The sequence below is a fragment of the Oncorhynchus clarkii genome, chromosome 21 (assembly GCF_045791955.1).
Source record: "Oncorhynchus clarkii lewisi isolate Uvic-CL-2024 chromosome 21, UVic_Ocla_1.0, whole genome shotgun sequence".
In the NCBI taxonomy this organism is placed as follows: domain Eukaryota; kingdom Metazoa; phylum Chordata; class Actinopteri; order Salmoniformes; family Salmonidae; genus Oncorhynchus; species Oncorhynchus clarkii.
In genome coordinates this window covers 28,750,213-28,811,160 of record NC_092167.1, presented here as the reverse complement: position 1 = coordinate 28,811,160, position 60,948 = coordinate 28,750,213, and the positions used below count along the sequence as shown (strand labels likewise).

General features: G+C 42.8%; 2 protein-coding genes and 1 non-coding gene across 3 annotated transcripts in view; 2 read left to right on the top strand and 1 right to left on the bottom strand.

Annotated features, from left to right (window-relative positions):
• Positions 1-8,412: 8,412 nt before the first annotated feature.
• Positions 8,413-27,850, bottom strand: LOC139379377 (N-acetyltransferase 16). The gene is made up of 5 exons (XM_071122186.1): positions 27,750-27,850; positions 12,299-12,522; positions 9,912-10,136; positions 9,375-9,644; positions 8,413-9,072 (listed from the first exon to the last, which is right to left on the bottom strand). Exons 2-5 carry the CDS (start codon positions 12,512-12,514, stop codon positions 8,740-8,742), a joined length of 1,044 nt encoding a protein of 347 aa, XP_070978287.1. The 5' UTR covers positions 12,515-12,522; positions 27,750-27,850; the 3' UTR covers positions 8,413-8,739.
• Positions 27,851-58,618: 30,768 nt separating this feature from the next.
• trnal-aag (transfer RNA leucine (anticodon AAG)) lies at positions 58,619-58,700 on the top strand. Its single transcript has one exon. It is a non-coding gene; the product is annotated as a tRNA-Leu (tRNA).
• A 151-nt stretch (positions 58,701-58,851) lies between these two features.
• The window catches only part of LOC139379376 (small nuclear RNA activating complex, polypeptide 2), a 4,436-nt gene continuing 2,339 nt past the window's right edge, over positions 58,852-60,948 (top strand). The window contains exons 1-4 of the mRNA XM_071122185.1: positions 58,852-58,972; positions 59,363-59,601; positions 59,984-60,157; positions 60,737-60,948. The exon at positions 60,737-60,948 is cut by the window's right edge and continues 545 nt beyond it. Of these exons, the coding sequence (XP_070978286.1) occupies positions 59,371-59,601; positions 59,984-60,157; positions 60,737-60,948 (617 nt within the window). The 5' untranslated portion in view covers positions 58,852-58,972; positions 59,363-59,370. The remainder of the gene's footprint in view (positions 58,973-59,362; positions 59,602-59,983; positions 60,158-60,736) is intronic.

The window sequence follows — 60,948 nt, the reverse complement described above, 5'->3', positions numbered from 1 at the left end:
GTGTTACAGAACAATCAATCCCACTTAACATTTTTCCAGAACTTGGGTATGGATACGCAACCGGAAACTGTTTTCGTGTTTGTTTTAATCTTAAAGTGCATATAGCATCTAAAACCTCTTTTAAACTGTTCAAACATACAAAATTACAATATGGTGTGTCTTGTCTTCTTCTAAAATTCCATATTCAGACTTCCTTTCAGATAGATAGATTTGTAGGCTATTTACAATGTACACATGAATGTATGCAACAAGGGTACATACTGTATTTCATGTGCAAGACAGTCAGTGCTACTTTGGGTTGGATAACATGCACATAGCACGGTTCGCACGATTAGTTATCACAACACAGAGGCTATATGCATGGTCACAGATAAATGGGGTAGAGGGTCCAGTTGCGTTTCACCCATAGAGATAGAATACCTAGAATGGCCATCCCCATTCAAATCAATGGTAATGGCCGCCATGTTTCTATTCCTAGGGTTTCTTCCACTCCCATGTTCCTTACAGTATTTTTCATAACATATAAATGCACAAAAGCACAATACAGTAGTTGTTCACAGTTTCGAAGAGACATTGGCATGGGGCGGTATGGTCAAGTAGTCACTTTATATCATTTTCTTTTATCTCCCCCTCGGAAAGGAAATGAAGAGGAAAAGACTTGAAACCTCTTAGTTCTGCTTGTGGTTTCAGTTCAAAGTCTTTTGTTTGAATGACAGTTCCAGTTGAATTTATCATTTGCAAACATGAAGCTTTCATTTGTGCTTCTCGTCTTAATTACTTTTCACAGGCGTGGACAACATTTTGACACAAACTTACGTCTGCATTTCTGTCTTTGACTGAGATTAAGAGGGGATGAAAAAAAACAAAGGAAAACAAAACAAATGTAAAAACCACTTTCCTGGGACAGGGCGATGATCAAACACGCATTATGGGTAGGTGCTTTCATCCATTTAGAAAATATAGAAAAATGGGATTATGATCAATTTGACATGTTACAGTATGTGCTGGTGTGTGTATTACATATGTTACATGTGTGTATTACATATGTTACATGTGTGTATTACATGTGCATGTCTGTGTACAACTACGCTACTCCTGGCTACTCGATATCAATGGCAGCACTGTCTGAATCCATTCCAAGCCTAGCTATAATTTACCCATTAATGACTATTATCCTGCCATTATACCCTCGACACAGAGTCCATTCCAACATCCAGAGCTTCAAGCATTGAGCCAAAACCACATCCACCAGCAGCGGCTTCCAACAGCCATAAAAGTAGACAGTAGGTACCCGTCTGGCTCTCTCCAAAACCCACGACAAGCATCTGAAAAAGTCTCTCTCTTCCTAACCTCTCCCCCCGTTCCCTCTTCTCCCCTTCCAAACTCGAGATAAGCGTCCGAAAAACCCTACACATCTCTCTTTCCTAACCTCTCCCCCCCTTCTCCTCTTATTCCCCTTCTCCTGTTCTCTCTTTACAGAGCCATTGTCCTAAATGGAACCATATTCCCTACATAGTGCACTACTTTTGATCAGAGCCCTATGGGGACCCTGGTCAAAAGTAGTGTACTACAGAGAGAATAGGGTGCCAATTAGGACGGAGGAGGAGTCTTTCCATTCACAACCCGCTGAGACAGTAGCGGATCAGGTGGTTTGGTAAGGAGACCATTGCCCTATTTGACTGAAAAGGGTCTCTGTCTCTCTCCCCGTGCAACCAGACACTGCGACACATCGACAGATTACGCACACACACGCAGGCATGCACGCACACACATGGGGAGAAAGTCTGGCTGAAACTCTAGCTAACTGTCGCGGAGCCTCTTCAGTGTCGCTGGGTAGGCAGTAAGCAGTTCAGGAGAGGAATAGACATTCCTGCCTGTGTTCACGTCGACGCATGTAAAGTGTGTGTGTGTGTGTGTGTGTGTGTGTTTAGGGCCCCTTACTGTATCATTTATCCTGCCATCAGCAGGCGATGGGCCTTCAACTCCATCTCCATGTGGAGTTAGTCTATATATATATAAATACAAACCTTGCTGGTTCTTACCTCCCCATAGGGGATTAAATGTATTTTAGTCTTGGAAGGAAACCCTGACCGTGTGTCTGAAACTGAAATTCCCTATATCAGGGATGGGCAACTTTGATGGGGTTGGGGACACGGAACTCGTCATGAGGGACCACAGTTACTTGTGGGTCTGCGTACCCATATGTGCGTACCCCCCACTACATTGGCAGCAAATTATTTTAGCAGCCCCCCTCTTGACAGCTGAGAGAACATTTTAGAATTTTTTTAGGGGTACTTTTTTGCAATTCTACACATTTTGCCATGGGGTGGAGAGAAATGTTTGCATAGCTGCGGGAAGTAGGGGTGCTGAGAGTACTTCAACACCCCATGAAAAATCTAATTTAAATTTGTATATATTAAAATACATTTTCTCCATCAAATTAGTACACTAGCCCTTTATTACTTGTGTATGAGCAGAGATAAATACTGGCCAGCAGAGCAGAGAACCTTGTGTATTCTACTATTCTAACTTGCAACAGTAAGTTAAGATCCCAACTGAATTGATCCGAGGGCCATCAAAAGGGGGCGGCGCCAGTTGCCCATCCTTGCCCTATATAGTGCACTACTTTTGATAAGGGCTCTGGTCAAAACTAGTGCACTACGTAGGGAATAGAGTGTCATTCCGGACACAGCCTCACCCTGCATACAGAACAGCATAGCGCTTTTACTTGACTTCCTGGTTCTCTAGTTGCCCTGGATAGCAGATGTGAACACAACACTGGTTGTGTGAAAAATGTAACCCAGTCGAAATAACTGGTGACCAGAAAAGACAACCTATCACTCACAGCACTGCCAATGAGACACAGGCTGTACCCCTGTTCCTGGAGAGCTACCGTCCTGTGGGTTTTCACTCCCAACCCTAAAATAGCGCACCTGATTCTAATCACCGGCTGATAAGCCGAATCAGGTTAGTTACAACTGGGGTTGGAGCGAAAACCTACATGAGGATAGCTCTTCAGGAACAGGGTTGGAGAGCCCTGTTGAAGTGTCTACAAGGACACATAGTGTGGATACATGTCAATGGTAGTATGTATGTATAAATAGTTTGACTGGCCTCGTCCTCAGTTGTCATTCACCTCTTCCTCTCTGTTGCTATCTCTGTCTCCCCCCCCCCCACGTTTTTGCCTGAACTTTTACCCACAAACATGTGGGTAAAAGTTGAGACTCTACAGTATGGAACTTCATAGAGTGGTTATAAAGCACCTTAGTGTGGCTTCAAAGCTTCACGGAATGTTTTCAGGGTGCCTGGGGTACAGTAGAGTCTACAGTTCCTACTGTAACCATCCGCCCCTGGTTTTTCCAACCTCTTACGCCCTTTAATTACCAAAGTGGTAATGCAATAATAAAGAGAGAGAGAGCGACTCCTGTTACTCTACTCTAATCTCCTCTTCCACAACCCCCACACCATCCCTCCTTCCCCTCCTGCTCTCCCTGACCTCTCCTTCCCTCAACCCCATATCCTCGATGACCTCCCTCCATCTCTCCTTCCCTCATCTGTCTTTGCGACCAGGCCAAGAAAAAAAAGAAGTGAAAAGCCATTTCCTAAACGCCCTTTACTCTCTCCTTCTCCACCACCAAGCATAGCTACCACTAGCCACTAGACTGGTCCCAGATCAGTATGTGTTTTAATCAACTTTCTCTGACTGTCATAGACAGAGGAGATGGCTGAAACACCTACAGATCTGGGAACAAGCAATGTTACCAATACAGGTTCGAGACAATACATCTTCCCTGTGTTTGAAACACATCCCATGGCACCTTTCATGCTTCCCTATCAGACAAAATGCTAACAACTGTAACACGTCTCTGCTCTATCTACTTCATGACAGCTCAGGCTTTTAATAACAACCATCTCTGCATTCAAAATGACCAAATCTAGATTTAAAGAGATTAAATGTTGAGTGGTTTTAAGAACAAGGTGAACATGGGTGAGGAATTAAAATGAGAAAAAATGGGATGGTGGAAAAATACTGGTTAGATAAGAGGAAATAATTAGTAGAAGATAAAATAATTTTTACAAACTAAAGAATCTCAGACAAAATGAACAATTTGTACAATTGGAGAACACAAACCCACAGCAAGATGATAACCAGCCATCAACAGTCACCAGAATTGTAAATCAAAGCACTGTTTGTACATCAAATGTGATCAATAATGAGTATGTATGACTATTATGTTTAATCAACCAATTAAGCATCTAATCAGATTCATAACGAGAAAGAATTCATTCACAACGGAGATCTTATCTTTGCTCTGAGTTGCGTAACCGTGGCGATTGTAACCATGGCTGATTAACATCGCCATTGACGACAGCGAGACAGAAAACATTAGAACACTATCGAGTGTTCCCGTTCATCTTTCCATTCCATTCCCAACACTCCATCAATCATTTTGAACAGACCCCCGTTTCATTCGCTGCCCTGCTGCCCTCCCCAACAGAATCACAGCGGCAGAGGGCGAATGAATCGGGCTGAACAAAATGCTTACTTTACCATCATTAGACCGAGATCCGACTCAATGGTAGCACAGTAACAGTAACCTCGCTGTATAAAAAAAACCCTGAATCAAATCAGCGCTATCAGGGATGGTTAGAGTATGAAGTACCCTCTTCTTGGTTTAGTACATATCCATACAGTAGCTTTCACATGTAAAGTGCATGTCACACACTACTACACAGTGCTTTAGGAAACCCTAAAAGATAGACCGTATCTATTTCCAAGGCTGTTGGTTAAACACCATTCATTCTCTTTGCTGTGTTTGTGTGCTCTGGGGGACAAGGGAGGGAGGAGAGTTTGTTTAGAATGTTTCAGAACAGTGGATGACTTGTACTTCTCTAGAGAATATCTCTGAGTACAAGGATTGATCAGCGTGGATTATCTGCTGTAGAGTCTTTTGATCAATCTGAATTATCTGATGGGAGACAAATTCATTGTGAAGCAGTCTAGAACCAATCCAATCTCTTTGGGTCTCTACCAAACTTTGTCCTTCCAGCTTTCCCTCAAACACACAACCCAACATACCTTTACAAATAATAAAATAAGTCCCAAGACAAAATATACCTACTGAATCCAACATCCCTCTGAAATACTGTGCACATATCTGTAGGTCAAATATATATAAATATACTAGACGACACAGACAAACCACCAATTCACCAGACAACCGTTTGTATAGTCTAAGTGAAGATGGAGAACATGGGTATAGACAGTCTTTCCTGGGTGGGTATGTTGGGCACTGAGGCAGTTTGTATGACAACAACCTTGTCTCTGTGGTAGTAGATACAACATAGATTAGGGCATGTTGTTGCGGGGGTAAGTGGGCATCTGGGCAATAGATTGCATGGGCGTGATGGGGCTGAGGGGTAGTTTTTTTGGGAAGGTTGCAATTTCCTTTTGTGTGGATTTGATGCGTGTATGTGTGTGTGTGTGTGTGCGTGCGTGCGTATCATATCAGATATAGTAAGTTTACCTAGCGTGTTCACCCTCCAACCAAATACATCCTCCCTGTCGTATCCTTGGGTTGTGCTGTGGTATCCAATTTAGCCATATGGTCTTGGAAAATCATTGGATTCGTGGGTCTGTGGACCTTGCAAGGTATTATGGGTATACAATACAACACGGTCTATCTGAGACCATGCAACGTCCACCGGCGTCCCACTACCATGACACCATGTTACTGTAAGATAGCTATATCACACCCCTCACTGTCACTTCGGATGCTTTTAAGAACGGAGAGCTCCGTTGTTACGGAGACCAGGGAGCTCCGTTGTTACGGAGACCAGGAAGCTCCGTTGTTACGGAGACCAGGAAAGAACAGTAGAACTGCTTCCCATTTGCCAGTTGTGCAGACAGACCGACAGGCAGACAACAAGACAGATATGGGGTGTGGAACTGGACTGGAGGGAAAAGAGGATAGTTTTCAAATGTCAAACAAGGGATACACTCTTCCGTCTCCTCAGAGAGACAAATGAGCTCCTCCGCTCCCATCTCAATGGCTTTCCCGTAAATACACGGATCTCTACTCACGAACGTCCAACACCAACTTAAAACTATTGCTCACTTATGTATCCTACGGAGCCACAAGTAACTCGGCGGTTTTCTGAATAGGTTTGATGAACAAGAAGCCAAGTAATGTTTATATTAGGTTAATAACGTTTTACTTAAGTTTCATGAATAGTTAAAACCCTCATCATCTGGTCCTCTGTTCACACACTAGCAGCAGGAAAGCAGGCTCTCCAAGACCATTTACATACACCAGATGGCCAGCATGGATATGACAGCACAACCAGGGCCCCTTACCTTTGACCAGCCAAGAGTTGACGATAATCTACATAAGGATGTTTTAAACTCAGTGGCTTTTAATTGGTCTTGAATCTATTCATGAAGAACGAGAGAATGAGAGAGGGGTTGTTCTTGATTGTGAGGAAAAGCTCGACCTTCCCATATCATGGAGAATTTCTCAGAAATTATTTGTCTGGGGGGGGGGGTAAGACTTTAGAGACGGGTGGGGGTGGAGTGTATGCATTGGGTAGATGTAAATGGGCTAGAATGTGAATGCCAATCTTGTTAAAAAATACATCTATGTGGGATTGCTTGTGTACTACTCTTCACCACTGGATTCGGGTTGCTGAAAATCTTTATCTTCCTTTTCCTCACGACTAGCTGCAGCAAAAAAAGGGGGGTCAGTCCAGCTTTGCTTCTTCAATGGGTGGAAAAAAATAGAAAGTGCTTCTCAAAAGAACTGAGAAAATCATCATCAGCCTTTACAAAGCATTGTTTCGTTGTTTCTGTTTTGCTTTGACGAATATGGAATCCGGTATGACATTTGCTTCATTCTTCATTCCACTTTCTCCAGGCATCTTGTCCATCCATCGTCCGATATCGATCCAGTCCAATCCTTTCGTTCATCATGTGTGAGTGTGTTTAACCTTTCGTCTCGGAAAGACAGGAGGATGACAGATGGGGTGTCCAGACAAGGGTCAGTGTACCAAAAAAATTAAAAAAGATATTCTCTTCCGCCATCCAATTCATCCCTTACAACAAGGTCCCTTTTACAACGAGGGCAGGTTGGAGAGTCCATAGAATGTCCAGTCTCTCTTCTGTAGTGGTTTTAGATGGCTTCAGTCTCAATTTGGGGGTTGCAATGTAGACTCGTTCAGTGCTACGTCATGTCAAAAGCATCACTTCTTAAAGGGAACGTTCAAGAGCAAAGAGCCAAAAGCTTATAAAGCTTAGTAGAGTGGCTATGAAGCTTTGTAGAGTGGTTATGAGGCCTTTGAGAGCAAACTGTGTCCCATTTGCTTTGCTGAGCTCTTACCACGTGCCAAAGCTTATGAAGCTTCTTAGGGTGGCTACGCAGCTTCGTAGAGTGGATATGAAGTGTCTTAGAGTGACTGTAGTATCTATGTTGATGTTTTCAACAACCACGAGGGACTAGAATTGAACCTTTACAAAGGCTGTCAGATAATATTTGTGATGGCGACGTTTACCGTTGAAATATGTCTCTAGCTACCGAACAATGTTGTTAATGCTAAGTCAATCTCAACTATCTTAGTTCAATTGTTTGAGTCTTTGCGGAATACTGTATAGTACATCTACCTTTTTTCACATTGTTAGCAATCTACTATAGAGTTAGCTTAGATTGCACATTGTTATACGACAGCCTCCAGAAAGCTTCTGCTGTTAATATATTACCTCTTTACGTACTACTGACGCATTCAAGTACGCATGGAAAAGTAGCTATAAATTAGCAATATGGTTAAGTGCTTAAAAAAACAAAACAACTGAGTGACTGTTAAAAAAACAAACAACGAAGACAACTAAATTGTTTTAAAAGTTAACTGGCCAGGTTTCAGTGTTAGGAGCTAAGTGTGTTTCTATCTGTTCCGTTTCAGCCATTTAGTGTGAATTATAAGCGTGCAAATGCTCTGTAGGATTCACTGAAGGTCTATTGTTTGTTCGACAGTATTTGGGGATTTGGTGTTAGATAGAATAAGTCCAAAAGGATTTCTACCATGACTATGGATGGGAGTGATGCATTCTAAATCAGTTCAATTCAGTCATCTCTAAAAGTAAACCAACTCCTCTCTTCCTCACTTCATCACTCGCACTTTAGCACAACAGCTCATATGGTTTAATAAAGTGCCTCAAGAGTTGTGCAGACTTATTTGCAATTCAGAATGTGTACATATTTATACTTTATATTTACAAAAAAAAGGATTAAACGGCATAACATACCATAAACTAGCTTGCATTTTCTATTTTATTAAAGGAGTAACGTTAGCATGAAGTTACTCCTGTTGTTAAGAGTTCGATTTTTGCGATGACTGAATGGTAAAAGACTGAGAAATTAATTGAAACTAATTTGTCAAAAGGTATTTCGAATAACTGCCTTTTTTCCCAAAAATATTTTTGTTAGCGGTAGTGTTAATATCAAATATATTGCAAATCTAACGCGGCTTCTAAGTTGTTTCACTATAGACTTGCTTAGGGAGGTTGTTGCTAATCGTTCCGAAGTTTCTTTGGGAACTTTCCCATTTCATTTTCTAAAGAGAATGTGGTTTGTTCATTCGTTGGGTCTCTGAAACATTTTCTGAATTTGTCAACTTTTCCCGTTTTTTCCTTCATATTGTTTCTCCTCTTCCTCTTCCTCTTCCTCTTCCTCCTTCCTCTTCTGCCAGCTACATGACATCCGACTCGACCACGCACTGCTCTGTGTATTCCTTAACCAGCTCCACCTTCAGTGTCTGGCGACAGAATTCGACCATGGGTTTCCACATGAGGGGATCCAGAAACATCTGACACATGACGTAGCCCTTCAGGGTGGCTGTGTGACGCCGGAGGTGACTCAGGAACTGCTGGAGCACCAGGCCTATGTCCTTACCGAACACGTCGATGTTGAGGTAGTACGTGTCGTCACCAACTCGGTAAGGACCTCCAGGCACCCGGAAGGGGTGGGTGCAGAGGCTGGCCACGGCGGGGACGTCGCGGTCGTCCACCATCCAGTCGATGTCCTTGAATGAATGAATTCATTTTATTTGAGAAATGTGAAATACGTATAGAGTTGCTTCAGCCATGGGAGTAGAGCAATACATTGAAAATAATCAAGGATTTTTACAACTTTTGGGTTTCAAAATTAGAGTAACTTTCCCAAGTTTTACAGATGCTTATTTTCCCCTGATTCCGAGAGTCTTCCAACCGAGATTTCTGGGAAACCTGGGAATTTGGGGAAAGTTACAGGAATTTTGCAACCCAAACACGATAAAGTCAATCAACTTATTTCCACAGAGGTTCTCATTATGATATAATATTTTACCTTCTTCAGAAGAATGGCCATGTTGCTGGGTAGGGGCTTGAACGGCTGCCAGTCCTGGACGATGGTAGCGTTAGGGAGTATGTTGGACATCAGGCCAGAGTTGAGGAACATCTGGTGGGCCTCGTTGAGGTCCAGAAGGACCGGGGGAACCAGGGGGGTGTCAGAACCCTGGGAGGTACCCTCAGAGGAGGGAGGGAGGGTCACATGCAGCCCCAGTTCGGAGAGCCGGAGCTTGAGGTCTTCGGCATTGAAGCGAACTAGCAGGATGCCCTTTCGGAGAGAGGCGGTGGTGAAGGGACGTAGGGTAAAGAGAAGGTTGTGTGGTTGGTTAATAGACTGTTGTGAAAGGGGAATGTGTCATTTTGGTAGAACATGATTTCCTGACACAAGTGGACTAGAGTTATAATGGTTTCTCGTCAGAAATAGGACGACTAGAAATAACTTGGAAAATGTTGGAAATTTGGAAGGCTTAACAATACGAATCAATCAATTAGCCAATCAGGCAAGCAACAAATGAACCAATTAACCAATACCTACCTGTTTGGTGATAAGGCGGTACTTCTGAAAGTCTTTGGGCCCCAGCTGGTCGTCGCGGGTCAGCCTGGTCACCTTCACCTCAGGCCACTTGGACTTGACCAGCTGAGAGCAGAACCGCAGAAGCACCCCTGCCACGCCCTTCCCCCTCTCCTGCGGGGCCACACGTAACCCCTCCACCAGCATGGTGTCACCGTCATCTATCACACACACTGACTCCAGGGCAATCTGGGGGGGGGGGGGGGGGGGAGAAGGGAGAAGGGGATGGGGAAGAAAGGAGAGGGGGAGAGAAAGACGTAGGGAGATTATGAACAGCTGAAGAGATACACATTGTGTGAACATTATCTGTAATTCTCTTGTTATTTCTAGGTAATATACATTTGAAGTCTGAAGTTTACATACAACTTAGCCAAATACATTTAAACTCAGTTTCACAATTCCTGACATTTAACCCAAGTAAAAATTCACTGTCTTAGGTCAGTTAGAATAACCACTTTATTTTAAGAATGTGAAATATCAGAATAATAGTAGAGAGAATGATTTATTTCAGTTTTCATTTCTTTCATCAAGTTCCCAGTGGGTCAGAAGTTTACATACACTCAATTAGAATTTGGTAGCATTGCCTTTAAATTGTTTAACTTGGGTCAAACGTTTTGGGTAGCCTTCCACGAGCTTCCCACAATAAGTTGGGTGAATTTTGGTCCATTCCTCCTGACAGAGCTGGTGTAACTGAGTCAGGTTTCCTTGCTCACACACACTTTTTCAGTTCTGCCCACAACTTTTCTATAGGATTGAGGTCAGGGCTTTGTGACGGCCACTCCAATACCTTGACTTTGTTGTCCTTAAGCCATTTTGCCACAACTTTGGAAGTATGATTGGGGTCATTGTCCATTTGGAAGATCCATTTGCGACCAAGCTTTAACTTCCTGACTGATGTCTTGAGATGTTGCTTCAATATATCCAAATAATTTTCCTTCCCACATGATGCCATCTATTTTGTGAAGTGCACCAGTCCCTCCTGCAGCAAAGCACCCCCACAACATGATGCTGACACCCCCGTGCTTTACGGTTGGGATGGTGTTCTTCGGCTTACAAGCCTCCCCCTTTTTCCTCCAAACATAACGATGGTCATTATGGCCAAACAGTTCTATTTTTGTTTCATTAGACCAGAGGACATTTTGGAGCAGTGGCTTCCTTGCGGAGCGGCCTTTCAGATTATGTCGATATAGGACTCTTTTTACTGTGGATATAAATACTTTTGTACCTGTTTCCTCCAGCATCTTCACAAGGTCCTTTGCTGTTGTTCTGGGATTGATTTGCACTTTTCGCACCAAAGTACGTTTATCTCTAGGAGACAGAACGCGTCTCCTTCCTGAGCGGTATGACGGCTACGTGGTCCCATGGTGTTTATACTGCGTACTGTTATTTGTACAGATGAACGTGGTACCTTCAGGCGTTTGAAAATTGCTCCCAAGGATGAACCAGACTTGTGGAGGTCTAAAAAAAAATTCTGAGGTCTTGGCTGATTTCTTTTGATTTTCCCATGATGTCAAGAAAAGAGGCACTGAGTTTGAAGGTAGGCCTTTAAATACATCCACAGGTACACCTCCAATTGACTCAAACAATGTCAATTAGCTATCAGAAGCTTCTAAAGCCATTACATAATTTTCTGGAATTTTCCAAGCTGTTTAAAGGCACAGTCAACTTAGTGTATGTAAACCTCTGACACACTGGAATTGTGATACAGTGAATTATAAGTGAAATAATCTGTCTGTAAACAATTGTTGGAAAAAGTACTTGTGTCATGCACCCAGTAGATGTCCTAACCGACTTGCCAGAACTATAGTTTGTTAACAAGAAATTTGATGGAGTGGTTGAAAAACCAGTTTTAATGACTCCAACCTAAGTGTATGTAAACGTCTGACTTCAACTGTAACTCTCAATGGTTCCAAAGTAGGCCACTCCTAATCTCCAGGGTTCCTTTAGGACTTTAACATGGATTCTATTTCTCTGGTATCACCCTTGAAGACTCTTGTAACTCCTCACACCACTTTGCCCTGCTTGTTTGCAAAGCATTAGTATGACAGTGTGGTTGGTCTCGAACAGACAGGCAGTGTAGTGCGTGGGCAGGGACTGGTAGTTCCTAATACAGCCCTTTTTACAGCTTAATAACCCCCTTAAAAACAAGCTATAACATGTTTATATTACCCTTATAACACTGTTTATAGCCTTTTCTCCCCACTTTTCCCTCTTTGCACTCCAGTACAACGGTACAGTTGGTCTCCTGTTGCCAGGCCTGGTAGCGTTCCTCACACTCTTACAACACCTTAATAACATCTTTGTAAACATGCTACAACATGTTTATGACACACTTTATAACCTTTTCTCACCACTTTGCCCTGCTTGCGGGCCAGTATGACGGTGCGGTTGGACTCGGACAGCCAGGCGGTGTAGCGGGTCGGCAGGTAGTCCAGCCCTCCATAGATGTCCTGGCTCATCGCCATGATCTCTTCAAAGTCCTCCTCTGTCGCCACGGTGAACTGGAGGCCCGTCTGGGGAGGGGTCTCGGGGAGCTGGGGGCGGGGCAGGCTGTTCTCAATCTTCATCTTTACAGCTGGAGACAGGAATAATGGATGGAGGGGTAGAGATGGGATGGAGAGGGAGTAAGGCCAGAAGAAGGGAGTGAGAAAGGGGGGAATGGAGGAGAGGAAAGAATATTGTAGAAAGTAGAGAGGAAGAGGTCAAATAAGAGACAGAGGAATAGATAAATGAAGAGATCGGGTAGAAATAGTGAAGGAGTGAGAGAGAAGGGATTGGAGGGATATAGATTGATATAAAGAGAATGAGAGGAGGGAGTGAGGGAGAGAGATCAATAGAGATCAGGAAGAGGGAGAAAGAGAAAGGGCGAGAGAGTGCAAAAATCTGATTAGGGACCAGGAGCAGGCCTATAAAGCAAATGGACAGGAAGCACATCCGTTGCTGTAATTGAGAATGTGATCTGATTTAACTCCAGTAAAGTAAAGCTACAGTATATACTCTAGAGATAAATAGATAAATAACATCCCATCTTAAAGGGCCAGTGCAGTCAAAATTCTGTTTCGTATCATGTTGTACAACAGCTTATGAAATTTACACTGTAAAAGTGTGACACATTTGTATCTGTGTTATTTCCTGATTGTTGCTGGTTGAAAATACAATCTACACATGACCTTGTAATCTGCAGGTTTTGCGTGGGTGGAGTTTCGTCTTGCCTGATGACATCATCAGGTGATAAATTAGTTAATAGGCCAATAAAATCGCTAAAAAGCGATTTGTTTCTTTTTGACAATTTTAATGGAAAACTATTATAGTAAGATACTTAATTGTTGCCCCAAAATAATTTGATATTGCTATAAAAATAGCTGCATTGGGCCTTTAAGGAGAAATACTGAACAGCAGGTTCGACAGAAGGGAAATATGCTGCAGAACTCACATCCAGCATTTCTCCAAAGCTGCTAGGTACACAAAGTATCCTTCAAAAAGAAAGATGACAAATACCCAATTTAATGGGGAAATGTAGTTTAGTGTGAATAGCACAATGTTTAGCATATTTATACACTCAGTGGCCAGCTTATTAGGTACAACACCTCATTCACGAAAATAGTTCGCTCCTACAGACAGTGAGTCATGTGGTCGTGGCTTTCTATATAAAGCAGGCAGACAGGCATAGGCGCATTCAGCTATCGTTCGATTGAACATTAGAATGGGCAAAATCGAGTGACCTCATCGTTGCCAGGCGCGCCGGTTCCAGAATCTCAGAAATGGACGGCCTCCTGGGCTTTTCACGCACAACAGTGTCATTCTAGGGTTCACCGAGAATGGAGAGACAAACAGAAAACAGTCAGCGGCAGTCTTTTGGGCGAAAACAGCTCGTTGATGAGAGAGGTCGAAGGAGAACGGCAAGAATCGTGCAAGCTACAGTAACAGCGGGGCCACAAACAGGCAAATAACGGCACAGTACAACAGTGGTGTGCAGAATGGCATCTGGGAGCCCACAACTCGTCTGTCATTGACACGGATGGGCTATTGCAGCAGACGACCACAACGGGTTGTGTCATGCAGATGGCAGAGTCCGGATTTGGCAAAAGCAGCATAAGTCTATGGCTCCATCCTGCCTAGTGTCAATGGCACACGTTAGGTCCCTTGATACCAATTGAGCAACATTTCCATTCCCTTTAGAATTCAGGCTGTTCTGGAGGCTGACCATGTACTAGATGGGTGTACCTAAAAAAATATATATTTTCCATTGAACCTTTCTTTAAGTAGGCAAGTAAGAACAAATTCTTATTTACAACGACGGCCTAGGAACAGTGAGTTAACTGCCTTGTTCAGGGGCAGAACGACAGATTTGACTTTGTCAGCTCGGGGGATTCGATCTATCAACCTTTCGGTTACAGGCCCAATGCTCTAACTCTCTAACGACTAGGCTACCTGTCACCCCAATGTACGAAACATGATTTCCAGTGTTCTGTTTGTGACACTCAAGGTGCTGGATGACGGTCACAAGACTTGACACTGAATGTTATTGGATTATTCTCATATCTGTTGATAAGTGATTGATGCCAGACTGGAGGTACAAGGACAGAGGACACACTGATTATTCACTGGTGTATTCGCAGTCTGGCGTCAATCACTATAAAAAGACATAAACATAATCCATAACATTCAGTATGAAGTCTAGTGACTGTCAATCCACACCTTGAGTATCACAAATGGAACACTGGAAATCATGTGTAATACATCATATATGAATATGCTAAACATTGTGTTAATCACTATAAACTAAATCGATTTTTTTTAAATATTTTTTTTTAAACCTTTAAAAAAAAAATTATGTTATTGAGACCTAGGTCTCTTTTCCAAATAATACCATATTGTCACGATCGTCGTATGGAGTAGACCAAAGCGCAGCGTGGTTAGAATACATTCTTCTTTATTTAATGAAGAACACGAAGAACACGAAGAACAAAAACAACAAAACGAATAAGATGAACGAGACCGCTATATAAACAATGTGCTAATGTGCAACATAACATAGACAATAACCAACGAAATACCCAAAGAAGATGGCTGCCTAAATATGGTTCCCAATCAGAGACAACGATAAACACCTGCCTCTAATTGAGAACCAATCTAGGCAACCATAGACCAACATAAACACCTAGATGAAATCAACCACCATAAATCTACAAAAAACCCTAGACAGTACAAACATCCTAGAATAAGACAAAAACACACATATCACCCATGTCACACCCTGACCTAACCAAAATAATAAAGAAAACAAAGAATACTAAGGTCAGGGAGTGACACATATAAATATATGCATATATGCAAATATATGCAACTTTAGTGACCTTACATTTCCCCATTACAGTCCTGGCAATTCCTATTACACCCATACACTGTCTAGATGCCTGTATACTTTATGCTTCACAACACTTCAACCATATCCCTGTAATTCACATCAATGGGTCAACTTTAACATCAATGGGCATTGGTCAGACAGAGTAAGTAGCTTCAAAACACGTCAACCTCAAAGGGTCTTGGTCAGGCAGTCTACACAACCATCACCTCTTAACTTACTACCGCATCCCAATGTTTTGACCAGAGTGGACGGGGTCTTGGTCAGGAAAAACACAGACAACACAACCCCTAACCACACAGACGGCACTAATGTGACTTCTGGTCATCGCCAGGACGCCAGCCCAGTTTGCCCGTCCAGTTTGGCAACAGTTTGTATGTGGCACAGAGAGAGGCGACTGGCATCCGTCCCTGTGGCGCGCCCCCCTCTGCCAACCCCCTATCCCCCTAATCCCTTCGGTAATTCCCCCTCACCCGCTTCCCTGGATTCCTCGGAAAACACTGGCTCACTCGGAAAACAATCACATTTTTCTGAGCTTGGGAAAAGCATGGGGCGAAACGAGCGAGAGAGGAGGAGGGCTCAGGTCGTTGGAAAGGGATTCCGGAAAGGTGCAGAGATTATTGAGTGGTTAAAGCCTGTGTGTGTGTCCATGTGTATATGCATCCGTATGTGTGTGTGTGTCCAGTGTGTATGCATCCGTATGTGTGCGTGTGTCCATGTGTGTATGCATCCGTATGTGTGTGTGTGTCCATGTGCGTATGCATCTGTATGTGTGTGTGTGTCCATGTGCGTATGCATCCGTATGTGTGTGTGTGTCCATGTGCGTATGCGTCCGTATGTGTGTGTGTGTGTCCATGTGTGTATGCATCCGTAAGTGTGTGTGTGTCCATGTGCGTATGCATCTGTATGTGTGTGTGTGTCCATGTGCGTATGCATCCGTATGTGTGTGTGTGTCCATGTGCGTATGCGTCCGTATGTGTGTGTGTGTGTCCATGTGTGTATGCATTCGTATGTGTGTGTGTGTCCATGTGTGTGTGTTTCCCCCGTCCGTGTGTAATATGTGTGTACATTTACGTTTTAGTCATTTAGCAGACACTCGTATCAAGAGTAACTAACAGTAGTGAGTGCATACATTTTCAGACTTGTTTGTGTGTATTTCTATGTGTAAGAGTGTATCTCTGTCTCCATCTGTGTGTGTGTTCTCTGTCCCATGCATGCATGGACAGCTAGTGTTAGTTGGCCCCAGGGGGAATGAGGCTTCTAGCTGAAGCAGTGAGGCAGGGCCAGACATTTCCGATAATCTGTCGATGGGAGATGTGTCTGGGCTGAGGAAGGGAGGGAGGGAGGCCGCCTGCCTGGGACAGAGAAAACACTGTCTGGCCCCAGCAGACCTAACACACTCCCCTGTCTCTAACTGGTACTTTTCCATCAACTGGCATGCATAGGCATGGTGCCATAAACACACTGGGGGAGGAGGGGGAGGGGGGGGGGGCAGTAACAGTGTCACACACACAAACCTGCACACACAATGAATCACTAACTGCCACGTGAACTTTAGCATGGCATCAATACACACCTCAGCAGCGCCCTTCTAATCAATCGACCGTCCACATATACACACGCGCGCGCACACACACCACCGTCTACGACCCGCGTTAACGCTTCACTCGAATTTCTATCTGTTAACCTCCTCATGTACATGAGATATCACGTGAGAAAGATCATTACTACACAGATACACTCTTACAACAAAATGTACTATCTAGAACCTAAGAGGGTTCTTCCGGCTGTCCCCATGGTAGAACCCTTTTTGGTTCCAGGTTCTAACCCTTTTGGTTTTAGGTAGAACCCTTTTGGGTTCAATATAGAACCCTTTCCACAGAGGGTTCTACATGGAACCCGAACCAAACCTGGAACCAAAAACGGTTCTCCTATGGGGACAGCCGAAGAACCCTTTCGGAACCCTTTTTTCTACGAGTGTAAACAGACACCTGTCCATTACAGAAACACAAAAGCCTATCAGAGGTGCATGGTGTAAGGAGGAGAAGAGAGGATAGGAAGGTTGTTTCTGCATGATGTTCTTGCTGACGTTTGTTTGGCAGGCAAGCAAACATGCTGAACAAAGAGGCACCAAGTGACACACTACATGACCACAAGTATGTGGACAACTGCTTGTTGAACGTCTCATTCCAGAACCATGGGTATTAATATGGAGTTGGTCACCCCTTTGCTACTACAACAGCCACTCTTCTGGGAAGGCTTTCCACTAGATGTTGGAACATTGCTTTGGGGACATGCTTCCGTTCTGCCACAACAGCATGAATGAGGTTGGGCACTGATGTCGGGCGATTAGGCCTGGCTTGAGGCCGGCGTTCCAATTCATCCCAAAGGTGTTTGATGGGGTTGAGGTCAGGGCTCTGCGCAAGCCAGTCAAGTTCTTCCACACCGATCTGCTTTGTGCACGGGGGCATTGTCATGCTGAAACAGGAAAGGGCCTTCCCTAAACTGTTGCAACAAAGTTGGAAGCACAGAATCGTCTAGAATGTAATTGTATGTTGTAGTGTTAAGATTTCCCTTCACTGGAACTAAGAGGCCTAGCCCGGACCATGAAAAACAGCCCCAGACCATTATTCCTCCTTCATCAAACTTTACAGTTGGAACTATGCATTCGGGCAGGTAGTGTTCTCCTGGCATCCGCCAATCCCAGATATGTACATTGGACTGCCAGATGGTGAAGCGTGATTCATTACTCCAGAGAACGTGTTTCCACTGCTCCAGAGTCCAATGGTGGTGAAATGTACAACACTCCAGCCGACGCTTGGCATTGCGTATAGTGATCTTAGGCTGTTGCTTCCAGAGGCAGTTTGGAACTCGGTGGTGAGTATTGCAACCAAAATCAGACGATTTTTACACGCTTCAGCACTCGGCGGTCCCGTTCTGTGAGCTTGTGTGGCTGAGCCGTTGTTGCTCCACTTCACAATAACAGCACTTACTGTTGACCGGGGCAGCTCTAGCAGGGCAGAAATTTGATGAACTGACTTGTTGGAAAGTTGGCATCCTATAACGGTGCCACGTTTAAAGTCACTGAGCTCTTCCGTAAGGCCATTCTACTGCCAATGTTTGACTATGGAGATTGCATGACTATGTGCTCAATTGTATACACTTGTCAGTAACGGGTGTGGCTGAAATCATCGAATTCACTTATTTGAAGGGGTGTCCATATACTTTTGTATATATAGTGTATGTTCAAACCACATGATGTATACAGTAAGCCTATATGCATAAATGAAATAGATTGGAATCCATTTCTTCTTTCTTCCCATCTCTTAGAAACAGTGTGTCAAATCAAAACAAATCAAATTGTATTTGTCACATACACATGTTTAGCAGATGTTATTGCGGGTATAGTGAAATGTTTGTGTTTCTAGCTCTAACAGTGCAGATATATCTAACAGTAATATCTAACAATTTCACAACAATATAGAATAGGATAGAATAGAATAGAATAGGATAGAATAGGGTAGAATAGAATAGTATGAAATAGAATAGGATAGAATAGGATGGAATAGGATAGGATAGAATAGAATAGGATATAATAGAATAGGACAGAATAGGATGGAATAGGATAAAATATGATGAAATAGAATAGGATGGAATAGGATAAGATAGAATAGAATAGGATTGAATAGGATGGAATAGGACAGAATAGGATGGAATTGAATATAATAGAATAGGATGGAATAGGATAGGATAGGATGGAATAGAATAGAATAGAATAGGATGTAATAGGATAAGATATAATAGGATAGAATATAATAGGATGGAATATGACAATATAATGGAATAGAATAGAATAGGATAGAATAGGGTAGAATAGAATAGTATGAAATGGAATAGGATAGAATTGGATGGAATATAATAGGACATAATAGGATGGAATAGGATAAAATATGATGAAATAGAATAGGATGGAATAGGATAGAATAGGGTGGAATAGAATATAATAGAATAGGATGGGATAGGATAGAATAGGATGGGATATAATAGAATAGGGTGGAATAGGATAGGATAGAATATGATAGAATATAATAGGATGGAATAGGACAATAGAATGGAATGGAATATAATAGGATAGAATAGGATAGAAAATGATGGAATAGGATAGGATAGAATAGGATGGAATAGAATAGGATGGAATAGGATAGGATAGAATAGGATATACTAGAATAGGACAGAATAGGGTGGAATGGGATAAAATATGATGAAATAGAATAGGATAGGATAGAATAGAATAGGATTGAATAGGATATAATAGGATGGAATAGAATATAATAGAATAGGATGGAATAGGATAGGATAGGATAGAATAGGATATAATATAATAGGATGGAATAAGACAATAGAATGGAATATAATATAATATAATAGGATAGAATATAATAGGGTAGAATAGAATAGTATGAAATAGAATAGGATAGAATAGTATGAAATATAATAGGATATGATAGGATGGAATAGGATAGGATAGGATAGAATAGGATAGAATAGAATAGGATGGAATAGGATCAAATATGATGAAATAGATTAGGATGGAATAGGATAGGATAGAATAGAATAGGATTGAATATGATGGAATAGGACAGAATAGGATGGAATAGGATAGGATAGAATAGCATATAATATAATAGGATGGAATAGGACAATATAATGGAATGGAATGGAATAGGATAGAATAGGATGGGATAGGATAGAATAGGATAGGATAGAATAGGACAGGATGGAATAGGATGGAATATGATAGGATAGAATAGGATAGAAAAGGATGGAATAGGATAGAATAGAATAGGATAGCCTAGAATAGGATGGAATATGATAGGATAGAAAAGGATGGAATAGGATATAATAGAATAGAATAGAATAAGAAAGCATAGAATAAAGTCAAATCCATTTGCCCGGATATTGTCTTTCTTCCTATCCATTTGAAACAGCAGTGACACTGACTAAACTGGATCACATGTCAACAGAGGATGACAGCGAAGAGGAGGATTTAGGCTATACAGTGCTGCTGTCACAGTGTTGTAGTGATGATACTCTAGACTACACACACACACACACACACACACACACACACACACACACACACACACACACACACACACACACACACGTGCACAAACACACACACACACACAGACAAGCACATTCTTGTACATGTGCACAAACACACACACACACACACACACACACATACACACACTGTCAGACACACCATCACACACACATGCGCTACTGTCCTGACTCTTTTACTAAACACAGAGGATTGGAGCGATAGGCCTGCAGGCCAAGTTATTACGAGTTTTAGAGAGCCAAAACAAAGAGAGGTATGCAATAAGTGTGACCTCAGTACTTTACGCTATTGCAGTGTATTTCCAATATCAACACAATGACCTATCCTATTACTCAGGTGCGTGGTGTGTGTGACTGTGTGCGTGTGACTGTGTGTGTGCGTGTGTGGGGGGAGTTTGAGATTTCCATTTGATTTTGTCAATTTTATCCCGTGGGCCACACAAGGGACAAAGAAACGACAGATCACACCTTTAGGTGACGACGAAATTACAGATCACACCTTTAATTAACCTATTACACATAACACTCTTCACATCATCTATTTCTGGATTCAAATACTCACCTATGACCTTCCTTGTTCTCTATCTCGAAGACCTTACGGGGTAAGATTGAGGATTCTCTATCTTTCTCTCTCTCTCTCACACACACACACACACACACACACACACACACACACACACACACACACACACACACACACACACACACACACACACACACACACACACACACACACACACACACACACACACACACACACACAGACACGGAAACACACATCCCTTCTAATCTTGGATGATTTATTCAGCGAGCAGTGTCTGCCGATCCGTGTGAGGTAAAATGCCACGTCGATACGTCCCATCGTCATCGAGCACACGAGACGTGTGTGTTTGTGTGTGTGTGTGTGTGTGTGTGCGTGATCATTTTGCATCGGCACAATACAATTCTCCGTCCTCTCATCTGAATAGGGAGAACACATCAACACAATCTACAACCGGAGATTTACGTTTAATTTTCACAAAGCAGATCCTGAACATCCGTCGTGACTCCTGAATTAGGCTACATCAGAGAAGGCTTTTGCTGCAGTGTTTCAAGGTGATTGTAAAAGGGTAACCCCCTGGTTTCAGTTCGCTTTTTGTCTGTAAATACGTCACAATAGGCAGTGCAACGTGAGGGTAGTAGCCTCTATCTCGTTCTATCGTTCTTTGTCACGAACACATACACACACACACACACATACACGCAAGCGTGCTTGCACAAGCACACAACAAACGCACGTGGCAGCAGCCTCATCCGCTCTCTCTCTCCCTTGCTCTTTGTCTCTTTCCTCTGACTCCGTCCCTCTGGATCTAGTCCATGTGCTTAGGCTTGTGTGTTTACATAACTCTCTGTGGTAAAATCCCATGACGTATTTATACACTGTATTTCCCCTGTACAGTATTTCCCTCCCAGAGCAGCTGATCTGAAGTCGGTTTTGACATTGCCCCTATGATGGTTGGGGTTAGGATTGGGGATAGCCTGAGCTGATCCTAGATATGTGCCTAAGGGCAGCTTCTAATCAGTTAGATGATTTTTGCGCTAGAGGACGTCACACACGTTATGGAACATGACGTTCACATGTCATCAAAATGGCATATGTGGCCTGTTTCAACAGTTGTCTGAGGGCATCATCATCAAGCATGAGTACCTTACTTCCTCTCATTTGTATAAATCTCCCACTCCCCCTCTTTTTACTCCCATCTTCATCAGCCCATCATTTTACAGAACAACTCCTTGTTAATATAAATGTCTCATTCTCTAATGTCCTGCTCTCTCTCTCTCTCTCTCTCTCTGTCTCTCTCTCTCTCTCTCTCTATTTCTCTCTCTTTTTCTCTCTCTTTCTCTCTCTTTTTCTCTCTCTGTCTCTCATCCTATAGTTTTTGTCAAAATCGCAAACTTACTAAGTTTTACATTGCATAATCAAAAGGCTAATTTCCTCTTCCCATCTCTCTGGTTATATACGTTTTTTTAAGGAGAATTACATACAATATCCTTGGGTTAGGATTGGAAATCATTCTAGAGCTGCAGAAAAATACATTTACATCCTGCAGAAAATATATATGTATTAGATCATACTAGAGTAGTACAGTATGTGTAGAAAACAGTGGTTTTCTACACATGGTCCGCGGGAGTACTGCAGCTGGTCTGCAAATTCTTTTACATATATTTTCTATCTAAAAAAATTAAAATAAACATAAAAAAAACAATAATATTTGGGAGTATTAATGGCATTGTAAGCAATTTTACATTATTTTTCACAATACAAATTGTTTATAATAATATTAGGCCTTTCATTTGTTACATTCACTGTTAAAATGGACTAAATGTGATCGCAAATATATTTCATGCTTAAAAGATTGTGCGTCTCCGTGGATGGTGATCCTCAACAGCTTTTGAAGGTTTTTGGTGGTCCCCGGAACAGAAAAGGTTGGGAACCACTGATGTAGACACATTAGAACATACTAGCAGAGCTGCAGTAATAGGGACGTACAGGTAACTGCCAAAATAAAGGAAACGCTAACATAAAGTGTCTTAATAGGGAATTGAGCCACCACAAGCTGTCAGAACAGCTTCAATGCGCCTTGTCTGGAACTCTTTTGGAGGGATACGACACCGTTCTTCCACGAGAAATTCTATAATTTGGTGGTTTTCTCAGGCGCCACTCCAGAATCTCCCATAAGTGTTCAATTGGGTTGAGACCTGGTGACTGAGACACACACACACTCACACACCTTTTAAACCCTCTATGCTCCTTTGACACCCCTCTTTCAAAGTCACTGAGATCTCTTCTTCTAGCCATGGTACGAAGAATAATGAGCAACTGAGCATTTTCTTACATGACCCTATGCATGATGGGATGTTTTAATTGCTTAATTAACTCAGGAACCACACCTGTGTGAAAGCACCTACTTTAAACATACCTTGTAATTCTCATTTACTCGGGTGTTTCCTTTATTTTGGCAGTTACCTGTACATCATACTAGAACTGCAGAAATGTAGACGCACATAATTCTAGAGCTGCAGAAATATAGTCATCCATCATACTAGAGCTTCAGAAATATAGCCATACATTATACTAGAGCTGCGCTGGACCAAGCAAACACTAGCACACTAACATGTGACAAATAACATTTGAATTGATAAACCTAAACAAAAACGGGCATCCGTTTGATGCAATGTGCTGGGATGGGATAGTAGAAAAATTAGAGTTGCGACCAAAACATTACCCTTTTTCGTATCTCTATGTTAAGAAAATGTCTTAGAAAACACTTATGAAACAAACATGCTATTCTTATCCAGCTGTGAATGACGAAGGCATGAGTCTGTTTCCCTTGAGGTCCATTATACTGATGTGAGTGACACAGGACAAATGTCCTGGCATGCATCACCATGATCATTAGGACACACAATGAAAATTAAATTAACATCTCTTATTGGAAAAATACAGGTACCTGTTTCAGTCTGTTTTCTTCCGTTTTGTTCCTAATGAACAAGACCCAGATCGGCATCACAATAATGTCTGCATCACAAGCAAGCAAATGCAGCAACAGACTAATACGACTGAATAGCTGATGATGACGCTGTTGCACTGAACTCATCAACACTCTTACCTTCCCATAACTCTATTTGTCACTCACTCCTGTAAGAGAGTTAGCCAATCCACACAGATCTAGGATCAACTTAACCTCCCCCACTCCTAACCCCCCCACTCCTAACCTTAGGGTGGAAAAACACAGAATTATCTCAGATCAGTGTGCAGGCAATACATGAGGAACTTCAACCAACTATTTTTTTAATTTAACTAGGCAAGTCAGTTAAGAACAAATTCTTATTTACAATGACAGCCTACCGGGGAACTGTGGGTTAACTGCCTTGTTCAGGGGCAGAATGGCAGATTTTTACCTTATCATCTCAGGGATTTGATCTAGCAACCTTTCGGTTACTGGCCCAACACTCTAACCACTAGGCTACCTGCCACCCCAAAATATATATGTGTGTGTGTGTGCGTGCGTGCGTGTGTGCGCGTGCATTCGTGTGTGTGGTTGTGTTGTTAAGCCAGTATAAACTGCATGGTCAGTACTCAGTCCTGTGTGGGTATAGAGGACACCCCAGTGAGTCTGAATAAATTAACTTCACCAGAATTGCTTTTGGGTTAAGAGGGACGGGAGGGTGGGGGGTTGGGGGGGGGTTGATGAATGTGATGGGGGGGGGGGGTCAAATGAGTGTGTGTATAGCGTATAGGGTGTGTGTGTGTGTGCTGTGGCCACGTGTGTGTGCATGTGTGTGTATACAGTAGAAGGAATGAGGGGTGAATGGATAAAAAGGAGAGCAGATGCAGAGGGTGGGTGGGGGGAGGGGGTGCGTGGGGGGGCTCTAACCTTTCATGGTACCTCCTAAGTGTGTCATTTTTTTATGGTCCTGATAGTAAAAGACATTACATTTAAATAATGACCTTTTAATGTGGCATGAACACAACCAGACATTATGTTTTCATCTGATTGTCAAACAAATCACTTCAAAAAGCAGGCTACCTGTGCATATTCGTCCACTCCTAAATAATTCCAGCATCCAAACAGCCAAATACATGGTTGAAACCATGACAGATAGGTGGGGGTCTTTGTTTCATTTAGAATAAGCTTTCATTTTCATGCCCAGGTAAATTGCATTTCAAACAAAAAGGAGAATGTAATTCGCACACTGAGCCTTGTGATATAAAAATTGCATACGTACCTCATTTGTTGGATATTTAACAATTATTTTCTTAACTAATAGTAAGACATTTCTGTCCTAGTAGTGTCTGTGTTTTTATGGTCTCCACTCTAGTTCCCTGCAGCTAATCTGGGCGTATGGTCACTAGAGATGGCTTGAGCTGACAGATGAGTTAAAGACTGCATTACACATACAAGATGTGGTCGGTGTAAGCGAGATCGAGATAGCCAGGAGGAGTTTAGAACAATTCCTCATCGTCTCTAAATCATCCTTGCATCTGGGAAACTAAGTCAGGGAGGGGTTAAGACCACTTCCCCGTGCAGATAACGGCAGGATGAACCCAGAGTGACTTATGATGCTCCTTGGTCTGTATGAAGTGGTTGAACCAACCACGATGAATCATTCTTAGTGTCAGCTATATACAGGACTCTGCACTTGTGTAAGGGTTAGGTTACTCAGTCCAACACTCAAGAGTGGGGGGGGTCGACCAGCCTCATTATTGCAATAATTAATTGATATTAAATAAAGAGGATTGTTTGAAAAAAATGACCAAGTTTCTCTCAGTACTGAATTTCCACGACAGCCCTTCATTATAAAACATATAACTGCTCAACCCCCCAAATGGCAACCTTTTCCTTATGTATTTCCCTCCTTTTGACCAGAACCCTACAGACCCTAGTCAAAAGTAGTGCACTACATAGGGAACAGGGTGTCATGTGGGACGCACGGCAAGTCCTTCGGGCATGTCCTTTGAAAATGCTGCGACACTCACTCACTTCACTCCATCCCAAATCTATCTAGAGTGAGAAGAGTGAGACACAGAGAGACAGTAAAAGAGAGAGAGAGAGAGAGCGAGAGTGAGGGATGAGAGCGAGAGACAGACAGACCAGAAATCAAAGAGTAGGATGAGAACGAGAGAACTGTCTGTATATCTATAAAAGGTTGGACAGTTTGCAGGCCTTGATGCCCTGAATCTGTTCTACTCAATGTTGTGCTTTCCCATCTTTCTCCCTCATCAACTGTCTCTGGATACATCTAATCATGAGGACACAGTCATGTCTCTCCTCTTTCATTCCCGAATTCCAACCTGCCAAGTGGAATCAGATCACAAAGTATGCATGCATTCCCTCTTCATTCCCGAAGAGAGGAGCAAAAACGCGAGCGCACACACACGCGCTCCTTGGCGCACGGCACGCGCACTGTATGGGCACGTTGGTTCGAAGAGCAGGTTGGTTAGAAGTCTCACTCCATCTCCCACAGCTCCTCATGCCGAATGTGAGCGAGTTTCTCAACCCAGACTGAATGTGGAGAAATATATCTACGGTGGAACTGTCCCAGGCTGGGAAATAACCATAGCCTAGAATGCATGCATGCATAGCATGTGTGCTTATACATGATGTATTTCCTTTACATGTTAAGTTAAACCTATACCTAGAATTACAGGAATTGCTGTTATAGCTACATTCTGAGAAATAGCCTATAACCTAAATTGCGCCACACGTGCACCAACGTATAGAGAACCTAAGAATTCTAGCTGTCACGACTCTATCCAAGCACGTGCTGTACGTACACATACCGGAGGCGCGCGCACCGCTCAGCAGCTCCCTCACTGGTGCCATAGCATTGCGGCCGCAGATGCGTATTTATGCACCATAGCCTATGTTGTGAATAAAGGAATTATTCATCGTAGTTTGCCATCTCCTGCCCCCTAAATCTCCCGCTTCCACCCGCCCACACACATCATCTATCTGTCCTTTATGCCTAAATGTATGCGACTCCTTTTCCAAGGGCTTTCAGCATTCCATGCTGACTGCAACTGCATAGCTTATCTTGGATAGAGCCTAACAAATAAATATATCGCAAAAGTGATGCCGAAAGGTGATATCTGAGAAACATGTTTGTTATCTTTATTGTTTCGTATGACTATATTCATTTATTATATTCGGCTGAGGGTGATGGTGGTGACAGCGCCAGGATTGCATCCTCAACGGTGATTGGGTGAATCTTTGATCATGTCCATATTCGATTAGATCGGCTATCGGCATCATTCATCCGCATTGCCTATACTATAGTACATACAGACAGACACACCGTCCCATAATGCTATAGGCCCACAGTAGACTATAAAAACTGCATTGTAGCCTATGGACTAGTTTCGGGGTAGTCTATACATCGTTTCATTGCTTTATCATTACCATCTCCTCCGCTGTAACTAAGTCTCTCGGGCAAATTCCTTAAATTTGGCCACACAAAATGGCCGATAAGAATAGGATGGGGATAGTGGAATAATCGGGTCGGAAATATGAGAAAAGGTTTAGGTAGGCTACAGAGACATGATAGAAAGGCAATGCAGAATACCCGATCACACGTAGCCTTCTATGAAAATATAATTTGGCCTAGAAATAAAATATGATTTCAAATATGAAAACAAATATCACAAAATCATAATGATCGATCATGGATGGATACCGTTATCGTGAGTGATCGATAATCTTGACTATGCTCACCAATGTGCTCCAAATGTCTGCCACTGCCGGTGAAATGTATTCATTCCCTCTTACCGTTAGTGAAGCCCGGAGGTCTCGTGCAAGTGTTGTCGGTAACGGCAGGTGTATTGCCAGGTGCAAGAGGTGGATGGATGGTGACAGCAGCTACTGTTCAAATTCAGGATAAAATACAAATTCTCCCAGCCACCGGCTCGAGATCTCAATATAAGAGATTACCGTTTAGGCCCCTCCTACAAACCCTGCATGCTCGGCTCTCTCTCTTCGTAGTGGGCTAGGCTATCCTAACCCCTGCCTACCATCATCACCGAAATATCCCCCACCCAGCCACCCATCAATATCTCTCTCTCTCTTTCTCTCTCTCTCTCTCTCTCTCTCTCTCTTTATTGGCATGGGAAACAAGTTTACATTGCCAAACCAAGTGGAATAATTAAAAGTAAATAGGCTATTACACTCACAAAAGTTTCAAAAGAATAGAGACATTTCAAATGTTATATTACTGGCTGTGTACAGTGTTATAACAATATGCAAATAGTTGAAGTATGAAAGGCAACATGTCACAAATCTGGCTGCTGTGATGGTATACTGTTGTGTTTCACAAAATAGATATGGGAGTTTATCAAAATTGGATTTGTTTTCAAATAATTTGTGGTTCTGTGCAGTGGCGAGTTTCCCATGTAAATCTGGGGGGGTAAAAAATAAAAATATTAGATGCATGCCAGCAAAGCCACAACACAACACAACACTACAGTAAACAATACATTAATGGCATTATAACGGTGACAAACAGTGCCCACAAGCTGTCCCAACAGCAGAGTCTCAACAGCAGTTCCCAACACCTTACCACTGCTACACCTGGCTATCAGCGGAGCCTTGTCTAGCAGCGAAACAATTCATTCAGCCTCATTTATACAGTCTTTAAAAAAAAACTTGCCGTGTTCCGTTCAAATTGGACCGATTTACACGTTTTCTCTCTGAAAAATGTAGTTAATTTAATCTGGTTGTCATAAGCTTCCATGACTGTCCACACAGGGCATCTGAACGCACAAAATACATTTTAATGATTTTCATTACATTTGGGTGTTTTATTTCACTTTTGTACACCTGTGGTGTTCCCTGTCAAAAATTTGAAATGAATGGGTGAGACTACAATGAATGTATAAAATTGATTTCAGGCACATGCCCATTCATCAAATGGACACACTTTCTCTCCCAGACCCCCACATGCATGTGTGTTTGAGCACACACACACACACACACACCTCACTCCCCTTCTTGGCTTCCATGGCAACCCCCACGGGAACCTTTCCCCAATAGAATCTTTCCCCCACAGGAACCACACCTGTTGGCATTCTCACAAACAATTATTGTTTCAATAATATATAGAACTTTTCTCGCAGCTCTGGTATATAAATATTTTTTGAGACCTTGCTCACAATTCATTCTGTGGCAGCACAATGACCAAACGATATACTATGTGTGAGGCTCTTGGTCATATCTTTGATCATGACACTGGTGAGGAGGAGAGAGTCTTTGTTAAACTTTGACACAAAGTAGTCTGTGATCAGTAGCACAATATGTTTCATCTGAGTATTTGTTATGGTCAAAATAATCCATACATTATGCTTTTTTAAAACTCAAAAACGAGTTGTATGAGCTCAGGTCAATGAGGCCTACAGGCCATAAATAGCAAATAGAAGTTCAAAACTTCTAATGTTCACAAGAATTTAAGTTGATAAAAAGATCTAACACAACATTAGGTGATAATATATGTATTATTATGGATTTATAATCAGTTATGGGGTGGTCATTTTGGACCGGGAACACAGAATGAATTAACATGAAACGAACACAACAGGAGGGTTAAACAAATGTGGTTTCTACTGACAATTGAGATGTACAAACTATGACATAAGGGGGACGACGAGTCGACAAGAGGCAATCAGTAATTTCGATTAAGATATTAATGAGCGAGCTTGGACGGACGTAGTCAATATAACTATTTGTTCAGCACTTTTTAAATATACAGCAACAGAATTCAGAACATGGGCCATTTTTTACAGTGTTCTCCCAGTATGCCAAGTCAGAACTATAGGATTAATAAAGGGGGCATATAAGCAGGCAATGAAAGCTCTTACAATATCCGGTGATTACATTTCTCTAAAACAGGCTATATAGGCTACATGTGCACCACCAAGTCAGAACAGTAGGCAACATTTTTGGACTCACCTTGTTGTGCTGTGCTCACTTGAACAGGAAGGTGGCACGACGGTCCTGTGTGGGAAAATTTTGTCTTCAAGCTTTGTCATCAAAGTCTGGCATTCTCTGGATTTATGGTGCTTTCAAGACAACTGGGATCTCGGGGGGAAAAACAAGGTCGAATCATGGTGATGTCAGTGATCTTCAGGTCGGAGCTCTAGAAAGAGGCCTGAGTTCCCGACTTGCAATTCAAAGTTGGGTGACAGTTTAAAACGTATTTTCCCAGTCGGAGCTCGTTTCCCTCAGAGTTCCCAGTTGTCTCAAACTCACTGAAGTCTGAGATTTCCCAGTTCCGAGTTTCCAGTTGTTTTGAGCATGGCAGAAGTCATGCTGGATTGGCAGCATGGCCAATGTTGAATGTTTGTCCTTTTAAGCTTGGTAAAGAGACCCTTAAACCTAGACCACACACCCACTCCACTGAAAAGCAGGCTAGGGATTGCATTTGCACCGCTTGCAGTTAGCCACTGATTCCTTCCGAACCACTCATTGTTGAATCTGCGATTTCCAACTTGTTGTGTAATGTTTATGGCCAATGGCCGACGAGCGCCGATACGTTTTATCACTCACCCGCTACTTAAAACAGCATTCGCGAGGGGAGGAGGGACAATGGATGGAGAAACCTGCTTCTCTCCTCATGTGCTGCCTTTCGGGGAGGGTGTACTGAGTGGAAACAATTGTTGGACCTACGCCTGACACTCAGACAATAGATTGTGTCGAGTCACTGCACCCTTTTCACGGATCCGATTTCTTCTCTTCCACCGCGTGTCAAATATGCTTGGAAACTATTTTGCAAAGAAAAGGAAATAAGAATAATATCATGAAGTTAGATACAATAGATACAATCTAGGCCTAAATATAATCCCACTCCAGATAACATTTTAATTGTATTTTTGTTGTAAATAACTGTGTCATTCAGATCTGGCTCAGTTTGATTGAGCGTTCAACCTCACACAGTGGAGGGCAGTCTTTTGAGTACAGTCTTGATTGTGTCAAGTGGCCAAAGGGTTAGACACCAGTTGTGGTGAGGCAAAAAAACATATGCTGGCTTTAGTTTCAATGGCCCATGTAACGGTTTTCTGTATGAGAAGGAGAGTCGGACCAAAATGTGGCGTGTAGATTGCGATCCATGTTTATTGTGACTATAGCAACACGAATCTAAATACAAACAGTGCAAAATAATAAACGTAATGAAAACCGAAACAGCCTAAACTGGTGCAAACTAACACTAAGGACAATCACCCACGACAAACTCAAAGAATATGGCTGCCTAAATATGGTTCCCAATCAGAGACAACGATAAACACCTGCCTCTGATTGAGAACCACTTCAGACAGCCATAGACTTAGCTAGAACACCCTACTAGCTACAATCCCCATACATACACACCACATACAAAAACCCATGCCACACCCTGGCCTGACCAAATAAATAAAGATAAACACAAAATACTTCGACCAGGGTGTGACAGAACCCCCCCCCTAAGGTGCGGACTCCCGAACGCACCTCAAAACAATAGGGAGGGTCCGGGTGGGCGTCTGTCCATGGTGGCGGCTCCGGCGCGGGACGTGGACTCCACTCAATCAATGTCTTAGTCCCCTCTCCTCGCGTCCCTGGATAGTCCACCCTCGCCGCCGACCATGGCCTAGTAGTCCTCACCCAGAACCCCACTGGACTGAGGAGCAGCTCGGGACTGAGGGGCAGCTCGGGACTGAGGCAGCTCGGGACTGAGGGGAAGCTCAGGAGTGAGAGGAAGCTCAGGAGTGAGAGGAAGCTCAGGAGTGAGAGGAAGCTCAGGCAGGTTGATGAATCTACCAGATCCTGGCTGGCTGGCAGATCCTGGCTGACTGGCAGATCTGGAAGAGTCTGGTCGACTGGCAGATCTGGAAGAGTCTGGTCGACTGGCAGATCTGGAAGAGTCTTGTCGACTGGCAGATCTGGGAGAGTCTGGTCGACTGGCAGATCTGGGAGAGTCTGGTCGACTGGCAGATCTGGGAGAGTCTGGTCGACTGGCAGCTCTGGCTGCTCCATGCTGACTGGCTGCTCCATGATGACTGGCAGCTCTGGCTGCTCCATGCTGACTGGCTGCTCCATGCTGACTGGCAGCTCTGGCTGCTCCATGCTGACTGGCTGCTCCATGCTGACTGGCAGCTCTGGCTGCTCCATGCTGACTGGCTGCTCTGGCTGCTCCATGCTGACTGGCTGCTCCATGCTGACTGGCTGCTCCATGCTGACTGGCGGCCCTGGCTGCTCCATGCTGACTGGCGGCCCTGGCTGCTCCATGCTGACTGGCGGCCCTGGCTGCTCCATGCTGACTGGCGGCCCTGGCTGCTCCATGCTGACTGGCGGCCCTGGCTGCTCCATGCTGACTGGCAGCTCTGGCGGCTCCTTGCAGACTGGCAGCTCTGGCGGCTCCTTGCAGACTGGCAGCTCTGGCGGCTCCTTGCAGACTGGCAGCTTTGGCGGCATCCTGCAGACAGGCAGCTCTGGCGGTTCCTTGCAGACTGGCAGCTCCTTGCAGACTGGCAGCTCTATGCAGACTGGCAGCTCCTTGCAGACTGGCAGCTCCTTGCAGACTGGCAGCTCCTTGCAGACTGGCAGCTCCTTGCAGACTGGCAGCTCTATGCTAACTGGCAGCTCTATGCTAACTGGCAGCTTCTTGCAAACTGGCAGTTCTGAACAGGCGGGAGACTCCGGCAGCGCTGTAGAGAAGGAAGGCTCTAACAGCGCTAAACAGGCGGGAGACTCCGGCAGCGCTGGAGAGGAGGGGGGCTCCGACAGCGCTGGACAGGCGAGGCGCACTGTAGGCCTGATGCGTGGTGCTGGCACTGGTGGTACTGGGCCGAGGACACGCACGGGAAGCCTGGTGCGGGGAGCTGCTACCGGAGGGCTGGGGTGTGGAGGTGGCACAGGATGGGTTAGACCGTGAAGGCGTACTGGAGATCTTGAGAGCGGTGCTGGCACAGGACGTGCAAGGCTAGGGAGGTGCACAGGAGGCCTGGTACGTGAGACTGGCACCATCTTCACCAGCCGACTAACACGCACCTCAGGACGAGTATGGAGCGCTGACCCAGGTGCCATCAAATCCCCGACACGCTCCGTCGGGCGAATTCCATGTTTAAAACACCAACACAGCAACTCCCTCATTTCTCTCTCCTCCAATTTCCCCATTAACTCCTTCACAGTCTCTGTTTCGCTCACCTCCAACACCGGCTCTGGTTCTGGTCTCCTCCTTGGCTCCTCACGATAAACAGGGAGAGTTGGCTCAGGTCTGGCTCCTGACTCTGCCACACTCTCCCTGAGCCCCCCCCCAAGAAATTTTTGGGGCTGACTCTGGGGCCTCCGTCCGCGCCGCCTTGCTTGCTTCGCAAACTCCATTCTCCTATATCCTTCCGCGCACTGCTCCATCGAATCCCAGGCGGGCTCCGGCACTCTCCCTGGGTCGACCGCCCACCTGTCTATCTCCTCCCAAGAAGTATAGTCCATACTGTACTCCACTTTGGGCTGTTCCTGCCTGTTGACACGCTGCTTGGTCCCTTTGTGGTGGGTGATTCTGTAACGGTTTTCTGTATGAGAAGGAGAGTCGGACCAAAATGCGGCGTGTAGATTGCGATCCATGTTTATTGTGACTATAGCAACACAAATCTAAATACAAACAGTGCAAAATAATAAACGTAATGAAAACCGAAACAGCCTAAACTGGTGCAAACTAACACTAAGGACAATCACCCACGACAAACTCAAAGAATATGGCTGCCTAAATATGGTTCCCAATCAGAGACAACGATAAACACCTGCCTCTGATTGAGAACCACTTCAGACAGCCATAGACTTAGCTAGAACACCCTACTAGCTACAATCCCCATACATACACACCACATACAAAAACCCATGCCACACCCTGGCCTGACCAAATAAATAAAGATAAACACAAAATACTTCGACCAGGGTGTGACAGCCCAAATTAATACATTTAATTTGTCGGGAGATGACAGAAGTTTATGTATGGGACCACCCATACATAAAATGTATGCACGCTTAGGATAAAAGGCTCTGCTAAATGACATATTAACAATCCAGATAAAGAAAGTGCAATATTGTGAACTTAGTTATGTGTGTATTATAAAATAACTTACTTGTTTAAGATATACAGTGACTTCGGAAAGTATTCAGACCCCTTGACTTTTTTCACATTTCGTTACGTTACAGTCTTATTCTAACTGGACTAAATATGAGTATTTTCTCAGCAATCTACACACAATACCCCATAATGACAAAGCGAAAACAGGTTTTTAGAATTTTTGCAAATGCATTAAAACTAGATCTCGGAAAGGGTACCAAAACATTTCTGCAGCATTGAAGGTCCCCAAGAACACAGTGGCCTCCATCATTCTTAAATGGAAGAAGTTTGGAACCCCAAAGACTCTTCCTAGAGCTGGCCGCCTGTCCAAACTGAGCAATCGGGGGCGAAGGGCCTTGGTCAGGGAGGTGACCAAGAACCCAATGGTCACTCTGACAGTACTCTAGAGTTCTTATGTGGAGATGGGAGAACCTTCCAGAAGGACAACCATCTCTGCAGCACTTCACCAAGCAGGCCTTTATGGTAAAGTGGCCAGACTGAAGCCATTCCTCAGTTAAAGGCACAAGACAGCCCCCTTAAGAGTTTGCCTAAAGGCACCTGAAGACTCTCAGACAATGATAAACAAGATTCTCTGGTCTGATGAAACCAAGATTGAACTCTTTGGCCTGAATGCCAAGCGTCACGTCTGGAGGAAACCAGACACCATCCCTACAGTGAAGCGTGTTGGCAGAATCATGCTATGGGCATGTTTTCAGCGGCAGGGACTGGGAGACTAGTCAGGATCGAGGCAAAGATGAACGGAGCAAAGTACAGATCCTTGACGAAAACATGCTCCAGAGCACTCAGGACCTCAGACTGTGGCTAAGGTTCACCTTCCAACAGGACAACAACCCTAAGCACACAGCCAAGACAATGCAGGAGTGGCTTCGGGACAAGTCTCTGAATATCCTTGAGTGGCCGAGCCAGAGCCCGGATCGAACATCTCTAGTGAGACCTGAAAATAGCTTTGCAGCAACGCTCCCCATCCAACCTGAAAGAGCTTGAGAGGATCTGCAAAGAAGAATGGGAGAAACTCCTCAAATACAGGTGTGCCAAGCTTGTAGCATCATACCCAAGAAGACGCAATGCTGTAATCGCTGCCAAAGGTGCTTCAACAAAGTACTGAGTAAAGGGTCTGAATAGTTCTGTAAATGTGATATGTCAGTTCTTTATTTTTAATACATTTGCAAAAATTTATAAAAACTTGTTTTGCTTTGTCATCATGGGGTATTATGTGTAGATTGATAAGGGATTTTTTATCTTTTTTATCCCATTTCAGAATAAGATCGTAATATATCAAAATGTGGAAAAAGTCAAGGGGTCTGAATACTTTCCGAATGCACTGTATTTAGTATTAGTTGTTGACACTGCCATGGATTATATTGTCCAACCATTCTGACGTCACTTTGTGTGTTTGACAAGACAAATGTCATGTGAGACACACGCACACGCACACGCACACGCATACGCACACGCAAACACACACACACACACGCACGCACACACGCACGCACGCACACACACACACACACACACACACACACACACACACACACACACACACACACACACACACTATTTGGTCCATCCACTGGAAAATGCCCAGTCGATCTCCTAGCTGCATTGTCTAAACTTCACTGTTGTGTTATTTGGTAGATCCTCCTAACAACCCCCTAACTAAGCTATAGTTGCTGTATTTAACTGTCATTAGAGTAGAAGAATAGTAAAGAATGGTAAATTGAATGTTTCAAGGTGTCCTTGTTGCTACCAATAGACAGAGACATTAGATTCCACAGACCAGACAGACAGAGAGGGCATACTATAACTTTAAAGAACTTGAATTCAACTTTTTTTTTAAATATATGGTCTCTTATATTATTACATCATCAAACATGACTCATTGCTCAATATCACTTCATTCTCCAAAACGTATCATACAATCATATCAACATCTTATCTAAAGTGAACTGGAATGTCACATCAGTAACATGCATGCCTACCAAAGATATGCATTGTGTCTCTCATTTGTCATTTCCTATACGCAGGTGATTCACTCCCTTGACAATCTGATGCGAGTAGTTGTGCAAGTGTTGTAATATAAAGAAAGTTAAGTTATTTCAACGCTATTAAGAACGAAAGAACACTGTTACAGACAACAGAGGCAATCACAGCAAGTGTCAGTAATTCACTGTAAGTAGTATCTTTCCACGCCCATACTGTACTATTCCACTTCTATTTCAGCTGGCATGGCAATATGGTACTGTGCTGACTTTTAATCTGCTATTGTGACATCCACATACTGAACAGTAGTCGCGTACACTCACATGTGATACAGTACGTACACGCTTACAAACAAACGAATGTGCACACAAAAATGTGGACTTTTAATCTGCTATTGCAACATAAATTGTGTTGTGTGTACAGGCGCACAAACTCACTGATACGTACGTACACAGTATCATAGTGTACACACACTTAACAAAGACCACGCACATACACTGAGTGTACAAACATTATGAACACCTGCTCTTTCCATGACATAGCAATCCAGACTAAAGCTCTGATTCCTTATTGATGACGCTTGTTAAATCCACTTCAATCAGTGTAGATTTTGTTTTTTAACCTTTATTTAACTAGGCAAGTCAGTTAAGAACAAATTCTTATTTTCAATGACAACCTAGGAACAGTGGGTTAACTGCCTTGTTCAGGGGCAGAACAACAGATTTTTACCTTGTCAGCTCAAGTATTTGATCTTGCAACCTTTCGGTTACTAGTCCAACACTCTAAGCACTAGGCTACCTGCCACCCAACTAGGCTACCTGCCACCCCACTAGGCTACCTGCCACCCAACTAGGCTACCTGCCACCCCACTAGGCTACCTGCCACCCCACTAGGCTACCTGCCACCCCACTAGGCTACCTTCCACCCCACTAGGCTACCTGCCACCCCACTAGGCTACCTGCCACATGTGGAATACTTCTGACACCTTGTGGAGTTCATGCCTTGAAGAATCCAGACTGTTCTGAAGGGAAAAGGGGGTGCAACTCAATATTAAGAAGGTGACCCTAATGTGTTGTACACTCAGAGTATATGCAGGCAAACACCAAGACCATCGCATGCCCATTTCCACTTCCATACCATGGCATGCTCTGACTAAGTATGTTATTAGACGTGACGGTATGACTGTGTGTGATAGATAGTATGACTGACATAGCGTGATGGTATGACAGAGCTGTGATGTAATGTCTATGAGGTAAGGAGATCTACATGGGAAGGTAAGGTCAAATAGGGAGGGAACCACTGCACAAAAGCAGTCCATACAATAGGAACCCCAACACGAGTTCAAATACCGACCTGAAAGGGTTTGGGTTTGTAAAAGCAAAACGTTTTGCCTCAAACGTGTCATTGGCACGTAATCAGTCTGAGATTCTGTTGACTGTACGCTTGTTGACTAGGGGACCGTTTGTGTTTGTTTGTGTCTTTCGGATCATTCCATGTAGTCCTACAACCATTTAATTCCTATGTCTGTCTGTCTGTCTGACTTCCATATAGCATACGTATTAGCCTATACCGGAGAGCTATGCGTGGGTATGCCTGTGCACCAAGCTTTCTTTCTTTTTTAAATGTACTGCCATTCTATGTGTTCTGATTCTATATCAAATGTATTCTGAGGTTTATAGATGGGTTGGTTGTAGACACGTGCACAACTATGGGACAAAACAGGTTCTGCTTGCCCGAGTTAGAATACCTCATGACAAGCTGTAGACCATAGTATTTACCAAGAGTTTACATTTATATTTTTCATAGCTGTCTATTTACCACCTCAAACTGATGCTGGCACGAAGACAGCACTCAATGAGCTGTATAGGTTCACAAGCAAACAAGAAAATTCTCATCTAGAGGTGGCGCTCCTAGTGGCCAGTGATTTTAATTCTGGAAAACTGAAATCTGTCGTATCTAATCATACCTCATTTCTACCAGCATGTCACCGGTGCAAATAGAGTCGAGAAATCTCTAGCTCACCTTTACTCAACACACAGAGATGCATACAAAGCACTCCCTCGCCCACCATTTAGCAAATCTGACCATAACTCTATCCCTCTGATTCCTGCTGACAAGCAAAAAACTCAAACAGGAAGTACCAGTGACGTGCTCAATATGGAGGTGGGCCGATGAAGCGGATGCTAATCTACAGGACTGTTTCGCGAGCGCTGACTGCAATATATTCCGGGACTTTGTTTTGGCATCAGGACCCATTCCAATTCGCACACTGCCCCAACTGATCCACATATTACGCAATCTCTATTGCATTCCACACTGCCCTTTCCCACTTGGAAAAAAGGAGCACCTACGTGAGAATGCTGTTCATTGACTACAGCTCAGTGTTTAACACCATAGTGCCCTCCAAGCTCATCACTAAACAAAGGACCCTGGGACTGAACACCTCCCTCTGCAACTGGATCCTGGACTTCGTGACGGGACGCCCCCAGGTGGTGAGGGTAGTCAACAACACATCCGCCACTCTGACCCTCAACACGGGGGCTCCTTTAGGGGTGCGTGCTTAGTCCCATCCTGTACTCCCTGTTCTCCCCACTACTGCACGACTTCAACACCATCATTAAGTTTGCTGACGACGCAAATTTGGTAGCCCTGATCACCAACGACAATGAGACAGCCTATAGGGAGGAGATCAAAGACCTGGCAGTGTAGTCCCAGGATAAAAAAAAACTCTTCCTCAACATCAGCAAAACAAAGGAGCTGAATGGGGCCGAACAGACTCCCGTTCACATCGTCACTGCTGAAGTGGAGCGGTTCGAGAGCATCTAAACGCAGGCCACTACAGAGGGTAGTGCGTACGGCCCAGTACATCACTGGGGCTGAACTCCATGCCATCCAGAAACTCTTTACCATGCTGTGTCAGAGGAAGGCCCTTAAAAGCCACCCAGGTCATAGACTGTTCTCTATGCTAACACATGGCAAGCGGCACCAATGCACGAAGTCTAGAACCAACAGGACCCTGAACAGCTTCTACCCCCAAGCCATATGACTGCTAAACAGTTCAAACAGCTACCCTGAGTTTTTTGACCCCTTTTTCATGATATCCAATTGGTAGTTACAGTCTTGTCCCATCGCTGCAACTCCTGTACAGACTCGGGAGAGGCGAAGGTCAAGAGCCATGCATCATCCAAAGCCAAGCCACACTGCTTCTTGCCACATTGCTCGCTTAACCCAGAAGCCAGCCACACCAATGTGTCGGAGGAAACACCATAGGATTTGCTAGGACGAAGCTGGGCCAATGGGGCTCCTGGTCAGCTGCGACACAGCCTGGGATCAAACCAGGATCTGTAGTGACGCAGATAGTACTGCAATGCAGTGCCTCAGACTGCTGCGCCACTTGGGAGGCTTCGCATGAATCCTTTTTGCACAAACTTTTTGACTCATCACATACGCTGTTTCTACTGTTTACTATCTGTCACTTTAATCCTAGTTATACTTTATGTACATAGCTACCTCAATTACAGTGCCTTGCGAAAGTATTCGGCCCCCTTGAACTTTGCGACCTTTTGCCACATTTCAGGCTTCAAACAGAAAGATATAAAACTGTATTTTTTTGTGAAGAATCAACAACAAGTGGGACACAATCATGAAGTGGAACGACATTTATTGGATATTTATTATTGCAAAATTATTCAGCCCCCTTAAGTTAATACTTTGTAGCGTCACCTTTTGCTGCGATTACAGCTGTAAGTCGCTTGGGGTATGTCTCTATCAGTTTTGCACATCGAGAGACTGAAATTTTTTCCCATTCCTCCTTGCAAAACAGCTCGAGCTCAGTGAGGTTGGATGGAGAGCATTTGTGAACAGCAGTTTTCAGTTCTTTCCAAAGATTCTCGATTGGATTCAGGTCTGGACTTTGACTTGGCCATTCTAACACCTGGATATGTTTATTTTTGAACCATTCCATTGTAGATTTTGCTTTATGTTTTGGATCATTGTCTTGTTGGAAGACAAATCTCCGTCCCAGTCTCAGGTCTTTTGCAGACTCCATCAGGTTTTCTTCCAGAATGGTCCTGTATTTGGCTCCATCCATCTACCCATCAATTTTAACCATCTTCCCTGTCCCTGCTGAAGAAAAGCAGGCCCAAACCATGATGCAGCCACCACCATGTTTGACAGTGGGGATGGTGTGTTCAGCTGTGTTGCTTTTACGCCAAACATAACATTTTGCATTGTTGCCAAAAAGTTCAATTTTGGTTTCATCTGACCAGAGCACCTTCTTCCACATGTTTGGTGTGTCTCCCAGGTGGCTTGTGGCAAACTTTAAACAACACTTATTATGGATATCTTTAAGAAATGGCTTTCTTCTTGCCACTCTTCCATAAAGGCCAGATTTGTGCAATATACGACTGATTGTTGTCCTATGGACAGAGTCTCCCACCTCAGCTGTAGATCTCTGCAGTTCATCCAGAGTGATCATGGGCCTCTTGGCTGCATCTCTGATCAGTCTTCTCCTTGTATGAGCTGAAAGTTTAGAGGGACGGCCATGTCTTGGTAGATTTGCAGTGGTCTGATACTCCTTCCATTTCAATATTATCGCTTGCACAGTGCTCCTTGGGATGTTTAAAGCTTGGGAAATCTTTTTGTATCCAAATCCGGCTTTAAACTTCTTCACAACAGTATCTCGGACCTGCCTGGTGTGTTCCTTGTTCTTCATGATGCTCTCTGCGCTTTTAACGGACCTCTGAGACTATCACAGTGCAGGTGCATTTATACGGAGACTTGATTACACACAGGTGGATTATATTTATCATCATTAGTCATTTAGGTCAACATTGGATCATTCAGAGATCCTCACTGAACTTCTGGAGAGAGTTTGCTGCACTGAAAGTAAAGGGGCTGAATAATTTTGCACGCCCAATTTTTCAGTTTTTGATTTGTTAAAAAAGTTTGAAATATCCAATAAATGTTGTTCCACTTCATGATTGTGTCCCACTTGTTGTTGATTCTTCACAAAAAAATACAGTTGTATATCTTTATGTTTGAAGCCTGAAATGTGGCAAAAGGTCGCAAAGTTCAAGGGGGCCGAATACTTTCGCAAGGCACTGTACCTCGTACCCCTGCACATTGACTCTGTACTGGTACCCCTTGTAAGTTATCGTTACTCATTGTGTATCTATTATTACTTTTATTATTATGGATGCAAGGACTGACCATCCATGATATCCAAATTATAGTTTTAACCATGTTTTGAGGCTATAATAGTGTTTGTTTACAAATACTGGGTTCAAACAAGCTTATATTTTGAGTTCTGATGGGGTATGACAGTTGATCTAAGTACACAAGGCATTTCTAAGTTATATTTTTCAAGAATCAATAGGTACATCCTTACGTTTTCATTCCAAAAATGGATGTAGCAACTCCTTTAGTGTCAATCCCTGTGTTGGTATGTCTAGGTGTGTATTTTTGTCCCTGTATTTACTGAGCTGCGCTAAATCAAATCCCTAACAATTGTATTTGGTATTGATTCTTGAAGAAATTCGGCTTGTCACCAAAAGCACTCACAAACTTCTACAGATGCACAATCGAGAGCATCCTGTCGGGCTGTATCACCGCCTGGTACGGCAACTGCTCCGCCCACCACCGAAAGGCTCTCCAGAGGGTAGTGAGGTCTGCACAACGCATCACCGGGGGCAAAACTACCTGCCCTCCAGGACACCTACACCACCCGATGTCACAGGAAGGCCATAAAGATCATCAAGGACAACAACCACCCGAGCCACTGCCTGTTCACCCCGCTATCATCCAGAAGGCGAGGTCAGTACAGGTGCGTCAAAGCTGGGACCGAGAGACTGAAAAACAGCTTCTATCTCAAGGCCATCAGACTGTTAAACAGCCACCACTAGCATTGAGTGGCTGCTGCCAACACACTGACTCAACTCCAGCCACTTTAATAATGGGAATTGATGGGAAATGATGTCAAATATATCACTAGCCACTTTAAACAATGCTACCTAATATAATGTTTACATACCCTACATTATTCATCTCATATGTATATACTGTTCTCTATATCATCTACTGCATCTTTATGTAATACATGTATCACTAGCCACTTTAAACTATGCCACTTTGTTTACATACCCTACATTACTCATCTCATATGTATATACTGTACTCGATACCATCTACTGCATCTTGCCTATGCCGCTCTGTACCATCACTCATTCATATATCTTTATGTACATATTCTTTATCCCCTTACACTTGTGTCTATAAGGTAGTAGTTTTGGAATTGTTAGCTAGATTACTTGTTGGTTATTACTGCATTGTTGGAACTAGAAGCACAAGCATTTCGCTACACTCGCATTAACATCTGCTAACCATGTGTATGTGACAAATCAAATTTGATTTGATTTGATTTGGATTTGATTTGGTACGGTAATGAAGTATCAAATGTTGAATCGTATCACAACTTACCATAGTTGGGTGACATAGTCATATCCTTGACCCACATTGGCAGGGAAGAACAACATTACGACACAAATCTACCTCCCGCTACTACAAGATTCCTTTTCACACAATAGTTTACAATCTAACACACAGCAGAGATGTACAACCAATTGACTGTTTTTGCTATCAGTCTTTGCGACAATTAGCAACCGCGGCCGGTAGCCTAGTGGTTAGGGTGTTGGGCCGGTAGTCAAAAGGTCGTTATTCGAATCCCTGAGGTGAAACATCTGTTTATGTGTCATTTAGCAAGGAGCTTAACTATAATTGCTCCAGGGTTGTTGTCCTTGGTAGCTCAAGGATATGGGTAGTGGGTTTGATTCCTGGGACCACCCATACAGTCTATGTCATGGAAAGCACAAGTGGTTAATGCATTGTAGACTCTGTGTATACATTCATTTTAAATCGATGTAGATGTCATCTTGAACCTGCGACATCTAAGTCTGACATTTTCATCAATCACTCTCAATCAAACCACATACCTGTAAAGAAACACCGCCCTCTTCCTGTGACAGAGAGAAACACATTGTCTGCATACTGTAGGTTAGTTGGTACGTTCCTTGCTGCTCAGATTCCTTTGACTCAAACTACAACTGTCCCTCTAGAGGTTTTAAATGATAACACATCCTTTTATCCTCTACAAATTCACCTGAACACATTGCAGCGTTAATATTCTTTGCGAAGGATCACAACTCAAAATAAGCACCCAATATTCTGGTCTGACAGGAAACAAAACAAAAATTAAAATGAAGTGAGGAATCCTTTATTACCAAGTTGGGAAAAACACTTCATTTTTCCTAGTCCCAATCATATCTATTGGTCCTACTACATGTATGAATAAAAGCATATCACATTTAATCTACAAGATTACAATACAAGTAAATAATTTAAAATGTATTACTATTTAACTAAATTACTATTCAACTAAAACTAAAAACCTATATATTTCACAGTAGAAGAAAGTGGGGTAAGTTGTGCCAAAGGGTTAGTTGTGCCACCCCTTGTTTCTAGGACACCATACACAAAATAATTAATGTGACAAAATAACACATGGAATCAGGTAGTAACTAAAAAAGTGTTAAAGAAATCAAAATATATTTTATATTTGAGATTCTTCAAAGTAGCCACTCTTTGCCTTGATGACAGCTTTGCACACTCTGGCATTCCATGTTCCTCATTCTCTCAACCAGCCTCACCTGGAATGCTTTTCCAACAGTCTTGAAGGAGTTCCCACATATGCTGAGCACTTGTTGGCTGCTTTTCCTTCACTCTGCAGTCCAACTCATCCCAAACCATCTCAATTTGATTGAGGTCGGGTGATTGTGGACGCCAGGTCATCTGATGCAGCACTCAATCCCTCTACTTCTTGGTCAAATAGTCCTACACAACCTGGAGGTGTGTTGGGTCATTGTCCTGTTTAAAAATAAATGATAGTCCCACCAAGCGCAAACCAGATGGGATGGCGTATCGCTGCACAATGCTGTGGTAGCCATGCTGGTTAAGTGTGCCTTGAATTCTAAACAAATCCCTGACAGTGTCACCAGCACACCTCCTCCTTAATGCTTCACGGTGGGAACCACTCATGCAGAGGATCATCCGTTCACCTACTCTGTGTCTCACAAAGACACGGCGATTGGAACCAAACATCTCAAATTTGGACTCATCAGACCAAAGGACAGCTTTCCACCGGTCTAATGTCCATTGCTTGTGTTTCTTGGCCCAAGCAAGTATCTTCATCGTATTGGTGTCCTTTAGTAGAGGTTTCTTTTTCAGCAATTCGATCATGAAGGACTGATTCCTCTGAACAGTTGATGTTGAGATGTGTCTGTTACTTGCCTCTGTGAAGCATTTATTTGGGATGCAATCTGAGGTGCAGTTAACTCTAATGAACTTATCCTCCGCAGCAGAGGTAACTCTGGGTCTTCCTTTTCTCTGGCGGTCATCATGAGAGCCAGTTTCATCATAGCGCTTGATGGTTTATGTGACTACACTTGAAGAAATGTTAAAAATTCTTGACATTTTCATGATTGACTGCCCTTCATGTCTTAAAGTAATGATGTACTTTAGTTTCTCTTTGCTTATTTGAGCTGTTCTTGCCATAATAGGGACTTACCTTCTGTATACCACCCCTACCTTGTTACAACACAACTGATTGGCTCAAACGCATTAAGAAGGAAAGAAATTCTACAAATGTACTTTTAACAAGGCACACCTGCTAATTGAGTGGTCCCCATTCCCCCGCTAATTAGTGAACCCTCACTCATAAAAGGATTGATCGCTGACCTCAGCAGCGATATCAAACCTAACTATGCCATTAGCGGAAAACCAGCAGATATTGCGACAAACGCCCTCCAAATTAAACCATTGGGCGCAGGACTTGTATAGGTTCTCTCCAGTTTAGCCCTGATGTGTCACCATCAGAGATTAGCATCAGTCCAGTACCGCAGTGTACAGCAGAAGCACATGCAAGAAACTGCTGATTTAAAGGGAAAGTTGGAGAGAACCAGGAAACAAATGGCAAAAGCGGAAGAGGAAAACACTCTGCTAGCCGAGGAACTGCGTTTGAAAACGGAACAATTAAAAGTCATGGGAAAACGTATGACGATGAACGAGCACAAACTCTTCAACAAAATCCTTTTCTACAGGAACAACTCAATTTAGCCAAAACTAAATACGACGAGGCCCTCGCCAAACTAGATAAATCGGACGAGTTATCTACAAGCAGCTTGATAACATGCATGCAGTTTTGATGAACGTTACTCGAAGCAATAATGTTCTAGTACAAATGCTGCAGGCCAGAGACGATCAGTTAATGAACACAGTGGCCAAGTTGGATGACAAATCAGTGGAACTCATTGAAGTCGCTGACCAAATGAATGATGAGAGAAATCAGGTGATGAAGATGGAAATATTGATTTCTAAGCAAGCGGAGGAAATCTCATCACTGAATCTCTCGCTCCGCACTCAAGACCTCTCTACCTGCAAACCATGACAGATAAGTGTGAGGCCGAACGGAGCAAGTGTGACACTCATGTGTATAAAATAAGTACTCTAAGCCCCCAAGTGGACTCTGCTATGCAGCAGACATTGCTGGGTTGCTGCTGGCGTGTAAAATGGTCTGGAGCTGAACCCTGAATAATTCCTTTATGCCAGAAGACGTGTGACCGTGGTCCACACGTTGAAACGGTTGGAAACTCTCAATCTCTACATGAGGTGAAGAAGATAAACCTACCAGACCAGAAACAACGCCAGTTTGCAGCTGCGTGTGTAAAGTGATTTGGGACTTTGAATCTCTACCCGAGGAAGAAAAGAGGCGAGAAGCTCACTTCAGACAGTCACTTGTACAGTTAAGTAGCTGCTGCGAGGAAACAGTCATTGGAGACAGGACAACTAAGAAGAAGGACATTGTGACCTCAAGTAGACAACCAGAACCTTACACCCATCGAGCCATTCCCCATAGAAGGATTGATTGGTTTCAACAGAGAGACGACGAACAAAGACATCTACATTGCGTTTCTTACACAAACGGGCGGCAGCTCATGTGCAAGATATATGGTTACTGTGAGCGTAGTTTCCAAATATATGATAAATGTCCCTTTTTCCCTATCTCTCTATTTTTCCCACCCCCTTCTCCATCTCTGCGTAATAAGCCGTCATATCTTGTCAGTTCACTAGGGACTTTTGTCTCATGTAAGTGCGTATGTGTATTCTTTGTTATTACTTAGTTAGTTATTAAACACATAATTCAATCAAGTTGTGCAGAACTGAATAATCAGAAAATACTGGGGATCTTGCAGATTCAAGAGGTCTGCTATGTTTACAATTGGCTCATTCATCCCCCCCTCTCCCCTGTAACTATTCCCCAGGTCGTTGCTGTAAATGAGAATGTGTTCTCAGTCAACTTACCAGGTAAAATAACGGATAAATTAAAAATAAAAAAATGTAAAAAATTCAGAATGAGACTGATATGAGGTAATGATTAATAAATGACTGTTATCGATATATCTTATGTATATATCATCTAGCGTTTAATTCAGTAGATGGTAACTCGTTAAACAACTTCTTCCGTGGTGCCCCAAATCCTAATGAGTTAATTGTTACATGGTTAATTTAATCGACTAACAGTTAACAGTTGGTTAGTTGATTCGATAAATAACAGTCATCACATTAATGAAGTCATGTCACGATAGAACCAAGTACAAGAGAGTCCTACCCTAGCCAAGACAAACAGTAGCTGCCAGCCAGACATGTGTAACCTTCTGATGGAACTAGGAGCAGCGGAAGCCAGACTGACAGGTAGGTAGAAGAACTGAGGAACATGGAAGCTACTGTTGCTCTCCTACACAGAGAGACTGAACGTAATCTAAGGCAAACTGAAAACCAATAAAAAAATGTGTTAATGTTTTCAAATGCTCAGAATGAGAAACAACAGACTAACAACTAAGAGTGTAAGTCCACATCATGTCCAAATCATCAGAAAGTATCTAAAATAGATTGTGAAGCTCGACAGAGTCACTTATAGATGTTTTGAACATGATGAGAGCAAAATGCTAAAATCGGTCCCATGACTAGTATGGGATTTGTGCCACAAATGCTAAAAAATATGCATGTGGAAACCATGCCAGGGAAACTAAACCAAAGCATCGGTTGCTGTCATACCTTGTCCATAGACTGCTTACAGTGTAAGGAAACCAATATGCATTTTGTAATTTGGGTGAACTATCCCTTTAAGTGGAAAAAATTACTATGTTACCCTTTCAACATTTGATTGCGTTATCTGCCAAGTGATTACATTAACCGGCTTTATTACATAAAAAATCTAAAGGTTAATACGTTTAGAAAAGTTATCACATTAACCGGTGTTATTACATTAACCATCGTTACAGGGCGGATAAGAGCGACTCGTCTTGGAAGTAGTGGGGATAACAGCTGTCACAGTGAGGGAGGGTATCATATGAAAGCAGACTGCAGCAGTTATCCCAGGTAGAGCTCCAAATGTGCACTACATTTGACCAGGACTCATAGAGCTCTAGTCAGAAGTAGTGCAGTATATAGGTAGTAGGGTGCCATTTGGGATGCACAGGGTCAGAAATCTCTTTTATCTTCTGAGCTTTGGGGAAGTCATCTCGTTTCCGCTGTCCCTAAAATACAGCATGTTCTAGTTAGACAAGATTAAAGTGAGGTTTTGATTGAAATTGGGAATGGGAAAGGGGTTCAGTCTTGGTCGTTCACAGTCACAGTATAAGTAATTGAATATTGTCCCATAGTTTGTCTCTCATGACACCATATGTGATAGATACAAATGTATGCTTTTATCAGTGGAGTGGGATATAGCAGTAGCCTACTTACCAACCCTGATCCTGGTCAAGGCAGTGCAGGCATTTAATCCATGCCAGCATTAATAGAACAAGTTGAATGTGTTCTATTCCAATCTGTCTGGAACTAAAGCTTACACCCTTTAGTCCTGGGCAAGAGTTGGTGACCACTGGACTATGAAGTTATCAAACAGATTAAATGAATACCCTATCCACCCATAGCCTACACCAGTGTGGCTGTTAATCTAGAGATGTAGGATCTTCATTTGATCACAGGAAATATAAAACTTGCAGTGTATTTGAAGTTTTTAATTTCCACTTCAATGTTTCCGATGGGTAACGATGCTTCGTGGGTGACTGTTGTTGATGTGTGCAGAGGGTCCCTGGTTTGCGCCCGGGTATGGGCGAGGGGACGGTCTAAAGTTATACTGTTACACATGTTTGTGTGTGTGTGTGTGTGTGTGTGTGTGTGTGTGTGTGTGTGTGTGTGTGTGTGTCATGACCGAGCAGCCACACAAGCCTAATATCACCATGCGTTGGCTGGAGTGGTGTAAAGCTTGCCGCCATTGGACTTTGGAGCAGTGAAAACACATTATCTGGAGTGATGAATCACGCTTCACCATCTGGCAGTCCGACAGATAAATCTGGGTTTGGCGGATACCAGGAGAAAGCTACCTGTTCCAATGCAGAGTGCCAAAGTTTGGTGGAGGAGGAATAATGGTCTGGGGTTGTTTTTCAAGGTTCGGGCTAGCCCCTTAGTTCCAGTGAAGGTAAATCTTAATGCTTACAGCATACAATTACATTCTAGACGATTCTGTGCTTTCAACTTTATGGCAAAAGTTTGGGGGAAGGCCCTTTCCTGTTTCAGCATGACAATGCCCCCGTGCACAAAGCGAGGCCCATACAGAAATGGTTTGTGGGGATCGGTGTGGAAGAACTTGACTGGCCTGCACCAGAGCCCTGACCTCAACCCCATTGAACACCTTTGGGATGAATTGGAATGCCGACTGGCTGCCAGGCCTAATCGCCCAACATCAGTGCCAACTATATATTCATTTTGGAATGAGATGTTCGACAAGCACGTATCCACATACTTTTTGTCATGTAGTATGTCGGAAACAGTATTGGATATTATGATATCCCCAATGAGGTTATCAAATTCCTCTTCACCCCATGTTGTGTTTAATTTTAAATTCAGCTAATTCCATTTCCTCACTTTAAAATAACTCCCCTCCCATTGAATAAATCCAAATGAATAAATGATGACACCAACCTACGTGGGGGAATGTTTGGGTGAACTGTATATACATATGTAGGATCTTAATTTGAGCCAGTTTGCTACGGCAGGAAAATAATCCAAAATGTTTATTATTATGTGGATTATAATTGTTGGACATTTTTTGTGGGGGTTGATACATTTTTGTAAGGGAAAATCAAGGTTGAATTATCAAAGTGGAAATTACAAACTTCAGAAGTTTTTTTTAACCCCAAAAACAATACAGGTTTAACATTTCATGCATTGTAGGAAAGTTATCCTGCAACATGGTGATCAAATTTAGATCCTACATCTGTAGAATCTTCATGCAGCAGTGGCTTAAGGTCATCACTAGTTACCACAGCCACAAATGATTAAACCCTGCCTATTTCTAAAATGTATCTTCTTACAATCTGATTTCCTAACCCAAATGAGTGACTAAAATATTCATCAAACACCTATATTTCAGTGGCAATTGATGAGACTATAAGTAAACAAAAATTATTTTTCATTTCAGTTGACTACAACGAGATGAGACAAAATTATCTCTCTGACCAAAATCTGACTACTAAGTGGACTGAACAAGAGATTTTGGAGCGATTTAGAGCTTTTCGGTGATAAGCACAATTAATATCTGTTCAGCAGTGGGAAGGACACGCCAGCACACACAGCCAGCCTACATAAGCTGGTTAGCTGCGGGGGAGCAAGCAAGGAGTGTGGGCAGGCAGACAGGCTCCGCTCTGGCTCAGGCTCCGCCTCCGATTATACAAGTCGCGCAGGCGACTCTCTTGCTTCTGTGTACCTAGCCAGTTAAGAGTCACAAGCTGCTTTACGGAATTTTAAACAATAGCAGCATTGAGTTTCATAGTAAAACAACAGCTTAACCAAGTTTTTCTCTCCCTTGAGCATAGAAAAGTAGGCTGTCTTTGAATTTGTAGTCTCGCTCAACCCTCCCACTGTCACCACTGCATTTCATAGCCAGGGACTGTAGCCATCGTAGCCAAGTCTCCATTTATTTTTCCTCAGAGAAAACAGCTTGATTATAGCCCTTATCATTCAAATGATATGACCCATAATACCATCGCTACGTTTTTTTCTTTCCATCATACATTCGTGGGCCGTTCTAAAACTGGGCTACTTGAGGTCCTGGCCTTTAACCGTTTGTTTAGGCTACACCTTGTTCAGTCATGTCACCGCCCCTGGTCAAATGTAGTGTACTGTATAGGGAATAGGACGCCAGTTGGGACACAGCCGGATATGATGTTGTGACATTTATCTCCCCTGAGATATTCTGTTTCTTCTTCTTCAGCTGTCACCCCTGACCTCCGACCCCGCACCTTGACCCTGTTGAGGTCAAGCTTAAACTCGAGGAGCAAGGCACTGCAAAAAATAATCCTGTCCAAATTAAAACTGTGAACCTCTCCACCCCCCCCCCTCTCTCTTTCTCTCTTTTCATCTCTCCCCTCTATCATTCTCGCCATTACATCCATTACTTCTTGACAATGTATTCTTCTATTTGTCATTCCATACGAACTAGTCGTTCACACACCTAGTCGTATGTTATTTACAAAGGTAATCTCTTTATCAATGTGTTTCTTACCATGTCTGTAACATATTTGCTTTTACATTCTCGACAGTACTCACTGTCCTGAAAGGAGAGGCTTCAGTGCCCTAATGTGTGTCATTGAAGTTATTTTGGATACACAGTAGGGAGGCTGTGTGGGCTAAATATAGACGCGGGGCAGGGGGTGGTGGTATGGAGAAGAGAGAGGGGGGGGGGGGGTAGAGGTTGTAGTGAAGAGGAAAAGAAGAAAGGGTTAGCTATTTAAATATAACTGTGCTTATCATAACAGGCAGTCTGTAAGACTTCCGGATAGGATAGGCTTCAGGATTAAAACGCCCTTATCTCTCCATTACAGCAGCAATTCACCACGATCTGTTGTAGCTGTGCAGATAGAGAGAAGCTGAGACAGTACCGACTGAGTGAAAATGACACAAATCACAACTAGGCTACATCATTGTGCACTATCGTAGGCTCAGGCTGCAGAGAAAGCATCATGTTTATCCTAATTGTAATACAAAACTTATTGTGTCACAAATATTTCATCACAACTACTACATCAGTATCATATTATCTGTTTATGCTGCAGATAAAACGATCTTGTTTTCCTAATCCGGAGCTGTTGTGTTGTTAGTTGACATCGTTTTTGTTTGGGCAATAAGAGATAACTTGAATAAAATACACTTGGACATCATCAAGTTGTCCAAGTGGGGCAGCAGGTAGCCTAGTGGTTAGAGCGTTGGGCCGGTAACCAAAAGATCGCTAGATTGAATACCTTAGCTGACGAGGTAAAAATATGTTGTTCTACTCCTGAACAAGGCAGTTAACCCACTGTTCCTAAGCTGTCATTGTAAATAAGAATTTGTTCTTAACTGACTTGCCTGGTTAAATAAAAAAAGATGACCTTGTCCAAGTGTAATAGTTATTGCACTCTACAACCAGTAGTAGGTACTATTGTACACGGCTGTTGCAACAACGCTCTGAATCAACAATGCCATAATCCACATCTTTGGCACCCAGGGAACAGTGGGTGCTTTGCCTTGCTCAGGGGCAAAACAAAAGATCTTTACCTTGTCAGCTTGGGGATTCAATCCAGCAACCTTTTGGTTACTGGCCCAATGCACTAACCACTAAGCTACAATAGGGAGATACACTATGCATACAAAAGTATGTGGACACAACTTCAAATCAGTGGATTCTGCTATTGCAGCCACACCTGTTCCTGACAGGTGTATAAAATTGTGCACACAGCCATGCAATCTCCATAAACAAACATTGACTGTAGAATGGCCTTACTGAAGACCTCAGTGACTTTTAACGTGGCACCGTCATAGGATGTCACTTATCCAACAAGTCAGTTCATCAAATTTCTGCCCTGCTAGAGCTGACCCGGTTAACTGTAAGTGCAATTATTGTGAAGTGGAAATGTCTAAGAGCAACAACAGCTCAGCCATGAACTGGTAGGCCACACGAGCTCACAGAATGGAACTGCTGAGTGCTGAAGAGTGTAGCACGTAACAAATAATCTGACCTCTCTAGAAGCAACATCAGCACAATAACTGTTTGTTGGGAACTTCATGAAGGCTGAACAGCCGCACACAAGCCTAAGATTACCATGTGCAATGCCAAACGTCGGCTGGAGTGGTGTTGATTCTGTGCTGGATTCTGTGCTTCCAATTTTGTGGCAACAGTTTGGGAAGGCCCTTTCCTGTTTCAGCATGACAATGCCCCGGTGCCAGTGGCGTGTATTCATGGCTACCAAGGGAAGCCAGGCTTCCACCCCAAAAAAACATAAAACTATTTATATTTTGTCTCTCTGTGTTTCATAATTTTCCTTCCACTCACAAGAGGCTGAATGTATCTCAGAGGAGAAAGCATCTGAGCGAGCAAAACAGCGCCCCTCTGTCTCTCTCATTGTAGGCCCTCTATCCATTGTTGCCGCACATAACATTGAAGGCAAGGGAAGCCAGCAAGTTTTTGGCCTCCCTTGATAAAAAATAATATAACAGTTAGCCAATCAGCATTGAGCTGAACTGAGCGAGCTCAACTGTGAATGGTCCTGGTGCACCAAAGGAAGTCTCAGGTGAAGCCAGCTTTGATTCTGACATCACTCCTATCAAATCCCTTTGGGAGCATTCATCACTGAGAGAAAAACTTGAATTGTTGCATCTGGTTGTACTGTTGTCTTCCGGTGGTTAGCTAGCTAGCTAAAATGGGCCCTTTCCTAAATTAGCCATGGATGGAGATAGAGATTTGGACGTGTGATTGTACGTAATTCTCCGTACTGAGCAATGATTAGAACGGCAATTCTGATCCAACCATTAATTCATACATTGTTGTGCCCCTGGCCCGAGAGGAAGGAAGTTCAATATGTAGCTAGATGCAAAAGGCTAATGTTAACTAGCTAACTTTGCCCATGAATGGAAATTTGGCTAGCAAGCAAGCATTTTAGCCAGATAGATACAACAAAAAATAAAAGTGTGTATGTATGACAGTTTCATCAACATGAAAGAGAGGAGGATGGCATTGGCGTTTCTCTACAAGTAGGGTGAGTCAACATGTTTTTCTACTTGCATGAGCGCACACACACACACACACACTGACAGGCACACACAGAAATCAGAACCATGCACAGCCACATCATATTTAGCTTACGTTGATTGGACTAAATAGTTTTTGGTATATTTTAGTTGCCACTGCATTAGACTAAGCAGAGGTGATTTTGCCAAGGCAGCAGCTACTCCTCCAGCAAAATTAAGGCAGTTATACAATTTAAAAAACATTACAACACATTCACAACACATTTCAAAGCACATTTACAACAGATTTCACAATAGACCAAGTGTGTGCCCTCGCGCATTTAAATCAATTTTTACTGCTTGCATTTGATGTGGAATAGAGTTCCAAGTAGTCATAGCTCTATGTCGTACTGTGTGCCTCCCATAGTCTGTTCTGGACTTGGGGACTGTGAAGAGACCTCCGGTGGCATGTCATGTGGGGTATGCATGTGTGTCCGAGCTGTGTGCCAGTAGTTCAAACAGACAGCTCGGTGCATTCGACATGTCAATACCTCTCACAAATACAAGTAGTGATGAAGTCCATCTGTCCTCCACTTTGAGCCAGAAGAGATTGACATACATATTATTCATGTTAGCTCTCTGTGTACATCCGAAGTCCCTCTTTGGAGGCACCTGACCACACGACTGAACAGTAGTCCAGGTGCGACAAAACTAGGGCCTGTATTACCTGCCTTGTTGATAGTGCTGTTAAAAAAGCAGGGCAGAGCTTTATTATGGACATATTTCTCCCTATCTTAGCTACTGTTGTCTCAATATGTTTTGACCATGACAGTTTACAATCCAGGGTTACTCCAAGCTGTTTAGTCACCTCAACTTGCTCAATTTCCACATTAGGGTCTATTGATTACAATATTTAGTCGAGGTTTAGGATTTAGTGAATGATTTGTCCCAAATACAATGCTTTTCGTTTTTGAAATATTTAGAATGAACATATTCCTTGCCACCCATTCTGAAACTAACTGCAGCCCTTTGTTAAGATTTGATGATGTGGAAGTTGAAATGGTGCTGGAATCGTGGAGGCAGCTCCTGTTTTCTTTGCGACTTGCGGTAACTCTCTTTGGTTCTAAATCAATAGTTGTTTAGTGGTCCGAAAATGTTGGGAAACATGAACTTGCTTGGCTATGCTGTAGGCCATGTAACTTTCTGTTACTGTACGTGGTTGATTTTGCAAATACAGTCACTTTTAGATGGAAAATGGTTTGGAAAATGAAACCTCTGGAAAATGCTTTTAATCTATCTGAATATTCTCTTCACTCTGTCTGGAAAATACACCTTTAATACACCTTTGCCTCTAAAATATTTGGTGTGATGGTAATGACTTAGCATTGTGGTAATGACAGAGTATGGTGGAAATTACATTTCATATTAAACAACTGACTAACATTTTAATGTCACAGTTGTACGTGTTTCATTTTATTGAAGATATAGAACAGACTATTCGTTCCAATTCAAAGGTGTTCGATGGGGTTGAGGTCAGGGCTCTGTGCAGGCCAGTCAATTTCTTCCACACCGATCTCAACAAACCATTTTTGCATGCACCTCGCTTTGTGCACGGGGGCATTGTCATGATGAAACAGGAAAGGGCCTTCCCCAAACTGTTGCCACAAAGTTGGAAGCACAGAATCATCTAGAATGTCATTGCATGCTGTAGCGTTAAGATTTCCCTTCACTGCAACTAAGGGGCCTAGCCCAAAGCATGAAAAACAGCCTCAGACCATTATTCCTCCTCCACCAAACTTTACAGTTGGCACTCTGCATTGGGGCAGGTAGCGTTCTCCTGGCATCCTCCAAACCCAGATTTGTCCATCAGACTGCCAGATGGTGAAGTGTGATTGTGCATGGTGATCTTATGCTTGTGTGCGGTTGCTTGTCTCTGGAAACCTATTTCATGAAGCTCCCGGCAAACAGTTATTTTGCTGACGTTGCTTCCAGAGGCAGTTTGGAACTCTGTAGTCAGTGTTACAATGTAGGAGAGATGATTTTTACGCGCTACGCGCTTCAGCACTTGGCGGTTTCGTCCTGTGAGCTTGTGTGGCCTACCACTTTGCGAATGAGCCGTTGTTGCTCCGAGACATTTCCACTTCACAATAACAGCACTTACAGTTGATCAGGGCAGCTCTAGCGGGGCAGACATTTGACAAACTGACTTGAAGGAAAGGTGGCATCCTACGGTATGACGGTTCACGTTGAAAGTCACTGAGCTCTTCAGTATGGACTATTCTACTGCCAATGTTTGTCTATGGAGATTGCATGGCTGTGTGCTCAATTGTATACACCTTTCAGCAACAGGTGTGGCTGAAAAAGCCGAATCCACTAATTTGATCCACTTATTTGAAGGCGTGAACACATACTTATGTATATATAGCGTATGTCCTTGTCCTCTCCTTGGTTGATTTAGAGGGCATCTTACAGAAACATTTTTAATAAATAATTAAATTCAGTAATAACCATAATAGGTCACATAAATAGACATCAAAAGCACTCAATCGTCCTATCCTAATACAACATGTACCAACATGTCTTATTTTGCAAATAAGTGTCCAATTTCAACTTAACCATAATCATATATGTAATTTGTTTGTCTTTTCAGGTCTTAAGGTAAGTCAAATGTATGAACTCATTACCACCATTATCACCACTCATTACCACCACATTCTGTCCTTACCATCACAGTTATATGGTGGTAATGACATCTTTACAGTATTTGGTCATACTGTAAATAGTAGGGATTCTAGAATGCTAACTCCATTTGAACAGCTAGCATACAATGTATCCTAAATACACATAATTAAAACATTATTTCAAAAATCTAACCTAATTTGATAAAATTATAGCCTATTTGGTAATGATGTATAAAGTCATATTTACCTTTATTTTCTATAATTTCCTGGCATCTAAATTGGAATTCACCTCCATGACATCCATGTTACTATTCATATCCAAGGTAACCAAGTACACAAAATGTTGAAAGAAGGTTATTATCATGTAATTTGTTCTTCGTGGTGATGACACAATACTTAGAGATGACTGTATTTTGTGTAAAAAAAAAAGTATAAAATGGCTTATGCATATCTAATATATACGTAGTTTCCATTTATTTGACTATTTTTTTAACCGCTACGGGGTGTCCCTATACCGGAATGTTTGTTGCTAACCTGCGCTAATGTGATTAGAATGACATTAGAAGTAACAGCAAACTTTCCAGGACATAGACATGTCTTATACGGGCAGAAAGCTTAAATTCCTGTTAGTCTAACTGCACTGTCCAATTTACAGTAACTATTACAGTGAAAAAATACCATGCTATTGTTTGAGGAGAGTGCACAACAACAAAACACTTTTATCACGGCAACTGGTTTGATACATTCACCTCTAAAGGTAAATAATGTACTTACATTCAATAATCTTGCTCTGATTTGTCATCCTGAGGGACCCAGAGATAAAATGTAGCATATATTTGTTTGATAAAATAATTTTTTATATTCAAATGTAGGAACTGGGTTCTACAGTTTGAACCCCTGCTGTCTCTGGCTCCACACCCACCACACCCGGCCATCTAGATGTGTGAAAGTTAGTGAATGATCCATCATGTATGACATTCCTGGGAGTGTGTAAACTTAAATTTTGTATTACCATATCATTTTTGTATGTTCTCTATAGTTACGTACCAATTCTGCACATTTGGGCAGACATTATACAAAATATTGTGCAGTATTGCAACGCTTCATTGGATCAATCTGAAACTTTGCACACCATCTAGTGCCAAAATCTAAATTGCGCCTAAACTCCAATATTATATTATGGCATTTCTCTTGCATTTCAAAGATGATTAAAAGATGAAAAAAAAATATATATTTGTATTGTCTTTTACCAGATCTAATGTGTTATATTCTCCTACATTAATTTCACATTTCTACAAACTTCAAAGTGTTTCCATTCAAATGGTATCAAGAATATGCATATCCTTGCTTCAGGTCCTGAACTACAGGCAGGCTTTCTTCCTGGGAAGGAGAGGCGGACCAAAACGCGGCGTGGTTATAGTTCATGGTTTTTTAATAAGAAAACTCAAACATGAACAAACTACAAAACAATAAACGTGAAAACCGTAACAGTCCTAACTGGTGCATAAAACACAAAGACAGGAAACAATCACCCACAAAATACCCAAAGAATATGGCTGCCTAAATATGGCTCCCAATCAGAGACAACGATAAACACCCGCTTCTGATTGAGAACCAATCCAGGCAACCATAGACTTACCTAGCCCGACACCTAAAAGAACACAACCCCATAAATCTACAAAAACCCCTAGACAAGACAAACACATAAATCACCCATGTCACACCCTGGCCTAACCAAAATAATAAAGAAAACAAAGATAACTAAGGGCGTGACAGGCAGTTAGATTTGGGTATGTCATTTTAGGCGAAAATTGAAAAAAAGGGTCCGATCCTAAATACAACAAGTGCATTAAAAATGTTATAATTATCAAGACTTTTATAAGTGTAGTACATACAGAATGTAAAGTGTCTGGACAGGACAAAAATAGTGCAAAACAGTGAAATACAGACATGAAATACTTTAGAAAATAAAATTAAAAAACATTTTGAAAGCTGAAAAATGTAAGGTTATTTTAGTCTCTACTTAATTTGAAATAAACAAATCTAAATGAAAATGTTGTATTAAAGATCTAACCCTGAGACACATAAAGCCCCGTATTTGCTAAAATCACCCACATGCAATATGCTTTGTGGACTTTTTGTGATCAAATAAAGGTGCAGTGAATTTATCCTGCCACTGTGTCTTCTTATTGTCTCGGTCTCTAGGCCAATATCACATTCGCAAGGCATTTGAATAAATTATTGAACTATTACAACACATAGCAAGTAATATGGGTGGCTTTGCTTTCCCAGTGATTTTACCCACACACAGCTACTGCCCTGGTGCACAAAGTAGAAAAAATACAGAAATGGTTTGTGAAGATTGGTGTGGAAGAACTTGACTGGCCTGCATAGAACCCTGACCTCAACCCCATCGAACACCTTTGGGATGAATTGGAACGTCGACTGGCTGCCAGGCCTAATCGGCCAACATCAGTGCCCAACCTCACTAACGCTCTTGTGACTGAATGGAAACAAGTCCCTGCAGTAATGTTCCAACATCTAATGGAAAGCGTTCCCAGAAGAGTGGAGGGTGTTATATCAGCAAAGGTGTCCACATACATTTGGTTATGTAGTGTAAATGGTGGGATATGTCTGCTGGTCTTCATTAGCGAGTCAGATGAATTCAAAGAAATGAAACATAAACTTGTACAGTTCATTCTGGGCGCAACGGTAGCGTGGCCGAGCGGTCTAAGGCGCTGGATTAAGGCTCCAGTCTCTTCGGGGGCGTGGGTTCGAATCCCACCGCTGCCAATGTTTTTTATTTGTTTAAATTTTCATAATTATATTTCATATACGACTATAATCTATGATATATTTCCTTTAATGTGCAAAAGTCACTCACATCATTACAAAATGTAGTTTGTATTTCCAGAACGCGTTTCTCGAGTGGTACATTGTTCGTACTTTTTTTAACCTGCGGCAGTCCGTAGTGTATTGATTCTTGAGCAGAAAACGTGTTGTCAAGGTTAGGTATAGAAACAGAACAGGATTCACTCTTTCCGGATAAAACTCAACATTTACAGGTATCTACTTGCACTTTATCACGTCGATAACAAACTATAATTTAGGGACTGGGACAAGGATAGCTTTGTAGTTAGCAAGCTAACTCTGGTCTTTCGCGCGACGACAACGAGTTGCCTCTGCACTCTTTTGTCGCGTTCCATTTTACTATATCCTTTCATCAAAGCAAATGTGTTGCTGGATAAGTTGTCTCTGTTTGTACAGGGTGCCATTACTCCAAAATAGGAAAACGACTTGAGCACTTTGTATACCGCCAGACTAGCTCTGGTCCACGCGAATACGTCAGCGCGTAACGCTAATTGGAAACCCGACGCATGCGCGTGGACCAGTGCTAGCTACGATAGCTCCTGTCTAATTGTTTGTCTTCCATCCAACTAAACGTTGCTACCTAGCTAACACAATGAAGCCGCCCTCTCGTTCTCGAATACAACCGACGCGCTATGTGAACAAGAAGACCGAAAAGACTGTCTCGAAGCGAAAACCAAAGTTCGCGTGCACGGGATGGAGTCGGACGGAGCAACAGGTCCTGCTGCGGTGCCTCAACAAGCAGAACAAGATGACTGGCGGGATTCACGGGGCAATAGACCTAGAGGCCCTGCACGAAAAACTTCCCAAGCAGTCCAGAGAAGAAGTAAGTTAGCTAGAAAGTGCATTTCAAATTGAGGTCACGATCATTCATTGTGCATGTGAGAGATGTATTTCTCTCTGTCTCTCTCTGTCTGTTTGTTTGTCTGTCTCTTTCTGTGTCTCTCGGTGTCTCGCTCTCTACACGAATAGTAAACAAACATTTGACAACTGGGGACATTATGTTGGTTCCCATAAGTTTAAATGCTATTTCTAGGGGGGTTAAGGTTCGATTTAGGGTTAGGGAAAATAGGATGTTGAATGGGACTGAATTGTATGGCCCCACAAGGTTAGCTGCGCATGACTGTGTGTGTGTGTCCAGTTCTGTATCGTACGTTCATACACAACACACCAATTAGTGTTTCTCTTCCATCCACTCTCCCTCCCAGATCCAGTCCCAGTTGGAGTCTCTGATGATGCATGTGCTGAGAGCGGTGGTGGGCCAGGTGAAGAAGCAGAGGTCTGAGCAGAAGGCAGCCCTGAAGCCCATCCAGCTGTGGGCTGAACTGGCCCATGATATGGCTGGAGCTCTGGAGGAACCCATTACCTCAGCCTTCGCTCAGGTCTGTTAATTTATATATATATAATACACAATACCACGTCTTTCAAGGGAAGGTGAAAGTATCTCAAAAGGGGCAGTTATGTTAGAAAACAGTGCAAACATATGGACTAAAACATCACTAGCCGGCTACCACCTGGTTACTCAACCCTGCACCTTGGAGGCTGATGCCCTATATACAAAGACATGGAATCACTGGCCACTTTAATAATGTTTACATAGTGCTTTACTCATTTCATATGTATATACTGTATTTGATTCTACTGTCAATGCCACTCTGACATTGCTCGTCCTAATATTTATATATTTCATAATTCCATTATTTTACTTTTAGATTTGAGTGTATTGTTGTGAAATTGTTAGACACTACTGCACCGTTGGAGCTAGGAACACAAGCATTTCGCTACACCCACAATAACATCTGCTAAATATGTGTATGCGATCAATAACATTTTGATTTGACGAGGCTTAAATATTTAGATGATAGTCTAGACATATTCAAGATTGAAAGTTACAAACTCTCTCTCTCTCTCCCATCTCCCCTCTATCGCTCTCTTCCCTTCTCCCTCAATCTTCTCTCCAGATGCTAGTTATCTCAGCCACAGAGCCCGGCAGCCTGACCAACTCGGACCCGCCTCGAGAAGACTACCTCCCTAAGCAACAACGCTCTAACTTTAAGACCATACCACCTAGACCCATACCCACACCTATCTACCCAAAAAACCCAGCCCCCTCAGGGGTATCTAAGAGCCCTATAGTGTTTAACATTGCTTCTACACCCCAACCACCACCTGC

Bases quoted from the DNA above. Each gene is read 5' to 3' on its own strand.
- LOC139379377 (XM_071122186.1), bottom strand. From the start codon at position 12,514: ATGAAGATTGAGAACAGCCTGCCCCGCCCCCAGCTCCCCGAGACCCCT. The intron at 10,137-12,298 runs GTGAGAAAAGGT...CCCCCCCCCCAG, and splicing joins CCCGCAAGCAGGGCAAAGTG to ATTGCCCTGGAGTCAGTGTG. The intron at 9,645-9,911 runs GTAGGTATTGGT...TCTCTCCGAAAG, and splicing joins ACCGCCTTATCACCAAACAG to GGCATCCTGCTAGTTCGCTT.